This window comes from Dendrobates tinctorius, unplaced genomic scaffold (assembly GCF_039654945.1).
Source record: "Dendrobates tinctorius isolate UK_male_01 unplaced genomic scaffold, ASM3965494v1 ptg000028l, whole genome shotgun sequence".
NCBI lineage: Eukaryota > Metazoa > Chordata > Amphibia > Anura > Dendrobatidae > Dendrobates > Dendrobates tinctorius.
In genome coordinates this window covers 35,643,572-35,712,500 of record NW_027361696.1, presented here as the reverse complement: position 1 = coordinate 35,712,500, position 68,929 = coordinate 35,643,572, and the positions used below count along the sequence as shown (strand labels likewise).

General features: G+C 46.9%; 1 protein-coding gene across 1 annotated transcript; it reads left to right on the top strand.

The window, feature by feature from the left end:
- Positions 1–8,976: 8,976 nt before the first annotated feature.
- On the top strand, positions 8,977–39,139 carry LOC141084890 (phospholipase A2 inhibitor and Ly6/PLAUR domain-containing protein-like). The gene is made up of 5 exons (XM_073569844.1): positions 8,977–9,098; positions 9,282–9,395; positions 25,154–25,300; positions 31,071–31,211; positions 38,869–39,139. The coding sequence occupies exons 1-5, from the start codon at positions 9,017–9,019 to the stop codon at positions 39,060–39,062; spliced, it is 678 nt and encodes a 225-aa protein (XP_073425945.1). The 5' UTR covers positions 8,977–9,016; the 3' UTR covers positions 39,063–39,139.
- The last annotated feature ends 29,790 nt before the right edge of the window (positions 39,140–68,929 follow it).

Here is a 68,929-nt window from a genome sequence, read left to right as displayed (position 1 = left end):
GCTGCGGATCTTTCTGCAATAGTGGCACAGGCAGCCAGTGAAGTCGCTACTAGGGTTTCAGCTGCGACTCCTGTTCCATTCTTCTCACACTTCCCGACACCTGATAAGTTCTTGGCGGACATCAAGGCTTGCAGGAGATTCGTGAACCAGTGCTTGATTCAGTTAGAGCTATTGGCCTCATGTTTCTCATCTGAACGGGCCAAGGTGGGATTTGTGGTGTCTCGATTGACGGATAGGGCGTAGGAGTGGGCTACGCCGCTATGGGAGTGTAAAGACCAGGTGGTCTGGAGTGCCTCTAATTTTCTGGGTGCTCTGAAACAGGTCTTTCTAGGACTTCAGGTTAACCATGATGCCGCACTAATTCTCCTATTAGTGTGCACCCATTCGTATCCATTTACTTTGGTTGCAAACACTATAGGAGTAGACAGCGGAGCCTTTCTGCAGCCTTTCAGCGCTAGTGCCCAGTTCTATGCACTGTTCACGGCTGTCTGAGAGGTCTCTGTGTGTGACTGCAGCTCACATTGTAGCGTGTCCTGCAGCCACCTCTGGTTGTAGGCCGCTCAGCGTGCGTCACTGCCTCATACATAGTCCTTTTTTTGTTTTATTGCAGCTCATTTTTCCTGATTTTTTGCTCCTATTAGTGTGCTTCCATCCATATCCATCTACTTTGGTTGGTTGCACACGCTATATAGGAGTAGATAGAGGCGCCTTTTTCGGTAACTGCGGTGGCTCGCAGCCTTGCAACTTTGTTTTTCATGGGTACCTTCTGCTACCCATCAGGGTTCCAGTACCGTCAGCTGGTCCTCGGCAGTGCCTTTGGCTTAGGTGCCTCCTTCTCGGTATCTAAGTTCCAGCAACGTCTGCTGGTCCTTGGTAGTGCTTTCTAGCACAGGTACCTCCTGCTTAGTAACTAGGTTCCAGCACCGTCAGCTGGTCCACTGGCTCTTGTTCCTTCTGCTGCCCCTCCGGGTTCCAGCACCGTCAGCTGGTTCTTGGTAGTTCCATTGACTCTTGTAGTTTCTGCTACTCATCCGGGTTCCAGCACCGTCAGCTGGTTCTCGACAGTGTCTTTGGCATGGGTTCTCCCTCCTGCCCAGCCTGGTTCCAGCACGCCAGATGTTTCCGTGAAGTGTCAACGTCACTTTGTCACCAATACGTTGTCCTGTCGTGTTGCGGTCGGGTTAGCCGACTCTATGGTGCCTGCAGTTTAGGTGCTTCCTATGTGAGCTGCAGGTTCTGGCAATAAAGGCTGGTTCCGTAGTGCTAATAGGACAAGCACCCCCTGTAGGACTGTGGGTTTCGGTAACTGCGGCTGGCTCGCGGGCTTGCAACTTTATTTTTCATGGGTACCTTCTGCTACCCATCCGGGGTCCAGCACCGTCAGCTGGTTCTCGGCAGTGCCTTTGGCTTAGGTACCTCCTTCTCTGTATCTGAGTTCCAGCAACGTCTGCTGGTCCTTGATAGTGCTTTCTAGCACAGGTACCTCCTGCTTAGTAACCAGGTTCCAGCACCGTCAGCTGGTCCTCGGTAGTGCCATTGGCTCTTGTTATTTCTGCTGCCCCTCTGGGTTCTAGCACCGTCAGCTGATCCTCGCTAGTTCCATTGGCTCTTGCAGCTTCTGCTCTCCATCCGGGTTCCAGCACCGTCAGCTGGTTCTTGGCAGTGCCTTTGGCTGTGGTGCCTCCTTCTCGGTATCCGAGCTCCAGCAACATCTGCTGATCCTTGGGAGTGCTTTCGAGCACAGGTACTTCCTGCTTAGTAACCAGGTTCCAGCACCATCAACTGGTCCTCGGTAGTGCCATTGGATCTTGTTCCTTCTGCTACCCATCTAGGTTCCAGTACCATCAGCTGGTTCTCGGCAGTTTCTCAGCCTTCTTGTACCTTCTGCTACATTTCCAAGTTCAAGCTTTTGGAAATGGTTTTTGGTTATCACTCTGGTTCTCCCTGACTATGACCCTGAAGACGACGACCCTGAAGACCACCCCCGAAGAAGACAACGACCACAAAAACAATGACCCTGAAGACAATGACCCGGAAGACCACCCCGAAGAAGACCAAAATGATGACCCTGAAGAAGATGACCAAGAGGACAAAGAACATGAAGACAACCACCAAGATACAGAACAACAAGAGACAGAACACCAAGAAGCAGAAGACCAAGATGCAGAAGAACAAAAGGCAGAAGAGCAAAAAGTAGAAGAACATTAAGCATAAGACTAAAAATCAGAGCAAAAGATATTATCTAATTTATAAGCAGAAGAAGACTAAGCAGTGTATGGGGTGAGTCCGTTCCTCCTCATGGTGCCCCTGGAAAATGCCTGCTGCTGCAGGCCAAACTGAACGCGGACAAATCCTGTTGTAAATCTTTTGTGACAGGCAGAACGGAAGGTGTAATCTTCAAACTTTTATAGATAACAACTACAGGAATGACTGTCACAAATAAGAATATGATGAAGAAGAAGAATAGGAAGAAGATGAAGAAGTAGAATATGAAGAAGAATAATAGTTGAAGAATATGAAGAATGTAAAAAAAAGAATAATAGGAAGAAGGTGAAGAAGGTGAAGAAGAAGTTGATGAAAAAGATGCTGCTGCTGAGGATCATGAAGGAGAAATTGTGGGAGAAGTTAAAAAGAAGGTGAAGAGCATGGAAGTAGTGAAACATACATATCTGACAAAATATAAAAAAGGTTAACATAGTCAATATCTTTGTAACTCCAAGTGTCTTTAAAAAAAAAAAAATTATTCCTGCTATTTCATTTGATTGGGCTAAACCTCTATGCCTTTAATGTCTCCTCCACCTCCCCCAATACATTCTACATTATTCTTAGTTGTTTTTCTTCATGTAGATTTAACCTACAGGGAAAGAAAGGGTTTATTTTAATTCCGATATTTTTGTCCCATTGACTTGCATTGGTTTCCGGTATCGGAATTGGCGATATCTGATACTTTTTGGGTATCGGTCCGATCCAATCCGATCCGATATTTCACGATATCGGATGGTATCGCTCAACACTAGTTATCACGCTTCAAAAGTTTGGCAATTTCAAGACTGCTGCATCCATCTGAAAGACATCTCACAATTTTTGACTTTTCAGAGTCCGTCAAATTTCTCTTCTGACCCATTTTGCCAAAGGAAAGGAAGTTACCTAATAATTAAGCACACCTTATATAGGGTGTTGATGTCATTAGACCATACCCCTCCTCATTACAGAGATGCAAATCACCTGATTTAGATAATTGGCAGTTGGCTTTCAAGCCTATACAGGTTGGAGTAGGACAACATGTATGAAAAGGATGGTGTGATCAAAATACTCATTTGCCTTACAATTCTGCACATAGTGTATAGGCACATCATACACTGGAGCATCATCCATGGGGCCCATCATATTCTGGAGCATCATATGGGTCCCATTATATATGGAGCATTATATTATTATTATTTATATAGCGCCATTATTTCCATGGTGCTATACATGAGAAGGGGAGTTACATACAAAGTTATATATATCGCTACATACAAAGTTATAGAAATCGTTAACAGTAAACAAATTTACAATGACAGACTGGTACAGAGGGGAGAGGACCCTGTCCTTGCGGACTTACATTCTTTGGGAGAGTGGGGAAGAGACAGAAGGTCGGGGGTGCAGCAGCTCTGGTGGTGATGAGGCGGCAGGTCAGGTGGTGGTGAGGCGGCAGGATGGTTATTGCAGGCTGTAAGCTTTCCTGAAAAGATGGGATTTCAGGTTCCGTTTGAAGTATCCGAGGGTGGAGGATAATCAGATGTGTTGAGGCATGATATTCCAGAGGATAGGGGATATTCGGGAGAAATCTTGGAGGCAATTGTGTGAGGAACGAATAAGTGTGGAGGAGAGTAGGAGGTCTTGAGAGGATTGAAGATTACGTGAGGGAAGATATTGGGAGATTAGTTCAGAGATATAGGGAGGGGAAAGGTTGTGGATGGCTTTGTAGGTCAGTGTTAGTAGATTGAACTGAATTCGTTTGGGAACTGGGAGCCAATGGAGGGATTTGCAGAGGGGAGAGACAGGGGAGTAGCGAGGAGAGAGGTGGATTAGTCAGGCAGCAGAATTGAGGACAGACTGTAGTGGTGCAAGAGAGTTAGCAGAGAGGCCACAGAGGAGAGTGTTGCAGTAGTCAAGGCGGGAGATGATGAGGGCATGTACAAGAGTTTTAGTAGATTGAGGACTGAGGAAGGGATGGATTCTGGAAATATTTTTGAGTTGGAGGCAACAGGAGGTGGCAAGAGTTTGGACGTGTGGATTGAAGGACAGGGCAGAGTCAAGAGTTGCTCTGAGGCAGCGGATTTCAGGTGCGGGAGAGAGCATGATGCCGTTTACCATAATAGATAGATCGGGTAGGGAAGATACGTGAGACGAAGGAAAGATAATGAGTTCAGTTTTGTCTACGTTGAGTTTTAGGAAGCGAGAGGTGAAAAAGGAGGATATGGCTGATAGACACTCTGGGATTCGGGACAGCAGAGAGGTGACATCTGGGCCAGAGAGGTAGATCTGAGTGTCATCTGCATACAGGTGGTACTGGAAGCCATGGGACTTTATGAGATGTCCTAGGCCAAGAGTATAGATGGAAAAAAATAGGGGCCCCAGGACAGAGCCTTGGGGGACTCCAACAGAGAGGGGGTGGGATGAGGAGGTAGTGTGGGAGTGGGAAACGCTGAATGTGCAGTCAGAAAGGTATGAGGAAATCCAGGACAGAGCAAGGTCTTTGATGCCAAGGGAAGAAAGAATCTGTAGCAGTAGGCAGTGGTCAACTGTGTCAAAGGCAGAGGACAGGTCAAGAAGGATGAGGATGGAGAACTGTCTGTTAGCTTTGGCTGTGAGTAAGTCATTAGTAATTTTGGTCAGGGCAGTTTCAGTGGAGAGGTGGGGGCTGAAGCCAGATTGCAGGATGTCAAGGAGGGAGTTAGATGGAAGGTGGGAGGAAAGTTGAGCATGGACATGCTGTTCGAGGAGTTTGGAAGCAAACGGGAGCAGTGATATGGGGCGATAGCTGGGCATAGCAGTTGGGTCAAGGTTTGATTTTTTGAGGATGGGTGTTATGGTGGCATGTTTAAAGGCAGAGGGGAAGGTACCAGAAGTTAGGGATAGGTTGAAGAGAAGGGTTAGGGCTGGAATGATCATGTTAGTGAGGTTGGGGAGCAGGTGGGAAGGGATTGGGTCAAGTGCACAGGTGCTGAGGCGTGATTTGGAAAGGAGATGAGTAAGCTCTCCTTCAGTGATGTTGGAGAGGGAGGTTATTAGGGAAGGGCAGAGGTCTGGTATGTGGAGCGGTTGGGGTGGTGGAACTGTAAAGGTTTGCCTTGTTTGGTCGATCTTGTTTTTGAAGTAGGTGGCAAAGTCCTCAGCAGAGATGAGTGGAGTTGGAGGTGGTAGTGGTGGGCGGAGGAGAGAGTTGAATGTGTTGAACAGTTGTTTTGGGTTGTGGGATAATGAAGATACAAGGTTTGTGAAATAGGTCTGTTTAGCAGAGGTGAGGGCTGATTTAAAGCCAAGTGTAGCTTGTTTGAAAGCAGTGAAGTCATCTGGCAGGCGTATTTTCTTCCAATGCCGCTCCGCGACCCTGGATGCTTATCAAAGTTTTTTGGTGAGGTTGTTGTGCCAGGGTTGCCTATTGGTTTGTCGCAATTTGCCATGCATGAGAGGAGCGACTGAGTCTATGGCTGATGTGAGGGTGGCGTTGTAGAAAGCGGTGGCACTGTCCGTGTTGTGGAGTGAAGATATGGAGGACAGAGGTAGAAGAGAGTCTGTGGATGTCTAGGTGTATGAGGTTTCTGCGAGGATGTTCTAGTGGCAGGACATGGGGGCAGGTGAGGAAGACAAGGATGAGAAGGTGAGTAGATGGTGGTCAGATAGGGGGAAGGGAGAGGTTGTGAGATTAGATAGGGAACAGAGGAGGGTGAAGATGAGGTCTAATGTATGTCCATCTTTGTGGGTGACTGTGGAGGACCACTGAGTAAGTCAAAAGGATGAGGCAAGTGACAGGAGTTTGGAGGCTGCTGGCTGGTGGGTGTCAATGGGAATGTTGAAGTCCCCCAAGATGATGGTGGGGATGTCAGAAGAGAGAAAGTGGAGGATCCAGGTGGAGAATTCGTCGATGAAGGCAGTGGCTGAGCCCGGTGGTCGGTATATGACAGCCATTTGGAGATTTGAGGGAGAGTAAATACGGACAGAGTGAACCTCGAAAGAAGGGAGGATAATAGAGGGTAGGGGTCAGATAGGGTTGAAGGAGCAGTGTTTAGAAAGGAGGAAACCCACTCCTCCACCTTGTCTGTTGCCAGGGCGAGGAGTCTGGGTAAAGTGGAGGCCTCCATGTCAGGGGGTGTCAGCCAGGTCTCAGTGAGGGCCAAGAAGGAAAGTTTGCAGGAGGTAAAGAGGTCGTGGATCACGTGGAGCTTGTTGCAGACAGAGCGAGGATTCCAAAGTGCTCCAGAAAGAGGGTGCGGAAGGTTGGGGGTCAGTGGCACAGGTTTTAAGCTTGAGGGATTGCAGTAGTTTCTCTTAGTGTGGTAAAGATAGGGGTGAGGATTAGTGGGATGTATGAGGCGGGGGGGGGCAGGATTGGGGGATATGTCACCAGCAGTGAGAAGAAGCAGAGAAAGGGAAAACAGGTGGGTGAAGGAGAGTGATCGTCTTGTATTGTATTTTAGTAGGAGAGGTCTGAGGTTAAGGAGTATGTCTGCAGATGAAGCGAGGTGGGGGCAAAGAGAGGGGGAGATTCTTATTTGTTTCAAGGTTGCAGGAGTTTGGGGATAGCGAAGGAGAGTGAAGATTAGAGGAGCAAAAACGGTGATGGCAAATGTGAGCATGGTTGAAGAGCAGGGTTTTTTTTTTTTAAAAGGCAAGTAAAGTGAGAAAGCAGTGGTTAGTCTTACTGTCTGACCGATTTCTGGACTATTTCTGGTATATTTCTCATGTATCACTTCAAATGATGTCACATCTGCCCAAGGTCATATCTGACCTGCTCTCTTCAACTAAAGCCCCCGTTACACACTGCGATATCGCTAGCAATATCGCTGTAAAGTCACCGATTTTGTGACGTTACAGCGATATTGCTAGCGATATCGCTGCATGTGATACTTACCTCCGACCGGCTCCCCCGCTGGTAATCGCTGATCGCGCGAGAAGCTGCTGGACCATTTCTCGTCGCTCACTTCCTGCGGCGCTTCCTGCTGTGACGACGAGCGACGCGTGGAGCCGGGCGGGAGGACGCAGGATCGCTGCGTCTGACAGGTAAGTAGCGATCCCCGTCCCCAGCGATGTCGCTGGTGAGATCTGCCTGTGTAGCAGCTCACTAGCGACCACCCAGCGATTCACCAGCGATCCTGACTGCGTCATATCGCTGGTCGGGATTGCTGGTGAGTCGCTAGGTGTAACGGTACCCTTATACCATTTAAATGTCCATGAAATGAAGCCAGGTGAGTGAGGGAGGGAGGAGAAGGGGGGCTGGAGGACGGTTCACAGCAGGGAGTAATTAACAGATTGCAGTTAATGGAACATTTGACTAGCATCAGAGTTGAAGAAAGAGGTAGGACAGGATGGACAGATAAGACTAGGTGTGAGGAGCATGGGTATATCACTATGCATACAGTCAATTTGAAGTATGATACATGGAATTAAAGTCAGGGGAAAAATCAGAGTACAGACGTACCAATTAAAAACAGAGGCTGAACAATGCATGAGTGTTCCCTCATAGGTCCATTATACAATGGAGCATCATCCATAGGTCCCATCATGCACTGGAGCATCATATGGGGTTCATTATTTATGGGGCATCATATAGGGTATGGAGCATTATATGGAGCACATATGAAGCCCATTCTGTATGGAGCAATATATGGGGCCCATCATATACTGTATGGAGCTTTGTATGCGACTCATTATACTGTATGGAGCAATATGTGGGGCTCATTCCACTCTATGGGGACCATCCTATACTGTATGGCACATTATATGGGGACCATCATATACTGTAGCATTATGTGGAGCTCATCATATACTGTTTGGAACATTATATCAGGCCAATTATTCTGTATGGAGCAATATATGGGACTCATTATTCTGTATGGGGCACTATGTGGTGGCCATAATACTGTATGGAGGAATATACTGTCCGGTTTTTGAGCTATTTTAGAATTTGAAATAGATATCAGTCATGTAATGTAAGAAGTGAAGTATTTGTCATTGCACTATACCAATATTTCTGTGCAGTATCGGAGCATCATGAATTGTGGTATGTGTTAAAGGGGCCCACTGACACTCTTTCGCCCATGGCACACGAAAACCTGGAGCCAGCCCTAACCCCCCCCACAACTTTAGCCAAATAACCCCCAGTTTTCAATGCGTAACTATTATTATTAAGTAAATTAAGGTTGACAAGTTTACGTAATGTCGTTGGCATTGAAATGGGCACTGTAGGTGTGTTTACTGTCCTCCACTCCATGACGACTTTGCTTCACCATTGACTTGCATTAGGTTTCGGGTTTCAGTCGGACCTCTGACTTTTCCCGATAGTCGGCCGATTTCGTTCGACTCAACTTTTGAGAAAGTCGGGTTTCATGAAACCCGTCTCGACCCAAAAAAAGGCAAAGTCGCTCATCCCTAATCAGCACGTTTAACCATAACATTGGTGGTCTTGTATTATTTATATATTGCTGACATAGCAGCATGTTGGGCTCCAAGAATGATTGTCTCTGGTGGGCCCATGGTATTTCCTTTTTATTTCAGTAAGGGGTTTATATAAGCCTTTATTTTGAAGACGCATTTGCTTTATCACCAAGGGTTAAAGACAGAAAGGAGGATTACATAGTTCATACGGTTGAAAAAAGACAGCAGAGTACAAAGAAGGGTGGGGAGTGCAACATCCAACTTTCGTTTATTTGTAAGCTTGTTTTCCATTTCATTTGGATAAATATGATCCTCCTCTTCCCCCGCCCAATAAAATATTGATAAATTAATTTGCTTGATAAAGGATCCTCATTTCATGATAGCACCGGTCTTCAAGAGCAGAACGATGAGCTCCCTGATTGGAATCCTCAGCTTATTCTTGACCCTCGCAGCAACAAGTAAGTTTTCTGAAACATTTTAACGTGAAGAACATATCTTTATTCTTTATTATTTATTGAGTATGTGATTGAAGATTTTTCTTGAATGCCCCTGATCTCAGTGACGCTGCAGCCGAATATTGTTTCGACAGACAAGAATGTAATGAATGATTAATCCACTGACTGATGCGCTGTTTTCTATAGGTGATGCGCTCGCCTGTACGCAGTGCCTGTCCGAATCCTCCACATGCTCGGGCAGTAGCGAGACTTGTCGATCAGGCTATGAATGTGGTTCTGAATATGGTGTAGGCCTTTCTGGTGAGTGATAGGATTAACTCCATTTATTAGCGTTTCTTACAACATTATGCATAAAGTTATTTTCCCTTACTCAATTTCTCATCATTTTTAATAAGTGAATGCACACATTCTTGTACACAGGGAAGCCATATTTTTTTTCATTTTTCCAAGTGCGGAGTTCATTAGTTTTTTTGTGTGTGTAAAAGCCTGTAGTTATTACTTGTACAATTTTGTGGTTCATACGTCTTTACAATAATTTTTTATTTCATTTTCAGTGAAGCGGAATGCACAAAAATTGAAATTGCTTACATTTTTTATTTTTTGTGTCTTTCTCTATGCAAGATAAAATCTGATTTTTTTTTTTTATTGTACTGACCGTTACTGAGACAAGATTTATATTTTTTAGGCGCTTTTTAATTAAAATAAATAACTTCTTATTCCAAAAAATTTTATTTTTCAATTATTATTTCTTAACTCTTTTTCAACAACTATAAGTGTCCTACGTGGGGACTTGAACGCAAGATCTCCTAATTGCATTGGTTGCTTTGGTAATATTCTGTCCTAAATAAAATGTATAACATATCCCTCTTGTTCAGAAGCTGGAGAACGCTGCGTCAAGGCGTGGAAGCAATCAAAGAGAAAGAACAGGGATCCAACTCAATGAACTGTGAGCAATCTTTATTCACATGGATTCAAATTGTAGGACAAAGCAAGGCTTCTTCATATGACAGGCGGCATCAACGCGTTTTGAGTGATCTCGCATCCATAATCATGATGAAAGGTGCACGGTCGCTCGAAATGCATTGTTAATAAAGATTGTTCACAGTTCGCTGAGCTGGATACCTGTTCGTCCTCTTTAATATTCTGTACTAAATATGCAATATAGAGCATTTCCCTACCTATCAGCATAAGGGCTGGTGCCCACAAACATAAAAATTGGATGCGTGCTATCCATCGTTTTGACGGATTGCACTCATATTATTCTATGAGGCAGCGCACGCGTCAGACTTTTTTTTCTTCGAATTGAGTCAGTCCGAAGAAAAAAATTGTGCCGTGCGTGAATTGCCTCCGATAATTGGATGGCGCTCACCCATTCATATCTATGGGTTCGTGGAATAAATTGAACTGCTAACATCCAAGTGCTGTTCGATTTTCACTGACACACTGAATGGAGAAAAGAGGTAATCAGATCACACTCTGATCAAATTCTGATCAGAGTGTGATTAGCATAATTGGACCAATTTTCTCAGATGGAGAACATACGGTCATGTGGCAGATAAGGTCCATAGGCTTTGAGCTTTTGGCAGACTCTGGGATCACTTAGTCCAGTAGCTCTAGCTATCATCAGATCCCTGCAGGGAACTGATGGTGTCCAATCGGGGAGCTGATGGTTTTCTAAGAGGGAAAGATCTCCTTCTGTCTAACTCTATACTTGCTGTGATCACTTTGTTCATGACAAGTAAAGAGTTAAATAAGCTTTGCAAGCACTCAATTCCCTATGCTACAGTTCTTTTAGCAGGGATGTTGCTTAACAGGTTTCACCTGAGGATCATCATCTCCAGTCGAACAGCTATAAAGACGTGAACGGGCAGTGCAAAGACCAGAAGCGGTTAATGCACACTGTATTGGCAAGCATGCCACAAATCAGAATAGACCCCTATTAACCTCTATATTTTGAAAAATATTTGCTTATTTTTGTTTAGATACAAAACTATAAAAGCAACAAGATTACAATGGTTTCTTTGTCATCCGTTTATTTCTTAACCCCTTTCTTAACTAAAAAAATAAAGGGAGCAAAAAAAGCCATAATTTCTCTACCATGATTTGAGCATCAAAACTGGGCTGAGTTATACATGCGCCTCTAACAGAAGAGGTCAGAGCCAACTTTATTCTCTAAGTGAGACGGAGACAGTGAGTGCAGACGGAGTTTTGAGCCCTGCGGATTTTTCCGTGCAGAATGGAAGAAAACCGCAGGTCAAATGACCTGCATTTTTCCTGCGGATTTCTTCCATTTTTCACGCGGTTTTCATGCGGTTTTTGTGCGGTTTTCCATTGCGGTCTTCCCCCTGCGGATTTGGTAACAGGGGAGATAGAAAACCGCACAAAAGAAGTAACATGCTGCGGATTTTGTACCGCAGGAAAACCGCGCGGAAAAATCCGCAGCGTCTGCACAGCGTTTTTTTTTTTTCATTCATTTTAAAGGTACTGTACATCACAATGCGGATATGCAACGTTTCTGCGTGGTAAAATCCGCTGCGGAAACGCTGCAAATCTGCATCGTGTGCACATGGCCTAAGGCCCCTTTCACACATCAGGTTTTTTTGCCATCAGTTGAAATTCGCTGGATCCGTTGGAAATTGTTTAACATTTTTTGTCTGCGTCGAAAAGACGGACAGCAACGGATCCAGCGCCGTCATTGGCTATAATGGAAGTCTATGGGCACAGGATCCGTCACTGTCCGTCAAATCACGGAATCCAGCGACAGATTCCATTTTTTTAAACTGAGCATGCTCCAAGTATTACCAGGTAGGGCAGTCAGATCTAGCGAAAAATGGATCTGTAGCATCAGTTTTTCGCCATCTGCGACGAATCCGTCAATCCGTCGAGCCGATGGATTGTGACTGATGAAAAAAACTGGTGTGAAAGTAGCCTAAGGGGATTGTAATATAAAGAATAAAGCTAAAAAAAAGTTAACCCCTTTACCCCCAAGGGTGGTTTGCACGTTGACGGGGCCAATTTTTACAATTCTGACCACTGTCCCTTTATGAGGTAATAACTCTGGAATGCTCCCATGGATCCCGGTGTTTCTGACATTGTTTTTCTTGTGACATATTGTACTTCTTGTTAGTGGTAAAATTTAATTCATATAACTTGTGTTTATTTGTTAAAAAAGCAGAAATTTGGCAAAAATTTAGAAAATTTTACAATTTTCCAACATTGAATTTTTATGCCCTTAAATCACAGAGATATGGCACCCCAAAAACTTAATAAGTAACATTTCCCACATGTCTACTTTACATCAGCACAATTTTGGAACCAAATTTTTTTTTTAGTAAGTTATAAGGGTTAAAAGTTGACCAGCGATTTCTCATTTTTACAACACCATTTTATTATTAGGGACCACATCACATTTGAAGTCACTTTGAGGGGTCTATATGATAGAAAATACCCAAAAGTGACACCATTCTAAAAACTGCACCCCTCAAGATGCTCAAAACCACATGCAAGAAGTTTATTAACCCTTCAGATGCTTCGCAGGAATTTTTTGAATGTTTAAAAAAAATGAACATTTAACTTTTTTTCACAAAAAATTACTTCAGGTCCATTTTTTTTATTTTACCATGGGTTACAGGAGAGACTGGACTGCAAAAGTTATTGTCCAATTTGTCCTGAGTACGCTGATACCTGATATGTGGGGGGAACCACTGTTTCGGTGCATGGCAGAGCTCAGAATGGAAGGAGCACCATTTGACTTTTTCAACTCAAAATTAGCTGGAATTGAGATCAGACGCCATGTTACATTTGGAGAGCCCCTGATGTGCCTAAATAGTGGAAACCCCCCACGAATGACACCATTTTGAAAACTAAACTCCCCTAGGAACTTATATAGATGTGTGGTGAGCACGTTGAACCCCAATGGGCTTCACAGAAGTTTATAACGCCCAGGCGTGAAAATAAAAAAATCATTTTTTCCATAAACATGATCTTGTAGTCCCCAATTTTTTTATTTTCCCAAGGATAACAGGAGAAATTGGACCCCAAAAGATTGTTGTCAAATTTGTCCTGAGTACGCTGATACCCCATATGTGGGAGAAAACTACTGTATGGGCACACATCGGGGCTCAGAAGGGAAGTAGTGATGTTTTGGAATGCAGACTTTGATGGAATGATCTGCGGGTGTCATGTCGCGTTTGGAGAGCCCCTGATGTACCTAAACTGTGGAAACCCCCCACAAGTGACCCCATTTTGGAAACTAGACCCCCAAGGAACTTATATAGATGGGTGGTGAGCACTTTGAACCCCCAAGTGCTTCATAGAAGATTATAACGTAGAGCCATAAAAAAAACATATTTCTTTCCACAAAAATTATCTTTTAGTCCCCAATTTTTATTTTCCCAAGGGTAACAGGAGAAATTGGACCCCAAATGTTGTTGTGCAATTTGTCATGAGTAGGCTGATACCCCATATGTGGGGGTAAACCACTGTTTGGGCGCATGGCAGAGCTTGGAAGGGAAGGAGCACTGTTTGACTTTTTCAACGCAGAATTGGCTGGAATTGAGATCAGACGCCATGTTGCATTTGTAAAGCCCCTGATGTGCCTAAACAGTGAAAACCACCCAATTCTAACTCCAACCCTAACCCCAACATACCCCTAACCCTAATCTCAGCCCTAACCCTAACCCTAACCCTAACGGGAAAATGGAAATAAATACATTTTTTTAATATTATTTTTCCCTAACTAAGGGGGTGATAAAGTCAGGTTTGATTTACTATTTATGGCGGGTTATTACGTTTGCCAGTTGTCATACGCTAAAAGATGCTTTTTATTGTAAAAATAGCTTTTGCATCACCACATTTTGAGAACTTTAATTTTTTCATATTTTGATTCACAGAGTCATGTGAGGTCGTATTTTTTGCGGGATGAGTTGACGGTTTTATTGGTACCATTTTCGGGCACGTGACATTTTTTGATCGCTTTTTATTCTGATTTTTGGGACGCAGAATGAACAAAGACCAGCATTTCATGAATTTCTTTTGGGGGGTGCGTTTACACTGTTCCGCTTGTTGTAAAATTGATAAAGCGGTTTTATTCTTAGGGTCAGTACGATTACAGTGATACCTCATTTATATAACTTTTTTATGTTTTGGCGCTTTTATACAATAAAAAGAATTTTATATAAAAAATAATTATTTTTGCATCGATTTATTCTGCGAGCTATAACTTTTTTATTTTTTCGCTGATGATTCTGTTATGGCAGCTCGTTTTTTGCAGGACAAGATGACATTTTCAGCGGTACCATGTTAATTTATATTCGTCTTTTTGATCGCGCGTTATTGCACTTTATGTTTGGCGGTATGATGATAAAGCATTGTTGCTTGCTTTGTTTTTGTTTTTTTGAAGGGGTTAACTAAAGGGGTTAATTAGTGGGACAGTTTTAAAGGGCGGGTAATTAAGGATGCGGCAATACTAAATATGTGTACTTTTATTGTTTTTTATTTACAAACAAAAAATTTATTAGGGAATATTTTTTTTTAATTTATTTAGGAATTTAAAAAAAAATATTTTTACACTTTTTTTTTAACTTTATTAAATTGTCCCAATGTGGGACATTACTATAAAGTGTCAGATTGCTGATCTGACACTTTGCAGTGCACTGTGTCAGATCAGCGATCTGACAGGCACTGCAGAGGCTTTCTCAGCGCCTGCTCTCAGTGTCGTGCGTCAGCTGTGATAATCAGCTGACACCCGGCTGCGATCAGCTGCGCTCTCCTCATGAGGGCAGCTGATCGCGATGATGTACTATCCTGTCTTCGGTCATACGTGCCTGGGTATCATGGACGGGATAGTATAGTACGTCACATGTCAGAAAGGGGTTAAAAAGAATGAAGAATAAACATTCAAACCAACTGTGTAAAAGTCAGGCTAAGTTCACACTGGGTGTTTTTGCTACATTTTTTATGATAATTTTCCGCTGCATTTTACAGTACCAGCAAAGCCTATGATATCTCACAAATCTCATGCACACATATTGGCTTTATGTCATCAGGATTTTGTGTGTTGCATGTTTTTTTGGGACAATAGAGCATGTCACTTCTTTCAATGTTTTTTCAGCATTTTCATTCATTGAAAAAATGGGTGGTGCAGCTATTTCTGTTCCAAAACTTCATTCTTTGGAATAGGTCCTTTTTTTTCAATAATAAACTTTATCAGCATGCACAAGAGACAAATCTAGCATGCCAAAACTGCAGCAAAAAACGCTTAGAAAAATGCAAGAAAAAAAAGAAAGACGAAAAACACGCAGCAAAAATGCCCAGTGTAAACTTAGCCTAAAAGTCCAAACTATCAAAATGCAAAAATTATTTAAATCATATAGTCAAAGCCGTAAAAAAAAAAAAAAAAAATTGAAACACCTTAATTGCTATTTTGGTCAGCACAACTCATCCACAAAATGTAATAAAAGACGATCAACATGTCATATGAACATAACAGGATTAGGAATGTTTGGCGTTTGAGAAGCGTAGGTTTCACAAAGATTTCCACCTTAATTTTTTTAATGTGTATATCTTTTTAATGGATTAACATTGAATTCACAATTTTATCTCTAACAAGAAATAGGCCCGATGCTTTCGCATCGGGAGTGCGGTGCGGTGAAATTAACATCTGTGTATGCTTAGTGGTGCTGACAGGAGCAGCGGACATGTCTGCCGTTTGCGCTTTACAGCATATCTGTTCTATATCATCCCTCTGGATTTTTGTATTGCTGCTACTGTGCCTGCATGGGAATAGCGGAGACGTGTATGTCACTTGTGCCTTACGGCCACAAACTGCGCCTGCGCAAGTTACACTGCCGCGGTGCCTTATGGGATTCGGGGACAACGGCCGGAAGTCCCAACTGGCGATATTTATAGATACAAATAGGGGGCAGTACTGGGCACATCACACATGTAGGTGGCATACAGTATACCATTTACACATAGAGGATAGTACCGGGCACTTCACACATGAGCACAACCCCCATCTGTGGACATCGGGCCCTCAGACCATCCTCATGGAGTCGGTTTCTAACCTTTTGTGCAGATACATGCACATTTGTGGCCTGCTGGAGATCATTTTGCAGGGCTCTGGCAGTGCTCCTCCTGTTCCTCCTTGCACAAAGGTGGAGGTAGCGGTCCTGCTACTGGGTTGTTGCCCTCCTACTGCCCCCTCCACGTCTCCTAGTGTACTGGCCGGTCTCCTGGTAGCGCCTCCAGCCTCTGGACACTACGGTGACAGACACAGCAAACCTTTTTGCCACAGCTCACATTGATGTGCCATCCTGGATTAGCTGCACTACCTGAGCCACTTGTGTAGAGTTCGTCTCGTGCTACCACGAGTGTGAAAACATAACTAACATTCAAAAGTGACCAAAACATCAGCCAGAAAACATTGGTACTGAGATGTGGTCTGTTGTCCCCACCTGCAGAATCACTCCTTTATTGAGGGTGTCTTGATAATTGCCAATAATTTCCATCTGTTGTCTATTACATTGGCACAACAGCATGTGAAATTGATTGTCAATCAGTGTTGCTTCTTAAGGGGACAGTTTGATTTCACAGAAGTTTGATTTACTTGGAGTTATATTCTGTTGTTTAAGTGTTCCCTTTATTTGTTTTGATTAGTGTATATATAGATAGTCAAATTGGAGTACCCCTTTAATGTCTGATGCTGCAGCACCATCTATTGGGATGGAAAGCAGGAATCCTCTGCAGAGAACCTTGACTGCTCTCCTCATGGTGGTAAAGCAAGTTTCCATACTGATATCTGCACGTTGGCATCCATGCCAGTGTAAGACTCCAGGGCTGTAGGTGCTGTGGGTGAGCTCATCAGCAGCCCAGCCTCTAGCTCATGTCAGTTCTCCTGCTGTATCATCCCAGCAGTAGTAGGAGCAGCATTCTCCCCCCAGCATCTCTCATACACTGCAGATTGCCAGGTGCTGCTCTGCAGATCACTACTGGATGAAGACAGGAAGGTCATTGCTGCCCACACTGCAGCAGGCACTGCTGCCACCCTGCCCGGCTCCTACCCACACCGCATGCCTAGGAGGAAGGTGTCTGAGGGGATCTTAAACTTCCTGTCTGTATTCCAAGCCTCGCTACCGCTGATGGCAGCTGGGCTGAACGACCTGTGATGACATCAGGACCATGTGACATGTGTGGGTGGAGTCTGACTTCAGGCTGTGCTGCTGTACTGTATTCAGGAGGCACTGCCATGGTGCAATATGGGATTCGGGGACAGTGGCCAACTGGTGATTATATAGATCAGAGGTCTCAAACTGCATTCCTCGAGGGCCGCAAACAGGTCATGTTTTCAGTATTTCCTTCTATTGCACAGGTGATAATTTAATCACCCGCACATATTGTGATTCCAACGTCTTGTGCAAATGCTAAGGAAATCTTAAAAACCTGCCTGGTTTGCCACCCTCGAGGATTGCAGTTTGAGACCTCTGATATAGATAGATTGGATCTGGAACCTGGACCTTTTTTCAGTACCCCTGCAGGAAGTGTTGTGCAGGGAAAAAAGTAAACACTCCTAAAGATGGTCAAATATAACTTTCCTGTGTGATATGGTAAGACTCGTGTCTAACCAGGTCAAAGAGATTTAACTGCCAGAGAGTACTGTGAAGAAAAGCAGAGCAAAGCATGTGCCATTACAATGACCTCTTGCTGCTCTCCTCTCACAACTAGAGTTGAGCGAAACGGGTCGGTCATATTCAAAAGTCGCCGACTTTCGCTGAAGTCGGGTTTCATGAAACGAAACCCAACCATAGCGGGAGGTCGGCCACAAGGTCGGTGACCAGAGTGCCAAAGTCGCGTTTCAAAAGATGCTTCCGGCGCCCTTTTTCGGCCAATGATGGAGGACGCACACTGTGGGCAACGCGATGACATAGGCATTGGTCACGACCATCTTTGAGAAGGGCATGCAAGTGATTGGCTGGTTTTGTGTGGCGTCACAGGGGCCATAAAAGGGTGTGAACGCTGACCGCCATCTTACTTATGGCGATCATAGCATAGGGAGAGCTGCTGCTGATTCTGTAGGGAGAGCGTTAGGCAGGGAAGAAGAACCAAAAAACTGGTTCTGCTGTTAGCGATTTCCACTTACAACACAACACTTTGTGTGCAGTGACAGGGGAGGCTCTATTTTTGTGCATCAGCTCTGTTGGTTATTAGACTGCCTTATAAGGCTCCCTGATAGCTGCATTACTGTTTGCAAACTGCTGTGCAAACTGCTTTTTTAAAAGCAAAAATACTTTTCTTCCTCTTTTCTGTACAGTTACCAAGGGTTCATTTTTCCACACTTTTGTGTGTGCACTGTGCAGCAGTCCTGCTTATTAGGCTGCCTGCGTCCATACTTGGACTGAGAGCATCATTGTCAGCGTCCTCAAATCTCTAGTGAGATCCAAAATCTCACCAATCCTATAGACACCCTCCACCTCGTCATACACCATCCAATTTCAGCCTGCTACATTGAGGTGTAATCTCTACTGGGCCAGAGACAAAAGTTCTGCGTCCTCAAATCTATAGTGAGATTCAAATTCTCACCAATCCTATAGACACCCTACACCTTGTCATACACCATCCAATTTCAGTCTGTTACATTGAGGTGTAATCTCTACTGGGCCAGAGACAATAGTTCTGTGTCCTCAAATCTCTAGTGAGATTCAAATTCTCACCAATAGTAGATACACCTTCTACCTTGTTTTACAGTACCATATAGCTGGTGGTATTTTGGGTACATTTTCACAAAAATGAGCAAGTATGGTGGAAGACGCCATGGAAGTGGGCGGGGGTTGCCAGCTAGTCCCGATGGTGGTGGTGGTGGTGTTGCATTTGTTGGTTGTGCAAAAGCACAATAGCACCTAAGGCGGGAGGTGTTGAGCCTGCGTCATCGTCTGACTCCACAAGGCCTCGAAGGCTCTCTTTTCTTGGAGTAGGTAAACCACTTTTAAAGCCAGAGCTTCAGGAACAAGTTTTGGCTTACATTGCTGACAGCCTCCAGCTCTCTCACCTCCTCTTCTGAAGTTTCAAAAAATAAAAACACTGAGTCGTCATTGGAGGCTCCTGGTCAGGAACAACACCTTTCCTTGTGTCCTTCACCCCTACCAAAAGTGAAGGATGTGGCATGCCACACTACCGATTACTCCATGGAGCTCTTTCCACATACCATGCCTTGGTTAGCAAGTCAAATCGTGAATTCCCCTGTCCAAGATGAATCTGACATGGAGTGCACTGATGAACAGCCACTGCAAGAATTTTCTGCTGGTACATTCACTCAGAGCACTACATTGTCCTCGCAGTGTACTGAGCCAGAATGTGACCCTGATGAAACTCAGGTGCCCCTTCCCGCATACTATACCACCATACACGGTGACACAGAGGAAGGTGCACATGAAATTGAAGAGGAGGTGATGGATGACCCAGTTGTTGACCCAGATTGGCATGCATTGGGGGAAGAGGGTGCTGCTGCCAATAGCTCAGAAGAGGAAGAGGAGGATCAGCAGCAGGCAACAACATCGCAACAGCTGTTATCTGGCATGACCGTAGCAGTCCAAAAACGTGTTTCAAAAACCAAAAGAGTTGCAGGACAGCTTGACCAGACGGTCAAATTAGCACAGCGTGCAAGGTCTCAAAATGTCTTCCATAGTAGGAAGAGTGTAGTGTGGCACTTTTTTGAACAAAATCCTAATGATCAGGCAAAAGTTATCTGTAAGAAATGCGCAAAGACCTTTAGCCGAGGGAGAAATCAGAGAAATTTGAATACCAGTTGCATGCGTAGACATTTAACCACCATGCACTTGCAAGCGTGGACGGACTACCAAACCTCACATACCACATGTGCACCTGCTCTGAATGAAGGTAGTCAGCAATGCTACATTGCTTCCCACACTGTAAGCCCACCGGTTAGCACACCACCAGCAGCAAATGTTGAGGTGTCGTCGCAAGGGCAAAGCAGTCATGGAATCACAATGTTATTGCTGCGAAAGACTGAATCTAGGCCATCAGCAACACGACCAACATCATCACCATCACCAACCCTCTCTCAGTCCGCCATGTCCACCGCTAGTTCCACCATATGCAGCTCTCAAGTCCAGCTCTCTCTACCAGAGACTCTGAGTAGGACAAGAAAGTACTTATCCTCTCATCCACGTACACTGGCTTTGAACGCCCACATTGCCAAACTAATCTCGTTAGAGATGATGCCCTACCGGTTGGTTGAAAGCAAAGCTTTCCGCGAGCGCAAGGCCTACGCAGTACCACACTATGACCGACCTAGTCGGCACTTCTTTTCGAGAAAAGCCATCCCAGCCCTCCACGTGCATGTGAAAGACCGCATTGTCCATGTACTCAAGCAATCAGTGAATGGAAAGGTGCACCTCACAACAGATGCATGGTCCAGTAGGCATGGCCTGGGCCATTACGTGTCCATCACTGCGCACTGGGTTAATGTGGTGGATGCAGGGTCCACAGGGGACAGCGGCGGTGGGACAGTGCTGCCTAGCCCACGGTATAGGAAACAGTTGGCTGTAGGCGTTCGACCCTCCTCCTCCTCCAGAAGTGAAAGCTTGTCCACAGAGCGCTGTCGCATGAGCACTCCATCCGCAGCTGCCAGTTTTGCACACTCGGTGTCCCACTTTCAAACAGCTAGTGGTAAGCGTCAGCAGGCTGTGTTGAAGATGATGTGTTTGGGTGACAACAGACACACCGCGGAGGTACTGGCCGACTACTTGCTGCGACAGACTGAGTCATGACTTGGCAGTCTACATCTTGAGGCAGGCAAGGTAGTTAGTGATAACGGCCGGAATTTTGTGGCAGCCATAGCCCTTTCAAAACTCAGACATATACCTTGCCTGGCTCACACCTTGAACCTGGTGGTGCAGTGCTTCCTCAATAATTATCCATAGTTAACACCCCTCCTCCAAAAGGTGCGAAGACTGTGCTCGCCACCGGTCGCCCGTACAATTCAGTCGTATGCAGAAGCTGCAGCGATTGCTCCACCTTCCCAAGCACCGCCTAATTATCGACATTGCAACAAGGTGGAACTCCACCCGGCACATGGTTGAGAGGATGTGCGAACAGAGGCAGGCTGTAAATCATTTGTGGGAGGATACACAGGCAGGCAGTTTGCAGGCACACATGGAGTTGTCTGGTGTGCAGTGGTCGAAGCTGAAAGACCTCTGTAAAGTCATTAAGTGTTTTGAGGAATGCACACGGCTGGTAAGCCCAGAAGACGCCATCATAAGCATGAGCATTCCACTTATACATCAGCTCATGCAAACTTTGACGCACATTAAGGAGCAGGCATCTGCAGCCAAGGAGGAAGAGGAGGAGGGAAGCCTTGATGACAGTCAGCCATTGTCTGCTCAGGGAAGTCCCGTGGAAGAGGTGGAGGAAGAAGAGGAAGAGGAGGAGGAGGAGGATGATGGGGATGATTATTTTGAGGAGGAGGAAACTTCTCAGGGGGCAGGAAAAAATGTTGGCGTGGCAAGGTCAGGTACAGGGTTTGTGCGTGACTGGAGGGATGTGGATTTGCAAGAAAGTGCTCCTCCACCCAGCACTCGCAGTGCATCATTGACACCTGGAACATTGGCCCACATGTCTGATTATGCCTTGCAGATCCTAAAAAAGGACCCCCGCATTGCCAAAATGATGAACGATGATGACTACTGGTTGGCCAGCATCCTGCAAAGGCAAATTCCAAAACATCATGCCACAGGAGAACCTAGAGCTAATATTGGCTAACAAACTAGCAGCTCTGGTAAACCGTTTTTTTGAGGCATTCCCGGCACACAGCGGCGGTGATGTTTTTCAAACAAGCCGTAGGTGGCAACATGAAAGAGGTGTTCGTGGTGCACTCAGCCGAAGTGACGTTGGACACAGGGGTTTCATGACCATGTTGTGGACTGATTTTTCAAGTACAGCTCACACGACTGGTAATACTGCATCGATCGAAAGTGACAGGAGACAGCAGTTGTCAACTATGGTAGCAAACTACTTCTCCCATATCGATATTCTCCCTCACCGGTCATTCCCCTTTGACTATTGGGCCAGTAAACTTGACACCTGGCCTGAACTGGCACAATATGCCTTACAGGAGCTCGCTTGCCCTGCTGCTAGTGTGTTATCTGAACGAGTCTTCAGTGCTGCTGGATCAATCCTGACAGAAAAAAAGGACCAGTCTGTCGACCCAAAATGTTGGTGATCTAACCTTCATTAAAATGAACCATGCATGAGTTTCAAAGGATTTTGTCCCACCCTCCCCTGCTGACACGTAGGTTGCCAGAAAAATGGCTTGCTTTTGTCCTCCTCTTCCGCGGACTTCTCCAATTACTCCATTTGCAGCTGCTGAATGTCCAACATCAACATATGCCAATTTTTCCACCTCCCTAACTGGGCTGCCTCCCCCTACAGGGCCGGGGTTGCCACCTGTCGCACATACCCGTGCGAGTGCCGTTGCCCTGGACAGGTGGGTGGGCACACTGTTTGACAACGGCACTGGCACAAGGTCCCTCATAGTAGAATCAAGTGTCTCTGACGGTGGGGGTGCACACCCGCCGTCAGACATACCGGCGTACTATGAGGGGCCCTGTGCCAGTGCCGTCACCAACAAGTGGGCCCCCCCACTTGCTCAGGATCACAGCACTTGCAAAGTTGAAATACTTACCTCTCCCTGCTCCACCACCGTGACGTCTTCCGCGTTTCCTGACAGTGACATTCTGGTCAGAGAGCGCGATGACATCACGTCTGTATGCCCTCTGCCTAAACAATCCAAGTGCAGAGAGATGGAAGATGGGGACGACGAGGAGTCCAGACTAGTACAGGGATTCCCTAGCGAGGAGACTTATTTAATTGTTTTCAATGTTGGGACAGCTATTTTTGGGGAGCACTATACTCTGGAGAATGATATACGAGGCCCACCATACACTGGAGCATTCCAAAGGTGGACATCAGACACTGGAGCAGCATTTACAGGGCCAATTATGCACTGGAGCATTAGAAATGGGGCCCATTATATATGGAGCATTATTTGGGCCCATAACACAGTGGAGCTTCATCCATGGGGACCAACATATACTGTAGCATTATATGGAGCTCATCATATACTGTTTCAAACAATATATGGGACCAATGATTCTGTATGGAGAAATATATGGGCCTCATTACTCTGTATAGCGCACTATGCGGTGGCCATAATATGGATATCAGTCATGATGAAAGAAGTCAAGTATTTTTCATTGTACTATACCGCTATTTCTCTGCCGTATCAGAGGATCATGAATTGTGGCATGTGTTAAAGGAGCCCATTGACACTCTTTGGCCCTGGGCCCACGAAAATCTGGAGCCAGCCCTACCCCCCCTACAACTTTAGCCAAATAACCCCCAGTTTTCAATGCCTATTATTATAAAGTAAATTAAGGTTAACAATCTTAAGTAATAAGAATTGATGTTTTTGGCAATAAAATGGGCACTGTAGGTGTGTTTCCTGTCCTCCACTCACTGCCGACTTTTCTTTCCCATTGACTTGCATTGGGTTTCGTTTTTCAGTCGGCCTTCGACTTTTCACGATAATCGGCCGATTTCGTTCAACCCGACTTTTGAGAAAGTCGGGTTTCATGTAACCCGACTCGACCCGAAAAAAGGCAAAGTCGCTCATCTCTACTCACAACACTGTCAGCTCTGCTTTGCTCCCCTTATGTTAAAAAATAGAGTTGAAATCTATTTTAAGCAAATTAATAATAATAAAAAGCATATCAGTTTGGAATTAGCATTTTCGAGCTGACCTAGAAAGTCACGTGTGAAAAGCATCATATTTTTGGGGGGGCTGTGGGAGCATAACACTGTGTGGGAGTTGTTTTGGGCATCATACTGTGTGTAGGGGAACACTGTGCGCATAATATTGTGTGGGGGCAATGTATTGTTGGGGAAGCTGTAGTGGGATAATTCTTTGTGTGATATTGGGTGTCATACTGTTGCGGCATGATATTGTGTGGGGGCATCATACTACGGGGATATTTTACAGTGTGAGGGATCTGTGGTAGCTACATAGTGTGGGGAAGATTTGTGGGTGATGTGGGCACATCATACTGTTGTGAATGACTGGGGACATCATAGTGTTAGGGGCAACTGTAGAGGCATCCTACTGTGGGGGTGATTTGGGACACCATACTGTGTGGGAGTGTGACTGTGTTGGGGTGTCACTGTGAAGTTGGGGGATATTATGGAAAAAACTGTAAGGGAATTCACTGTCAAAATTTCATACCATTTATATGGGTCATTTTGGGGCATCATTCTCTATGTTGAAAATTAAAGGGGTATAGTAGTGGGTGACTATAGTAGGAGGAAAATTGCTGTGAACGTGCTGCAAAACATGTCCTTCTCCCTGACTTTAAAAGTTGGCAGGTATGCCATTTTGGCTTTCTGTCACTACACCTATGTGCTGTAAGCCCTCTTATTCCACCTTTTTTTGTTTGCTTTTCTTGGGGGGTGGGAATGGAGGTGGGGGAGAGGCAAGTAAGAACGTTTGCAATAGTTCTTTATCATTTCTTTGTACACCTCTGTGTACCATACTCTATGGTGGTGAGAAGGAGTAGCAGAAAGATTGTTCTGAGCTTTCTAATAAGTCTTTTAATTCACTCTAGAGCTGAAAGCACAGCTACACTGCTCATTACTGCTGAATAAAGTCATCCATGCTGATGCTTCTGCCTGTGTACTAACTATATAATGAAGAGCGGGTTTGTGTACTGTGTACCACTGTGCTGTGTATGGGAGACACCATAGTAGCCAGTCTCAGAGACCATTGCAAATTATTTGATGGAGCATGGATGTGGAAACCGGTGAAAACACCGGAAACAAGTCCTGTAATGGATGAAAATTGTATGTACATGCACAGGACAGCTTATTCTTAAAATATACAATTACTCTTCAAAGAAACCATTCTAAACAATAGATCCAATCACCTTTAAAGTCTATATCTATTTTTTTAAATTTTAGAAAACAATAATCTTTGTTATGTTTTCCTCTAGGTGGAAAGACTACTGAAACTTTAGTCAGAAAATGCACACCGTCATCTCAATGTAACACTAAAGGCATCATAAGTACATCAGGACTACAAATAAGGATGGGCATTTCATGTTGCAGCACTGATGACTGTACTCCTAAAATTCCAGAATGTAAGTCATCAGTTTCTGATTTTTTTCTATTTGAACCTCTAATTTGCAAAAGGAAATCATCCACTGACTCTAATACTCCACTTAAAACTCATCACCAGCAGAGAAGACCAGCAAGGGGAAGATTGAAATAGTAGCACCTGTAATGAGATAGGACAGTCTAGATAACAAATGAAAAACATCTGCTATCCAAAAGGAATGGACAAAGGCAAAAGGTTATCAGCACCTGAACAACAACAGAACCTGCTGCGACTCTGTGGACAGAGATGTCAACAAGAGAGCGCAGAATCAGCGGATCGAATCTGGAGGCATACACTGCACGGTCAAGTGATCGCAAATTTGTGATTTGCATATATACGATCGTGTACCGACTAGACAAGAGTGACGTCACACAATACACTTTCTGGTATTGAGCGAGGTCGGTAAAGTCTTGTTGGAATGTGGCTGGAAGTGTGGAAATCGCATAATTGAGGTCAACAAGGAACCTGGAGAATCCTGAAAGCATGCATTGTGCAGTACCAATCTCAGGATTGGTAGAGAATGAGATCCCAATGGTTTGATCTCCAGTGATCAGAAAGTTATCCCCTATCCTATGAATAAGAAATAACTTGATTTTATGGGAATATCCCTTTAATGGAGTATTCCTATCTCATACATTTATGGCGTATTCAGAGGGTATGAGCGGTCTGCCCATCTTTCCACTGACATTGTCTCGTCAGAGCTTTTGAATTCGATGCAAGACTCAATAGTTGAAAGTAATATATACGATATCCCTTGATAAGTTATATGTACTAGATCATTGAGATTGATCGTCATTTATCCAGAAATGTACTGTATTTATAGTAGAGAAAGAAAACATTTTAATTATTTTTAATATTTTTGGCTATAATGAAAAAAACAGAGAGTTGAGTGATTCTCTCGAATTGCAATTTGGGCCGATTTGTAAAATTCAGAGAGGAAATTCGATTTGCATTGAATACATATGGTCCAAATAGAATCTGTCTCTTCTTGGGCCACACCTGTCCTTCTAGTGCCGTTTCCTGCCAGGATCTCCAAACAGCTCTTCTTCTTCTTCCTTTACCTCTGGGTCTTCTGACAGGCAAAACCACCGACTAAGCAATACAAGTCAAATGGAGTGTGATGCACATCAATGTGGGGCTTGGTTGGTGCTGGCATTCTCTAGAGGACCGAAGTTACATAATTAATACGGTTGAAAAATAGGCAAATGTCCATCATGTTCAACCAAGGGATGAGAGAAGATAAAGGGAAGGTGCACATGCACACGCACAATACATGATTCAGACTGCCCCCAAAAAGCTGATCATTTCCCCATAATAATATTGATCTCAATAAAGTTTGATACAACTGGGAATGTATCTTGGACAACACAATTTTATGTTCTCTGATAGGGTATGAATAGGTAATACCAAGGCATCTCTCTGTTGTAATGAGTAGATGTCTTTATAACATCTGACCAAAATATCAGAGACAGCCGACAGCACTCTAGACATACATCAGGATGCACGCTACAAATCCATAGACCCAGTTTGACACAAAGTATTCCAAACAAAAAGGAACAGCATCCAATCCAAGTGAAAAAAGTAGAAAAATCTTTATTCCGCCATGATACGATGTTTCGACCTATATGTCGATAAAGACCATGTAGGTCGAAACGTCTTATCACGACAGCATGAATTTTTTCTACTTTTTTCACCTGGATTGGATGCTCTTCCTTTTTTATGACATCTGACCCATCTGTGTGTTTCATGGAAGCTTGATGTTCATTGAGTAGACCCGACATGTAATGTTCCCACAGATGTCTTCATTCTTACCTTTTCTTCAGTTAGGTTAAGGATTCCATTTCTTTAAAAAAACAAAGCAAAATCAATGTAATATTGCAACATATTAGCAAAGCTCTTGACATACTGCAATCCACATCACGTCCATTGAGTGGCCTTACATAGACACACATTGCATAGACATCTCATGGCATAGTATCACAAAATCAAACCTTTTTTTAAAGCTAGTCATCTTGTGCCACACATGTTGAGTTTGAGAGCTAAGACATGAAAGGATATATCTAGATAAAGTAAAGGGACAACAACTTTTGGAAGGAGGTCAAAAATAAATATATACATGAAAACCATTATGTTAGCATAATACCCAAGCCCATTTTCCTTGAACAAAGAGTGGGCAACACTCAGTATACTAGTATGTCATATTGATCAAAATCACAATTAAGTGACATAGAGATCAAGAGTGTTACTCATACATGAATAAAATGAATTTATTTCAACAAAATATAAAATTTGACAAACACGACATATAAAAAGGGTTGCCTCAAACCAATTACCACCTAAGCAAGGAAAACAGCTACAGCAACATGAAAAAGATGTACAATAAAATAACATACGGTCTGAATTTATTTCTAGTCATACACAAGGTAATCTTTTCCCTCCTGCAACACTATGATCCAATAGCTGTGCAAACCAAATATTATGCAAATATGAGCAAGTCAGACTACTGCATTTTGCTGTCAACATTAGTAAAGTGCCTAGTGCAAACATATTAATATTGCATTATATCCTGTGGTTGTATATAAATTCATATGTCCAATTCAACTCTGGTAGTTGCTGTTACAACAGTATTGGTTCACATATTGCATCACAAATTACATATATTGCAGCAGTGATCAATAACACTTAAAATTCAAGGTACCCAACTTTCCCTCAAATCATAAGTCCAAATGGATATTTATCCAGTTATCAAATGCATGCAAATTCCTGTGCCCTTTCCTGTTTTAATAGTTGCTATTATGGCCGTAATGAATCACATATTGCAGCACATATTGGAGCTGCTTTAAATCATCAGTGAGTACCAGGGTATCCAGTCCCAATGAACATTTACCAGATACCAATACCTAAGAAAGGAAAGGTGAGACACATATTACCTCAATCCGTGCTGTAGATAAAGATGTACGCCAAATGGCACGCCGTCTCCCCGCAACCTGACGCGCGTTTCGCCCCTGCTTCTTCCTGGGTGCGTCCACAGGATCATAGTGTTGCAGAAGGGAAAAGATTACCTTGTATATGACTAGAAATAAATTCAGTCCCTATGTTATTTTATTGTATATCTTTTTCATGTTGTTGTAGCAGTTCTCGTTGCTTAGGTGGAGGTAATTCGTTTGAGGCAACCCTTTTTATATGTTGTGATGGACAAATTTTATATTTTGTTGAAATAAATTATTTTTTGATTTTATTCAAGTATGTGTTAGGCTGAGTTCACACGTGGCGTTTTTTTCGCGTTTCCGAGGCAGTTTTAACCGCGCAATTTTGCCGCGAAAACGTGAAAAATAAGCATCCTATGCATTCCTATGGGATTCCGCAATGCTGTGCTAATGCTGCGGTTTTTACCACGGCGGAATCGCTTGGCGGTAAAAAACGCAGCATGCTCATTAATTTCGTGGAATCGCGGCGATCCCGCACCCATAGGAATGCTTTGTTCTGCTTATTTTCCGAATGTGGCTGTGCACACCATGCAAAAAGTAAGCAGAACATTTGCGGATGGTACCCACGGTCCGGAGGAGAGGAGACTGTCCTCCAGGCTTTGGGTACCATTTCCCTGTAAAAAATAGAATTTAAAATAAAAAATATTGTTATTCTCACCTTCTGAGGTCCTGCGCAGCCTTCCCGCCTCTCTCCACGCTCCCGGTTCCAGTAAGCCTTTGCGAGCGATGACGTCCGTTCTCGAAGGATTGTGAAGTCTCGCGGTCATTCGCGCGACGTCATCGTGAATGACCGCGAGATGTCGCGATCCCGCGAGAACAGACGTCATCGCGGTAATTGTCGCAAAGGATTACTGGGACCGGGAGCGTGGAGAGAGGCGGGAAGGCTGCACGGGACGTCGGAAGGTGAGAATAACAATATTTTTTTTTTATTATTATTTTTTACATTCTATCTTTTACTATTGATGCCACATAGGTGGCCTCAATAGTAAAAAGTTGGTCACACTCGTCAAACACTATGTTTGACGAGTGTGACCAACCTGTCAATCAGTTCTCCAAGCGATGCTCCAGATCGCTTGGAAACCGCTAGCAATTCTGCAAGCTAATTACGCTTGCAAAATGCTAGTTTTTCCACGGGAAAATCACGGGAATTTAAAATGCAATTTTCCCGCAGAATGGAATTCTGGAATTCTCGCGATAATTTCCGCTACGTGTGAACCCAGCCTTAGGCGCCGGGTTCCGGTCGCTGCACAGCAGGAATCCCGAGCCTTGCATTCGGCGGTCTCCTATTCCTCTCTGGCCGCACAGGATCCTGCTCAGCAGACTCGTCAATCCAGGTGCTCTGGTCAGACCAGCTCTGTAGACTTGGTTGCTTCTGCCACCTCTGGTCCAGCTATAGCAACGCATGCTGGTCAGCAGCAAGCTACTCCAGGGACTAAGTCCTCCTTTCGGTCCACTGAGCATGCCCGTGGGACGATCTCTCATTGGAGATCGGAGGTAACATGCTCAGGTCCTTCTCCAGCTCAGATTGGACAATCAGGAGGGTCAGGAGGTCCCAGAAGGACGCCGCTATTAAAGAGCCACATGGTCGCACGGCCATGCACTAGTGTAGACTCTGTTATTATGTGTGTGAGTGACAAAGAATGTATGAGACTGGTGACTGACTTACTATGACTCTCCTCCCTCAGATATTATGAATAGTGTTGAGCGATACTTGCCGATATAGAGAAATATCGGATCGGATTGGATCGGCCCGATACCCATATCGGGTATCGCCGATTCCGATACCGGAAGTCCCATTCAAGTCAATGGGAAATAAATATCGGAATTAAAAAAAACACTTTCTTTCCTTGCACATCCAGTTTGGGAGGGGGGGGGGAGAGTGTGGACGGTGCGTGGGCGGACACTGTGCATGTCTGTGTTTGTGGGCGGGGTCTGTGCGAGCCTGCCGGGGGTCTGTACAGGCCTGCCGGGGGCCTGTGTCGGTTGTCGGGGGTCTGTACGGGCCTGTGCCGGCTGTTGGGGGTCTGTATGGGCCTGCCGGGGGCCTGTGCCGGCTGTCGGGGGTCTGTACGGGCCTGCCGGGGGCCTATGCCGGCTGCCGGGGGTCTGTACGGGCCTGCCGGGGGCCTGTGCCGGCTGCCGGCGGTCTGTACGGGCCTGCCGGGGGCCTGTGCCGGCTGCCGGGGGTCTGTACGGGCCTGCCGGGGGCAGTTCCAGCGCTTTCCTCCCCTCTCTGGGTAGTTAGTGGCATCCGCCGAAGCGGTCCTGTGTGCACTGGGCGCCATAGCACTATATGTCCTTTTGTTAGCACAGCAGCCATGGTGCCAAATGCTGATGGTCTAGAGGGACTCGAGTCCTGTGTCTCGGGCTCAGAGTTCTGTGACCTGAATCAGTGCTCACTCAGCCAAGCCCTGTGAGCTTAACAAGCTCCGGTGTCGGTCCTTGCGGCTCTGAGAAGCAACAAAGTTCGCTTGCATTCACACTGGGTGAAGTTAACCCACGTGTGAGCTAGCGTTAATTTTCCATCTCGTTCTGCCATTGCTCAGCAGCAGGTTCCAACCATGCGCGGTGGACCCCGGGCTGCGAGCGCACCTCTTATCTCTTTGATATTTTGGTGCGCTCCGCAGGCCCTAACAGTATGAGTAACACTCTTGATCTGTATGTCACTTAATTGTGATTTTGATCAATATGATATACATGAAAACCATTATGGTATAAATTTTATGGAAAAAAAAACATTTTAACTTTTCCCTTTTATCTCTTTAGTGCCATCAAAAGGCACCAACCTCAATGGACTGGTCTGCCGATCCTGTCTATCTTCTGACTCAGCCTGGTGTTACACGTCAGATACTGTACAATGCACCGGAGATGAGAATATGTGTATTCTCCAGACAACAAAGCAATCAGGTACCAAAACTTAGTTTTTTTAAATTCAGTTTAATGGGAACCAAAGATAAGGACTGATGGGTCCTCTTCATATTTTATCACTGAACTAGTGAAGGCAAAATAATTCTTCAATGTACCCATTATAAACCAGGAAAATGATGTACTGTCCCCGTTTAGAAAAAATCAGTAATTACATTTGTAGCATTTATTTTTCATTTGTTTTTATTGTGTCTATGCAATCTGCGTAATGCACCCCTTCAAATACACAGGTAAAGAGGTTGTCCACTACTTTTACATTGATGACCTATACTTATCCTTTCTGTCTGTGTAGGTAACAGCAGGTACGCAGGATGCAGTGATGAAACACGAGACTGAGTTGAACTTTGGGAAGAAAACTTTTATAAATTTAAGCCACTAGGGCTATGCTAAGCAACCAAAACACAATAACAGCTATTGTCCTCGCAGGGACTCTGCACAAACAAACACTTTCAAAGAGAACACGACTAACCTGGCAAAGGCCGGTTGCTATAGGGCCGCGATATGGCTGACTACGGGTCCTTATTTCCTATAGTGTCACTTATCCGTCCTGACGTCCCTCGGCGTCTCTGATGAGGCTGCTTTGGTGTTGCAGCCGCTGGGCCCAGGTGCTGAAGATATGTCGTAGTCTTCGGGCGCCCCAGCACCCAGGAGGAGTTGGGGCACAACAGGCCCTGAGGGAGTCCTTTGATGATGTAACCCCCTGTAGAAACAGCGGGGTTCCGCTCGTTAGCGAGTTCAATGAGACTCCAGTCCCCAAGCAGGGTTGTGTCGCAGTTACCATGAGTGGCGGTTGGCAGGCCAAGTGCACGGCCTGGGCAAAGAGTTTCTCTGTAGGCGAGGAGTAGGCCCCAACTGCCGACTGCAGCGGGGTGACATCAACTGCGGGGCGATGATGAACAGGCCGCAGCCGCGGGCTGAAGCGGGGCGGTAGCGGGCAGGCCGCAGCAGCAGGCTGGAGTGAAGCGGCAGCAGCTACGAGTGGCGGCGGACAGGCCGCAACAGGCTGGAGCACAGGAGTAACAGCTGCGGACGACCGTGGGCAGGTAATGACCACGGATTGGAGTGAAGCAGCAGTCTCTTGTTGATAAGTTCGGCGCTTCCTCTCCGCAGGCCACCGTAAGTCTCCCCTCTGCCGCTGGTCTCCTCTCTGGTCACCGTCTGTCACTCTGGCTCTCTCAAACTCCCACAGTCTCTTGCTTCGTGTCTGCCAACTGACTCCCCTGCGCGCTCCCTGTCCCTTTTATACTCGCCCCTCCCCTTGCTGTCCTGTCACTCCCAGCAGTCCATTCTCCTCCTCCATTCCCCGGGTACAGTTCCCTTAGGAACCTAGATGGCGGTCCCCTTGGGTCCGGCCCGGACACTGTGGGGGCCCTTCTCCCTGCACTCCCCCATCCTGTATGCTCCCCAGTCCTTGGGCGAGGGCCTCAGTATGCTTGGGTTGGTCTGCAGAGATGTCAGTTTTTGTTGCCATATGAACTGGTCCTGTTCGTATCGTTCAGGGGGTTTGCCGGCTGTTGACCGCTCGGAGCGTCTTAGTTTGACTAGGGTGGAGTCTTCTGGGGTGGTGGACGGAGATGGGCTAGCTGGTTCGGGCAGGCTAATTGTGTCAGTTGGTTTGTCATTGAGTGGAGAGCCCCTAGATAGTGTGGGGAAGTCTTCTTCATTGTCCGGGTCACAGAACACTGGCAATGGTTCAGAGACCTGAGGAGTAGGTTCAGGCTGTTTTGGGTCAGTGGAAGTGCATGGGCGTAACATATTATGGTGCACAATGCGAGTAGGCAGTGTTCCGTCTTTCTTGGGTCGTATTTCGTACACAGGTCCTTCAGGGTTTATACGGCATAGGACCTGATAGGGACTCTCTTCCCAGCATGGCTCTAATTTGTTCTGGGGGCATTGGTCTAGTACGAGTACTCGGTCTCTGCTTTGGAGGCTGGGAGGTGGGGATAAATTCTTTCCTGGGTGTTCTAAGTCTTGGAGTTTGGTATTTACAATTCAATAGAGAGTTTGCAGCTGGTGCCGGTGATTTTGCACCCATGATGATATCCCGGTCCAGGGCTGAGGTTCCTCTGTGTCCAACTCTACCTCCATGATCCCTTTGCCTTCTCGTCCGAATAGCAGGGAGTAGGGGGTATAGCCGGTAACTCGGTGTACCCGGTTGTTATAAACCCGTACTAATTCAGGGACATATTCGAGCCAACAGGCCTTCTTGTCACTCTCCAGAGTATGCAACATTTGGATTAATGTCCGATTAAATCGTTCACAGGCCCCGTTTCCCTGCGGGTGGTATGGAGTTTCAACAAATTGCGGAGGCGGCCGACTCCGCGGTCTGGTCTCGAGTGGGAGTGACCACAGCGAACTTAGCGAAATGGTCTACCATGACGAGGCAGTGTTCGTACCCCTGGAATGCGGGACCAATGGTCAGGTAATCCACCGTCAGAAGCTCGATGGGCGCTGAGGTCACGATTGTTTGTACTGAGGCTCGTTGTGCAGGAGGTTTGACTAATTCGCATAGGCGGCAGGCCCGGCAAGTCTCGTCCACAACAGCATGTAAGCGTGGATAGTAAATTATCTGTTGTAACCATTGCAAGGTCTTTTGAGCTCTGAAATGAGCCCCTTTTTCGTGGGCTTCTCGAGCCAGTTGGTTAAGTTGGGCTCCGGCGCAACTACCTGCCAAATCTTCATAGATGTTGTCCTTGATGTCATTTTACCATACAATAGTCCCTTTCTGATAACCAGCCTCTCCCATTGTCTTAACATCAGCGACATGTTCTGAGTCAAAGTCTGTCTTTGGGAGTCAGTGGGCAGTTTGCCAGCGGCTATCCATTTCCGGAGAAGCCAAATTTCTTCGTCTTCTTGCTGTTGTTGGATCTATTTATCACGGGATTGCTCCAGCATGCCCCTTAGGGTCTCCGAGGGGAGTACTTTCTGGGTGGCAGCTGTGCACATGGCAGCGGTGAGGGCGAACGGTATCTCTTCCCCTTCCAGTTCGTCGTCTCAACTCTTCCCTGGGGTTGTATGTCCAATCCTGGAGAGGGCGTCAGCGTGTACATTCTTGGCCCCTCTTTTATAGATGATTTTATAGTTGAATTCCGCCATCAGGGCCACCCATCTTTGTTCCAGAGCCCCCAGTTTGGCGTTCTCCAAATGGGCCAGCGCGTTAATGTTGGTCCGCACCACTACTTCGGAGCCCACCAGGTACTCTGTGAACCGTTCCGTCTTGGCCCACACTACTGCGAGGAGCTCGAGCTTAAAGGAGCTGTAATTGTCAGGGTTGCGCTCGGAATCATGGAGTGAGCGGCTTCCATATGCGATCACTCTCTCCTGGCCATCTTGAAATTGTGACAACACAGCCCCTAGCCAGTGAAGACTCCCGTCAGTGTGCAGGATGAACGGTTGAGAGAAATCCGCATTAGCTAACATCGAGGCATACGAGATCGCAGCCTTAAGGTCTTGTAAGGCCTCTTCTTGGGGTTGTAGCCCCTGGATTTTTCACTCATTTGCCCAAGCGGGAGCCCCCTTCAGCAGGTTGTGCAGGGCTCAAGCTCGACATGCAAAATTCTTTACAAAACGACGGTAGCATCCGGCCAACCCCAGGAAGGCCAGCACGTCTTTTATCGTCTGGGGGTAGGCCATCCCTGAATGGAAGCAATCTTTTCCCGGGACGGCCTTACACCCTCCGCCGAGACGGTATGCCCAGATATTCGATCTGGGTGTGAAATAGGTGGCATTTTTGGGGTTTTACCTTCAACCCGTACTTTTGCAGCCGGCCGAGTACCTGCCCCAACCGCTTCAGGTGGTCCTCAAACATGGCAGCATAGATGATGATATCGTCTAGGTATATCAACGTGGCCTCGAAATTGAGATCTCCCAGACACCGCTCCATCAACCACTGAAAGGTCCCCGGGGCGTTGGCCAGTCCGAACGGCATTCGATTGAACTCAAATAGTCCCGTAGGAAGTATGAACACCTTCTTAGCCCTGTCTTCTTCTGACATTAGCACCTGCCAGTACCCACTGGCCAGGTCCAAAGTTGAAAAATAAGTCGCCTTCCCCAAGGCGGACAAGGATTCTTCTATACGGGGTAGTGGGTACGAGTCTTTGATGGTGCAACCATTCAGCTTTCGATAGTCCATGCAGAACCGTAGGGTGCCATCCTTTTTGTGGACCAACACAATGGGAGCCGCCCAGGGCCTTTGGCTTTCTCGGATAACTCCCTTCTGTAGCTTTTGGGCCAGCAAAGTTTTCACCTCTTGGTAGTGCTGTGGAGGAATCTGTCGATATCGTTCGCGGATGGGGACCACTCCTGCCATAGGAATTCCATGGGTGATGGAGGTGGTACATCCAAAATCTTCATCATGACTAGCAAATACCTCGTGGTACTGTCCGAGCAGTGTTTTTAACTGGGAAAGCTGAGCTGAAGTTAGTCCGGAGAGCTCAGCCCGCATTTGTTCCAGGATGTTTCAACCCTTCTCCTGAGTCGAGATTTCGGTAGCCTGTTGAGTCCGGATAGTTACTTCCCAAGGGTCCTCGGATTGCATTCTCAATTGAACCGCAGGGGCCGGCAGCACTTCTTCCAAAGGCCTTACTAGCTTGACCAATTCAGTCCAGGACTCCAGGACGATGTCTTGGTCTTCAAGGTTGACGCAGTGCACCAGGACGGTCCCCTTTTGCACTGTGGTCAGGGAGCGGGCCACCAGTATGCTAGGAGGCAAGCGCTCCGAGTAGCATGGCTCCACCTGCATCTCTACGCCCTCCAAGGGTACCGAGGCTCGAATTGGCAGGGCCATCACCGTCTGCCCAGGGGGCAGAGCGAGCAGGAAAGCCGCTTGTGCGATGACTTTGCCAGAGCCTCGCCCTCCCGGAAGTCCTGATGCACTTGTGCTTCCCACACCAACTGCTGGAATACCTGTCCTTGGGCCATGCTGGAACCCCACTGCCTCTACTTCTGCGCATACCACCGGACATTTTGATACCAAATCTTCGGGACTTCCACCACTAATCGTGGTTTCTGGCTCAGAGTGGCGTCCCCCCAGCCTGAAGCCCTCTAGTTTAATGGCCACCGAGGTGGGTATCTCCCACGCCGCGGACACTCTCGGGCGGAGTGGCCCAGATCCCCGCGCTCATAGCATTGGGTCTGCGAAGACCGCCCGCCCCGGATGGAGTGGGGCCCCCAGGGGCCGGGATTGAAACTAGGCCGTCCAGTCCCAGACTCAGACCTTCTCTTCACTTCGGCCAACTCGCCCTTGATGTTCTTCAATTCTTGTTTCATCTCCTCCACCCATTGAGGCTCCTCAACTGCATTCACAGAAGCCTCCACACTCTAGAACTTCCCCATGGGGACCGCCATCCCCTGCTCCTGCTCTCGAGCGCGTGCTTGACTTCCCACCTCTGAAAAATCCATACGGGGATTCATTCTGACTTGCTCCCATAATACCTGCTTTATTAACGGGTCCTGCACTCCAGTCACCAACAGGTCGCGTTGTGTAATGTCAATAGGTCCTACCCCTACGCCGTCCTTCTTTTCAATGGCCGTATGCAACTCTTGGAGGACATTCATATACTGGGTGATGGTCTCCCCCTCTCCCTGCATCTGATTGGACAACCAGGTCCTTAACTCTCCCACATTGGTTGGATCCCCATGGGTCTGTTCTAAAATCTGTAAAACTTTATCAAAGGTGTTGCGTTGTCCCGGGGGCCTCAACATTACTGAATTCCGAGCCTCCCCATCTAACGCCATGAGAGCTACTTCGGCTTCCAGGTCAGGAGTCATCGGGTGCACCCGAAAGAGTCCCCGCATCCTTTCTGTCCAGCTCCATAGCATGGTATTAGAGCCGGAAAACTTAGGCAGATTGCTCAGCATAGACCGCAACGAAATGCTGGAGCGGGGGCCCTCGCTATCTGTCGAGTTCACGGCCCTGCCCTTGTCTGGGGCATCGTTGTCCACGCTTGGAGACTGCGTCCTGCTGACTATGCCAAATGTAGATAACAGCAGGTACGCAGGATGCAATGACAAGACGCGAGACTGAGTTGAACTTTGGGAAGAAAACTTTTATAAATTTAAGCCACTAGGGCTATGCTAAGCAACCAAAACACAATAACAGCTATTGTCCTCGCAGGGACTCTGCAGAAACAAACACTTTCAAAGAGAACACGACTAACCCGGCAAAGGCCGGTTGCTATAGGGCCGTGATATGGCCGACTATGGGTCCTTATTTCCTATAGTGTCACTTATCCGTCCTGATGTCCCTCAGTGTCTCTGATAAGGCTGCTTGGTGTCGCAGCCGCTGGGCCCAGCGGCTGAAGATCTGTTGTAGTCTTCGGGGCACAACAGGCCATGAGGGAGTCCTTTGATGAGGTAACCCCCTGTAGAAACAGCGGGGTTCTGCTCGTTAGCGAGATCAATGAGACTCCAGTCCCCAAGCAGGGTTGTGTCACAGTTACCTTGAGTGGCGGTTGGCAGGCCACGTGCACGGCCTGGGCCTAGGCAAAGAGTTTCTCTGTAGGCGAGGAGTAGGCCCCAACTGCCAACTGCAGCGGGGTGATGTCAACTGCGGGTGATGATGAACAGGCCGCAGCCGCAGGCTGAAGCGGGGCAGTAGCGGGCAGGCCACAGCCATGGGCTGGAGTGAAGCAGCAGCAGCTGAGAGAGGCGGTGGACAGGCCGCAACAGGCTGGAGCACAGCGGTAACAGCTGCCGATGACCGTGGGCAGGTAGTGACCCTGGATTGGAGTGAAGCGGCAGTCTCTTGTTGATAAGCTCGGCGCTTCCTCTCCGCAGGCCACCGTAAGTCTCCCCTCTGCCGCTGGTCTCCTCTCTGGTCACCGTCTGTCACTCTGGCTCTCTCAAACTCCCACAGTCTCTTGCTTCGTGTCTGCCATTCGGCCAACTGACTCCCATGCGCGCTCCCTGTCCCTTTTATACTCGCCCCTCCCCTTGCTGTCCTGTCACTCCCAGCAGTCCACTCTCCTCCTCCGTTCCCCGGGTACTGTTCCCTTAGGAACCTAGTTGGCGATGCCCTTGGTTCCAGCCCGGACACTCTGTGGGGGCCCTTCTCCCTACATCTGATTGGTGGGATCACCCGTCGATCAGCTGTTCTAGGTGCCCCCGGTGGCTTGAAGGGCTCAGTTATGGATCTGCTCCATCGACTGACAGTGGCAACTATTCAAATCAAAAGGGTTGGATGTGTAGTACTTGGCCGTGACCACTATCAGTAGATGGCGCAATCGCGTAACTGAGAACTTCCAACCACCACTGGCACTGAGAACAGCTGATCGGCAGGAGTGCCGGGTGTCACACTCCCTCTGATCAGACTTTGATGACCTATCCTAAGGCTAGGTCATCAATGTTAAAGCAGTAGACAACCTCTTTAATAGGGTATGCTCTTCTTTCTCCCTTAACTATTGCTATACCTGTAAGAGGCATTGACAAATATGCCCCTTTCATTCTGCTTATTGACATTGAGGTCTTTCAGTAATGAGACCAGTGGTAAAAATACAGCATATTCTAATTTAACACTGTTACATTTAATAGGTCGGAGTGTCAGGTAACATATAAATAATATAAGTTGCAATATATAAATTATATAACTAAATTTGCAATGCTATGTGTGTAAAACCATTTATTGTATTCATTTATGTAGGAAGCAGCTCATCCTTACTAACCATTCGAGGATGTGCAACAAAATCCATCTGTGATCTCGGCAGCCAGACTGAAACCTTTGCCGGTATATCAATGGACATTAAAACCTTCTGTACCAGTGGCAGCAAAAGTGTCCACAAAGTCGTCCTGAATCCGGCCGTTGTGTGTCTTCTACTTCTGAAATTGTTTTTCTAATATTTTTTTTAGAGATTCTTGGAAGAATGAGGCCAAAACAATTTAGAGAGTAGTATATTATATAATATTCTTTAACATACCTTGGCTAGAAAATATACAGGAATAAATTTATGTAGCTTTTTTTTGCCTCTGTTGTTTTACTCTGTCTCTTTTCTATTTTTCTTTACTTTTTGAAATGGGTATTTCCAAACTTTTCTAAGTTAAACCTCCTCCTCCTCCTTTTTCAAATTTAGCTTGAATTGATCTAATAAGTTATAATCCAAGATTTCCTTAACAAACGTTAATAAAATGTAAAGAACAATAAATCAATACAACACCGAAGAGTTTGGGTCTTGTATGTTATTTTTTTTACTATTGAGCACATAACTAACAAGTTCAAGACTAGGTTGTTTTTTTTTTATTCTATGAGGCATGTTTTGGGGTTTACAGTATTTCATGTACATTTTTAGAGTTCAACATTTTTTTCTTGTTAAGATATTCACAAAATGTTTGCTTCCTTTTTCACATGGGCGGACTACGCTTTAGGTAGTGTAATTTACTAATTTTCTTTGCTCTTTTATGTCCCGATATAAGGGGAAAAAGTAAATAAAAGGGAATATGTGCTTGTTTTTCAGAATCTTTTTTTTAGAAATGAGGACTAGTTAAACACATAAACACATTTTAAGTAATTTTCCTTTTTTAAAACAATTATTTTTGTACATCAGGTACGTTGTTTTTAAGAACGTGGGCTAGAAACAGTGATTCGGACAAGCGATGATTTTTGATTTATTTTATTTTCTTTATTTTTTTTCTTATTTTTTTGGACAATATGTTCCTGATAAATCATAAAATGAGCCTTACAAATCTTTTAACTTTTATCTGCACTTTTTCTATCTTATTTTCCCTGTAACTGGGTCTGCTATATTAGTCCCAATTCCTGGCTAAAGTCAGCCTGCTGGCAACTCTGCAGAGGTGATCTTACTATAAACTAAGCAGGTCTTGATACTGGTATCCAGTGATCACATGGCATCTATAGTGGGGAAAAAAAGTATTTAGTCAGTCAGCTATAGTGCAAGTTCCACCACTTAAAAAGATGAGAGGCGTCTGTAATTTACATCATAGGTAGACCTCAACTATGGGAGACAAACTGAGAAAAAAAAATCCAGAAAATCACATTGTCTGTTTTTTTTTCATTTTATTTGCATATTATGGTGGAAAATAAGTATTTGGTCAGAAACAAGCAATCAAGATTTCTGGCTCTCACAGACCTGTAACTTCTTCTTTAAGAGTCTCCTCTTTCCTCCACTCATTACCTGTAGTAATGGCACCTGTTTAAACTTGTTATCAGTATAAAAAAGACACCTGTGCACACCCTCAAACAGTCTGACTCCAAACTCCACTATGGTGAAGACCAAAGAGCTGTCAAAGGACACCAGAAACAAAATTGTAGCCCTGCACCATGCTGGGAAGACTGAATCTGCAATAGCCAACCAGCTTGGAGTGAAGAAATCAACTGTGGGAGCAATAATTAGAAAATGGAAGACATACAAGACCACTGATAATCTCCCTCGATCTGGTGCTCCACGCAAAATCCCACCCCGTGGGGTCAGAATGATCACAAGAACGGTGAGCAAAAATCCCAGAACCACGCGGGGGGACCTAGTGAATGAACTGCAGAGAGCTGGGACCAATGTAACAAGGCCTACCATAAGTAACACACTACGCCACCATGGACTCAGATCCTGCAGTGCCAGACGTGTCCCACTGCTTAAGCCTGTACATGTCCGGGCCCGTCTGAAGTTTGCTAGAGAGCATTTGGATGATCCAGAGGAGTTTTGGGAGAATGTCCTATGGTCTGATGAAACCAAACTGGAACTGTTTGGTAGAAACACAACTTGTCGTGTTTGGAGGAAAAAGAATACTGAGTTGCATCCATCAAACACCATACCTACTGTAAAGCATGGTGGTGGAAACATCATGCTTTGGGGCTGCTTCTCTGCAAAGGGGCCAGGACGACTGATCCGGGTACATGAAAGAATGAATGAGCCATGTATCGTGAGATTTTGAGTGCAAACCTCCTTCCATCAGCAAGGGCATTGAAGATGAAACGTGGCTGGGTCTTTCAACATGACAATGATCCAAAGCACACCGCCAGGGCAACGAAGGAGTGGCTTCGTAAGAAGCATTTCAAGGTCCTGGAGTGGCCTAGCCAGTCTCCAGATCTCAACCCTATAGAAAACCTTTGGAGGGAGTTGAAAGTCCGTGTTGCCAAGCGAAAAGCCAAAAACATCACTGCTCTAGAGGAGATCTGCATGGAGGAATGGGCCAACATACCAACAACAGTGTGTGGCAACCTTGTGAAGACTTACAGAAAACGTTTGACCTTTGTCATTGCCAACAAAGGATATATCACAAAGTATTGAGATGAAATTTTGTTTCTGACCAAATACTTATTTTCCACCATAATATGCAAATAAAATGAAACAAAAACAGACAATGTGATTTTCTGGATTTTTTTTTCTCCGTTTGTCTCCCATAGTTGAGGTCTACCTATGATGTAAATTACAGACGCCTCTCATCTTTTTAAGTGGTGGAACTTGCACTATTGCTGACTGACTAAATACTTTTTTTCCCCACTGTAGGTTCAGAGGAGGAAGTTCCGTCAGTATTTACTATATTCTCTTATATTCCTACTGTTAGGGTCACCTGGTGAGGTGGATACTTGAAGCTTGTGTCTGGGTAGTGCCGCAGGCATCCAAGATACATAGTAAATGGGAAGTAACGGTGCTGGTGCTGGAAGCTTCAGACAAAAAGGAGACCATCAGCAAAGGTTCTGGAAGCCGCAGGCAGACAAGAGGCTGGTAGTAGAAGAAGTAGAAACCGCAGGCAGGTAGCAGAGGTCCTGTAGAACACAGATAGACAACAGGGGTTCTGGAGACTGCAGACAAATAAGAGAGGTACTGGAAGCCAGAGGCAGACAAGACTAAGGAACACTACAGATTTAATACCAAGACCCAGATGTGTGTCTTGGTAAACCTTATATAGGCCCTGGCAGATGATGACATGAGTTCATACCAGGCCATCTGCAAAGCCCAACATACAGCACAATAGAGTTTAGTGGACCATGATGAGTTAAGCAAAGTCCCAATCCAGGATTGGTGCTGGACTTGTGAAATTAATAGAATTTTCTTTTGCCCCACTCTGCATAAAAAAAATATTAAAATAAGAACCTTGGTTAAGGACTTCCATTTCAGACCCATCATAATTATTACCATCATCATCGCTTAGAGCTGTAGGATAGGCTGTCTGACTGCAATCCTGAGCCTCCTCTAGACTCTTGCTGCAACAGGTAAGTTTTATGGAAAAGTGTATCCTGTTTACATCCTGTTTTGTATTTCCGATTTACATCAAGGATCTGAAAATCTATTGGCACAAAAAAGTGTCACAGCCAGGGTCAGACTGGAGTACCTAGGGCCCACCAGGGGAATTGACTCTAGGGGCCCACCCTATGGCTACCATAAACGGTATCATTACTTGTTCATTTGTCGGCATCTCTCATGTGTGCCTTTTAGCAAACTATACAGTGTGCAAAAGAACTTTAATGTGCACTGCACAATATCAAAGTTTTTTTTTTTTAAATAGAAGAAAGGCAAATGACTGTCAATCTTCCTTGTATGTGGCTCCATGCAAGGTTTTGCCTTGTGAGCTAAGGACGATTCTGAGAAATTTCAGCAATCAGCTCAGAACTACATGGGAGGACCTGATCAATGACCTGAAGAGAGCTGGGACCACAGGCTCAAAAATCACCATTAGTAATACACTACACCGTCATGGATTAAAATCCTGCAGGGCACACAAGTTCCCCCTGCTCACTCCAGGAAATGCCTAGGCCCGTTTGAAGTTCACCAGTGACCTTCAATATGATCAAGAGGAGGCATGGGAGAAGGTAAGGTGGACAGATGAGACCAAAATAGAACGTTTTGGTATAAACTCCCCTCGCTGCATTTGTAGGAAGAAAAAGGATGAGTACAACCCCAAGAACACCATACCAACTGTGAAGCATGGTGGGGGAATCATCATACTTTGGGAGTGCTTTTCTGCAAAGGGGACAGGACGACTGCATCGTATTGAAGGGAGGATGGATGGGGTCATATAATGCAAGATTTTGGCCAACAGCCTCATTCCCTTAGTAAGTGCAATGAAGATGGGTAGTGCCTAGATCTTCCAGCATAGTGATACAGACAAGGCGTGCACTCTGTGGATATGAGGTAGGTGCGAGCTGAACCTGGAACTTAGTCCAGACGGTCATCCAGTGAAGAGAAAACAGCTGCACTCTTGGAAATTTTGATTTTCAATGCAAAAAATTTTTTATTGAAGACACCACAGGGGAATAGTGCATTGAGGTAACGTTTTGACCCTATGTCGGGTCTTTTTCAAACCTCACTTAAAGCACAAGAGAAAAAGAAGCTATCACAGCAGCATGAGGGGCTAAAGTGCCATATGTCAGCTAAGGCAGGAGGCATTGCGCCTGCATCATCGTCTGGCCCAAGAAGGCCTGTTGTCATGATCCAGGTTGGATTATGACAGATAAATACACAAGTAACCTTTTTTTCCTTAAGCTGTGTGCTTAAAAGATAGTTTTTCCCCCGGTGGCCATTAGGGTCATTGCACTGTGGTGGTTTCAGTTCTAGTTTTGCCCCCGTTGGTGATATTGGTCATTTCAACCATCCTTGGTGAAGGAGAGAGAGTGTTCCTGATAGCTCAGTCAGAGTCCTGGTGTGGAAGGGTCTCTTCCTTGCAGCTCTGACAAAGCTTGATGAAGGAGCAGCTATTCAAGAGGAAAGCTGCATTCTGGTGGTGGACTCTGTTGCTGGGAGCAATAGCAACAGAGCAAAGCTAAGTGGTGTTGCCCATTTTGTAACTTTCCTTTTGTGTGTTTCAGTGCAGTGGTGGAATTAGTTTCTGCACCATTCATTTCATTAGAAAGGGCTAGGTGCAGGGCGAGCTAGGGTTCTTAGGTTCCAGCTCGGCGACAGGTGTGGAGCCTGTATAGGGACTGTTAGGAGTGTAGAGACTGGCTCAGGGGAGTGCAGGAGGTCTCCACGTCCCCGATCCCTATCGCAGGGCCCTCCATTGTTGTTTCCCCTTATTATTTAAATTCGCCCTGCTGGAGGCAGTGTATCCAGATACACGTGTAATTCTGAAATTCACCTGCTGGAGGCAGTGTATCCGGCTGCACGTCATATTATTTAAATTTGCCCTACTGGAGGCGGTGTATCCAGGGTCACGTGTGTCAGAGAAATTCGTCCTGCTGGAGGCGGTGTGTCCAGTCGCACGTTGACCATCACACCTGTAAGGTTCCCTTTTCTTGAAGTAGGAAAACCGCTTTTAAAGCCAGAGCATCAGGAACAGGTTTTGGCGTACATTGCCGAAACAGCCACCAGCTCTATTGCCTCCTCTTCTGAACGTTCGAAACCTGCTAGCACGGAGTCATCAGTGCAGGGCTCTGGTCAGGAAAAACATCTTTCCTTGTGTCCTTCACCCCCACCAAAATTTAAGGATGCGGCAGCCCACACTTCAGATTACTCTATGGAGCTCTTTTCACATACCATGCCTGGGTTATCCAGTCAAATCCTGAATTCCCCAGTCCAAGATGAATTTGACATGGAGTGCACTGATGCACAGCCACTGCTAGATGATTCTGCTGGTACATTGACCCAGAGCACTACATTGCCCTCGCAGTCTACTGAGCCAGAATCTGATCCTGATCAAACTCCGGTGCCCCTTCCCACATACTATACCACCTTATACGGTGACACAGAGGAAGGTAAAGAGGAAGGTGCAGATGACTTTGAAGAGGAGGTGATGGATGACCCAGTTCTGGACCCGGATTGGCATCCATTGGGGGAGGAGGGTGGCACTGTCAATAGTTCAGATAAGGAGAAGGATCCACAGCAGGCATTGACATCTCAGCAGCGGTTATATGGCAGGCCCGTAGCTGTCCAAAAACGTGGACCAAAAACTGATAGAGTTTCAGGACAGCTTGGCCAGGCGGTCAACTTAGCACAGCTTGCAAGGCCAGAAAATTTATACCATAGTAGGAAGAGTGCAGTGTGGCACTTCTTTGTCCAAAATCCTACTGATGAGGCAAAGTTTACCTGTAAGAAGTGTGGAAGGACCTTTAGCCGAGGTAAACAACTCAGAAATTTGAATACCAGTTGCATGCTTAGACATTTAACCAACATGCACTTGCAAGCATGGACGGACTACAAAACCTCAGGTAGCACATGTGCACCTGCTCCGACTGAAGGTAGCCAGCAACGCTCCATCGCTTCCCCCAACTGTAAGACCACCGCTACCATTAAGCACACCACCAGCACAAAATGTTGAGGTGTTGTCGCAAGGCCAAAGCACTCAGGGAATCACAATGGTTTTGCAACACAACGAAGAAAAGATATTCAACTCACCTCTCGTAGTTCATCCTGAACTTCAATACATCCGAGCACGGACACGTCTCTGCTAGAAATGTCTTTGAATACTTCAAGTGAAAAAAGGTCCAGCTCCAGGAATAAAATTCAATGCTTTTATTAATAAACTTTTTTTAAAAACAAATATACATGGCTGCTGTGATCATATAATCGGTATATACCTTAAACGGGATTACCGCATGGGGATAATTCAGAGGATCTCTGTACGCGTTTCGAGCATGAACTGCTCTTAGACTCACTTGAAGTTTGCAACACAACACAGACACTAGGCCATCACCACCAATACCATCACCAACCCCCTCTCACTCCGTCTGGTCCACCGATAGTTCCCCCCATATGAAGCTCTCCAGTCCAGCTCACCCTACCAGACACTCTGAGTAGGACAAGAAAGTACTCATCCTCTCATCCGCATACACTGTGTTTGAACACCTACATTGCCAAACTAATCTCATTAGAGATGATGGCCTACCGTTTGGTTGAAAGCGAAGCTTTCCGCGAGCTCATGGCCTATGCAATCCCACGCTATGACCTACCCAGTCGGCAATTCTTTTCTCAAAAAGCCATCCCAGCCCTCCACCTGCATGTGAAAGACTGCATTGTCCATGCACTCAAGCAATCAGCGAGTGGAAAGGTGCACCTCACAACAGATGCATGGTCCAGTAGGCATGGCCAGGGCCGTTACGTGTCCATCACTGCGCACTGGGTTAATGTGGTTGATGCAGGCTCCACAGGGGACATCGGCGGTTGAACAGTGCTGCCTAGCCCACGGTATAGGAAACAGTTGGCTGTCGGCTTTCGATCCTCCTCCTCCATAAGCGAAAGCTCGTCCACAGAGCGCAGTCGCACGAGCACTCCATCCGCAACTGGCAGTTTTGCACACGAGGTGTCCCACTATCGAACAGCTAGTGGTAAGCGTCAGCAGGCTGTATTAAAGGTGATGTCTTTGGGCAACAACAGACACACCGCAGAGGTACTGGCCGACTACTTGCAGCGACAAACTGTCATGGCTGGGCACTCTACATCTTGAGCCAGGCTAGGTAATCAGTGATAACAGCCTGAATTTTGTGGCAGCCATAGCCCTTGCAAAACTAACACACATACCTTGCCTAGCTCACACTTTGAACCTGGTGGTGCAGTGCTTCCTTAATAATTATCCAGAGTTAACATCCTTGCTCCATAAGGTGCGAAGACTGTGCTCGCACATCCGTCACTCGGCCGTACACTCCAGTCGTATGCAGAAGCTGCAGCGATTGCTCCACCTCCCCAAGCACCGCCTAATCATAGACGTTGCAACAAGGTGGAACTCCACCCTGCACATGGTTGAGAGGGTGTGCGGACAGAGGCAGACTGTAATGCATTTGTGGGAGGATACACGGGCAGGCAGTTTGAGGGAAGACATGGAATTGTCGGGTGTGCAGTGGTCAAAGCTGAAAGACCTCTGTAAAGTCCTTCAGTGTTTTGAGGAATGCACAAGGCTGGTAAGCACAGACGATGCCATCATAAGCATGAGCATCCCACTTATGCGTCTGCTCATGCAAAGTTTGAAGCACATTAAGGATCAGGCATCTGCAGCGGAGGAGGAACAGGTGGAGGAGGGAAGCCTTGCTGACAGTCAGCCATTGCCAAAATGATGAAGGATGATGACTACTGGCTGGCCAGCATCCTCGATTCACACTACAAAGGCAAATTACTCAACACTATGCCACAGGAGAACCTAGAGATAATATTGGCTAACATACAAGCAACTCTGTTAAACCGTTTGTTTGAGGCTTTCCTAGCACACAGCAGCTGTGCTGGTTCTCCCACGAGCCGTAGTGGGCACAATGAAAGAGGTGTTCTTCTTCTCCTTCCATATCGATGTTCTCCCTCACAGATCATTCCCATTTGACTATTGGGCCTCTAAACTGGACTCCTGGCCTGAATTGGCACAATATGCCTTACAGGAAATTGCTTGCACTGCTGCTAGTGTGTTATCTGAAAGAATCTTCAGTGCTGCTGGATCAATCCTGACAGAAAAAAGGACCCGTCTGTCGACCCAAAATGTTGATGATCTAACCTTCATTAAAATGAACCATGCATGGGTTTCAAAGGATTTTGTCCCACCTTCCCCTTATGACACATAGGTTGCCAGAAAACTGCCTCGCTTTTATCCTCCTCTTCCTCAGACTTGCCTAATTCCACCATTTGCAGCTGCTGAATGTCCAGCCTACACATCAACATATGACATTTTTTAAATCTCCCTAACTGGGCTGCCCACCCCCCCCAAGGGCTGGGGTCAGCACCTGGCGCACCCGGGCAAGTGCCATTGCTCTGAACAGGTGGATGGGCCCACTGATGGCCGATGGCACTGGCACAGGGCCCCTCATAGTACAATACAGTGTCTCTGATGGTGGGGGGGCCACTCGCCGTCAGACACACCAGCGTACTATGAGGGGTCCTGTGCCGGTACCGTGGCCCACGAGTGTGCCCCGCCCTGCTTGGTCATGGCCACAGCACTTGCAAGTTGCAATACTTACCTCTCCCTGCTCCACCGCTGTGTAGTCTGGGCAGTTAAATCCTTCACAGGGATGGCCACTAGAAATTTGGTGTATTGATAGATGATGGTAAAGATGAAGCTATGGCCTGTCCTGCTGGCCTCTACCTTCAGATGATCAATGGCTACCATTTGTAATGGACGTCAACTTACAAGTGGATGCAGTGGTGCTTTATGATCACCTTTCACAGTTGTGATAGTCACAGACGTGTGACATTCCTGCCACCATTTTTCAATGTCTCCTCTCATGCCAATCCAATAGAATCGCCTACGGCCTGTGGCTTCTGTATTTTGCACTCAAAAATGACCAGACACATCATGATAGGCAGTGAGGACCATGTCTACATCTCTCCCTGTGATCACAATTTGATGGAGACGAGTAACGGTGATGTGATCCACGCTACTGCGATAAAGCAATCCTTTCTTTCCAAAGAATCATTTTCGCTGTCTCCACAGACACAGTAATTGAGCGTCTGCATCACCTCTGCAACATCTACCCGGAGGTTTTCCCGCAATGAGTAATTCCCAAATTTCTGCAAACACTCGACTTTCCGTCTGTACTTGTATCCATGTAGTTTCCAGTAGTGGAGAGTCTGGACTGGCTTAATGAGATTGAAATATATACGAAGATTTAAAAGTACCACAACACTGTATACTGGTGTACGCTTCAAATACCTTTCCCTTTTTCTACTTTTTAAATTTTGGTGTAATACATACTGAGCCTGTGAGTGTCTGTGTCTGACTCCGGAAGTATAGAAGGAAATTTACAATTACCCCTAGACTGGATGCACCTGGTATGTGCTGATACAGTACCTTTGTTCAAAATTTTTTATTACGGTATCATCCATAGTGAGTGAGAGTGTGTGGTTTACGCCTTCTAAATATACGGTGAATCAGAGATACCAATTTTTACCCTATACAGCTTGTATCTTGTTATACAGTACCTTTGTTCGACATTTAGTATTATGGTCAAATCCATACTGAGTAAGCATCTGAGAGTGACTATGGGACTATGTATACATAGATTTCAATTGTACCCTATAATATATATACTTGCTATCTTGTTATCTAGTACCTTTTTTACAACATTTTTTATTATGGTCAAACCCAGACTGAGTGAGCATCTGAGGGTGACTCCAGAAATATATACAGAGATTTCAAATTTGGCCACCACTGTATACAGCTGTACGCTTCTGATACAGAAACCTTTTTTGCTATTTAGATTCTGGTATAATTCATAATGAGCCTGTGAACGTTTGTCTGTTACTCCGGAAATATATTTGGAGATTTAAGATTACCCCAACACTGTATACAGCTGTACGCTTTTGTTACATTACCCATTTGCAGCTTTTCATATTCTTGTGTAATCCATACTGGGCCTGAGAGCATTTGCGTCTGCCTCCTGAAATGTAAACGGAGATTCAGAATGTTTACACTATACTATATACTGTATACCTTGTATCTGGTGATACTGTACCCTTTTTCAACTTTTTATTTTATTGGGTAATCCATACTGAGCCTGTGAGCATCTGTGTATGACTCATGAAATATATACAGAGATTTACTGTAATCCCTAGACTGTATAGAGCTGTACGCTTCTGATACAGTACCATATATCTGCTGGTATTTTGGGTCAATTTTCTAAAACATGAGGAAGTATGGTGGAAGAGGACGTGAACGTTGGCATGGGGGGCCACCTGGTACTGATGGTGGTGGTGGTGCATCTGCTGGTAGTGCCAAAAACACAATAGCAGCTAAGGCAGGAGGTGTTGAGCCTGCGTTATGGTGTAGCTCTGAAAGGCCTGTAAGGCTCCCTTTTCTGGGAGTAGGTAGACTGCTATTAAAGCCAGAGCATCAGGAACTGTTTTTGGCTTACATTTCTGAAACAGCCTCCAGCTCTATCGCCTCCTCTTCTGAAGTTTCAAAAAATGCAAGCACTGAGTCGTCAGTGCAGGCTTCTGGTCAGGAGCAACCACTTTCCTTATGTCCTTCACCCACACCAAAAGTGAAGGTTGCAGCAGCACACACTTCAGATTACTCCATGGAGCTCTTTTCACATACCATGCCTAGGTTCATTAGAAATGGGGCCCATCATATACTGGAGCATTCCAAATGGGGTACATCAGACACTGGAGCAGCATTTATGGGGCCCATTATACACTGGAGCATTAGAAATGGAGCCCATTATATATGGAGTATTATTTGGGCCAATAAGACACTGGAGCATCATCCATGGGGCCCATCATATACTGGAGCATTCTAAATAGGGCAGATCAGACACTGGAGCATCATCTATGGGGCACATTATACACTGGAGCAGGACAGAATGGATATATCAATGTCTGTCCACTATTTCATCCTTCTTCTCCACTAGATATCTGAAACTCAACATGGACAAAACAGAATTCATCATCTTTCCCCCATCTCACGTGACGCCCCCTACGAACCTATCAATTACAGTAAATGACTGCCCACTCTCCCCAGTCCCACAAGCTCGCTGCCTCGGAGTAATCCTTGATGCTGATCTCTCCTTCAAACCACATATCCAAACCCTTTCCACTTCCTGCCGACTTCAACTCAAAAATATTTCACGCATCCGTTCATTCCTCACCCAAGAATCTGCAAAAACCCTAGTCCATGCCCTCATCATCTCTCGCCTTGACTACTGCAACCTCATGCTCTGCGGCCTCCCCTCAAACACTCTCGCACCCCTCCAATCTATTCTAAACTCTGCTGCCCGACTAATCCACCTGTCCCCCCGCTATTCCCCAGCTTCTCCCCTCTGTCAATCCCTTCACTGGCTCCCAATTGCCCAGAGACTCCATTACAAAACCCTAACCATGACATACAAAGCCATCCACAACTTGTCTCCTCCATACATCTGTGACCTCGTCTCCCGGTACTTTCCTGCACGCAACCTCCGATCCTCACAAGATCTCCTTCTCTACTCCCCTCTTATCTCCTCTTCCCACAATCGCATACAAGATTTCTCTCGCGCATCACCCCTACTCTGGAACTCTCTACCACAACATATCAGACTCTCACCTACCATCGAAACCTTCAAAAAGAGCCTGAAGACCCACCTCTTCCGACAAGCCTATAACCTGCAGTAACCACCGATCGACCAAACCGCTGCACGACCAGCTCTACCCTCGCCTACTGTATTATCACCCATCCCTTGAAGATTGTGAGCCCTCGCGGGCAGGGTCCTCTCTCCTCCTGTACCAGTTATGACTTGTATTGTTTAAGATTATTGTACTTGTTTTTATGTATACCCCCCTCACATGTAAAGCGCCATGGAATAAATGGCGCTATAACAATAAATAATAATAATAATAATAATATATGGGGAGCCAGGATGCATATTTATGGTACAGCCAGGATGCATATATATGGGGGCCAAGATGGATTTATGGGGAGATGGACAGGACAACGACAAGGATGCATATATATGGGGGGCAGGATGGATATATGGGGGGGCAGGTTGCATAGATGTGGGGCCAGGATGGATATATGAGGGGGTAGTACAAGAGACCAGGAAGCATATATATGGGGGGCAGGATGCAGATATATTGGAAGCCAGGACAAGGGACCAGGAAGGATATATGGGGGTCCAGGAGACAAATATGGTTGGGCAGGACAAGGGACATATGAGGGCCAGTATGTATAGCTGGGAAGGCGGGATGGATATCTGGGGGGCCAGGCTGGACAAGAGACATAGGGTGCCAGGCTGGGGCATATTCTAAAATAAAGGGGGCCAGGCTGGGGCATATTACAAAATATAGGGGGCCAGGCTGGGTGAGATTCTAAAATAAAGGGGGCCAGGATGATGGACTTAATTACTGTTCAAGGGCCAGAATGAGGAACATGCTATATTAGTTTATTGTGACAAGTGGGGAACATAATTTCTTTAGGGTCCAATTAGGGACATTATTACTACTGTAATATAATTTACTTTTTAGGAAACAGTTTTCCATGGAGGGAACACAAGGGAGGTCCTGTTACTGTCCATGGCGGTACTATGTCGCTTTTCTTCTTCATCTGACGTAGTGTAAAAGTCAGGGAAAAAGTGGGGAATGTGCTCTGGAAATGATCAGCTATTGATGACTGTGTTATTTTTTGCAGAGAAGAGTCCTGGCTGGAAGAAGTAACAGTGGTCTGTGTTGGTTGAAGAAGAAAAGCAAAGATGAAGGACTTCAACTACAGATGTCACTGGGGAGTCAATGTATTACATGTACATAAACCCTATATACTGTGTACAGAGCTCCTGTATATAACGTCACTGGTGATCACTGTATTACCTGCACACTGACACTATATACAGATATCCTGTGTATGATGTCACTGATGATCCCTGTATTACCTGTACACTGACATTATATACAGAGCTCCTGTGTATAATATCACTGGTGATCACTGTATTACCTGTACACTGACACTATATACAGAGCTCTTGTGTATCATGTCACTAGTGATCACTGTATTATCTGTACACTGACACTATATACAGAGCTCCTGTGTACAATGTCACTGGTGACCACTATTATCTGTACACTGACATTATATACAGAGCTCCTGTGTATAATATCACTGTTGATCACTGTATAACCTGTGCACTGACACTATATACAGAGCTACTGTGTATAATGTCACTGGTGGTAATAACAGTGTTCTTAGTATTCTGGTTTGTATTCTTAATCAGTATTGTAATATTCGGTCACTATGTGGTGGAAATTTGTGGTCTGGTCACAGTGTGGCTGTAGTTCTCCTTGTATGTGGTATTAGTTGGTCCCTACATGCTGGTAATATGTCATATTATTCGGTCACTATGTGGTGGTAATATGTTGTCTGGTGATGGTGTGACTGCATTTGTCCCTTGTAACTAGTATTATTCGTTCACTATGTGGTCTGGTCATGGTGTGGCGGTATTTGTCCCTTGTGTGTACTAAGACTTGCATAAGCAAGAAAATAATAGATTAAAAACACATGAGACATGCACAAAAGTGAACAGGTCAGTAGGACAGTGTTCACACCATCCAAAGACTGAAACACAAAGAAAAAACAGTATGACAAGCTTGCAAAAATACTCTGTTGTAAAAAATATATATGTAACAGTAGACAGCAAGTGCTAGTAAAAAGATAATAACAAAAACAGGGTATTTAGTTGATACGTTTTTTTGCAAAAAATGTATGCTAAGCCACTCCACCAATGTCACAGTATACCCATCTCGGAGGAGTCCTATCTAATGCATTTAAAACCTGATCATGTGAACAGTACCCATATGAGCAGGACTCAGAAAGGCACTGCCTGATGTGGACACTCTGTGCAAGACGTCTCTTTATGTGCATGTCTCACAAGAGAGGGACGGGAATCTCCCAAAACTTGCATAAGCAAGAAACTAATAGATTAAAAACACATGAGTAGAGTTGAGCGATACCAGCCGATACTTGAAAATATCGGATCGGAATGGATCGGCCGATCTTAAAAAAAAGTATCGGTATCGCCGATTCCGATACCGGGAACCAATGCAAGTCAATGGGGCCAAAATATCGGAATTAAAAAAAAAACCTTTCTTTCCTTGTAGGTTAATTCTACATGAAGAAAAACAACTAAGAATAATGTAGAATGTATTGTGGGAGGTGGAGGAGACATTAAAGCCATAGAGGTTTAGCCCAATCAAATGGAATAGCAGGAATTTAACTTTTTTTTTAAAGATGTTAGGAGTTACAAAGATATTGACTATGTTAGCCTCATTTATATTTTGCCAGACATGTATGTCTTCTTCTTCTTTCTTCTTTCTTCTTCTTTCTTATTCTTCTTCCTTTTTTTTACCTTCTTCTTCTTCTTCTTCTTCTTCAGCTTCTTCATCTTCTTCCTATTCTTCTTCATCATATTCTTGTTTGTGTCAGGCATTCCTGTAGTTGTTATCTAGAAAAGTTAGAAGTTTACACCTTCCGTTCTGCCTGTCACAAAAGATTTACAACAGGATTTGTCCGCGTTCAGTTTGGCCTGCAGCAGCAGGCCTTTTCCAGGGGCACCACGAGGAGGAACGGACTCACCCCCATACACTGCTTAGTCTTCTTCTGCTTATAAATAAGATAATATCATTTGCTCAGAGTATTAGTCTTATGCTTAATGTTCTTCTGCTTTGTTTTTTTTATGCTTCTTTGTCTTCTCTCTCTTGTTGTTCTGCATCTTGGTGGTTGTCTTCCTGTTCTTTGTCCTCTTGAACCAGCTGACGGTACTGGCACCCGGAGGGGCAGCAGAAGGAACAAGAGCCAATGGCACTACCGAGGACCAGCTGACGGTGCTGGAACCCGGTTACTAAGCAGGAGGTACCTGTGCTACAAAGCACTACCAAGGACCAGCAGACGTTGCCGGAACTCGGATACCGAGATGGAGGCACCTAGGCCAAAGGCTCTGACGAGAACCAGCTGACGGTGCTGGAACCCGGAGGGGTAGCATAAGCTGCAAGAGCAAATGGAAATAGCGAGGACCAGCTGACAGTGCTGGCACCCGGAGGGGCAGCAGAAGGAATAAGAGCCAATGGCACAACCGAGGACCAGCTGACGGTGCTGGAACCCGGTTACTAAGCAGGAGGTACCTGTGCTACAAAGCACTACCAAGGACCAGCAGACGTTGCCGGAACTCGGATACCGAGATGGAGGCACCTAGGCCAAAGGCTCTGACGAGAACAAGCTGACGGTGCTGGAACACGGAGGGGTAGCATAAGCTGCAAGAGCAAATGGAAATAGCGAGGACCAGCTGACAGTGCTGGCACCCGGAGGGGCAGCAGAAGGAATAAGAGCCAATGGCACAACCGAGGACCAGCTGACGGTGCTGGAACCCGGTTACTAAGCAGGAGGTACCTGTGCTACAAAGCACTACCAAGGACCAGCAGACGTTGCCGGAACTCGGATACCGAGATGGAGGCACCTAGGCCAAAGGCTCTGATGAGAACCAGCTGACGGTGCTGGAACCCGGAGGGGTATCAGAAGTTACCCCTGAAAAGCAAAGTTGGCATGCCGCAAGCTGGCCGCAGTTACCGAATCACACAGTCCTACAGGGGGTGCTTGTCCTACTGGCACTATGGAACAAACCTTTCTTACCAGAACCCGCAGTCCACATAGGAAGCACCTAAACTGCTGGCACCCTAGCCTCGGCTAACCCAACCGCAACACGACATGGCAACTTGGGGTGGCAAACTGACATTGACACTTCCCGGAAACAGCAGGCAGGGCTGGAACCAAGCTGGGCAGGAGGGAGTACCCGTGCCAAAGTCAGTTATGAGCAGCAACTGGCGATGTTGGAGCCCAGGACAAGCACTTAGCAGGCTGAGGCCTGATGTGCTGTCAATTGGGAGGCAGCAGGACAGATTGCCATCAAAACAGCAGGGGAACAGCTGACGTTACTGAACCCCACAAACACAGGAGCTAGTGTTTTACTCTGTGAAGACGGCACTTCCGAGCAACAACTGGCTGTGTTGAAGCCCAGGGACAAGCACGGAGCAGGCTGATGCTGCATTGAAGAAATTTTAAGATCGGTTGTAGACTACTAATTTGAACCAAGCTCCACTTAGGCCTGTGGCTTCACTGATTTTCGTATTTCCCCTGTCCTCCAACCCCGCCAGTTACAGCTCCGAAGTGGCGTCTGCACAATCCACACTTGTTCCTGTGTTACAGGTGTTCAGTCCGGTCAGTTAATCCCCTGATGTGTGTCCGGCAATGTCGCCTGCTCTGTCCACATTCCATGGGAATGTGGACAGAGCAGGCGACATTGCCGGACACACATCAGGGGATTAACTGACCGGACTGAACACCTGTAACACAGGAACAAGTGTGGATTGTGCAGACGCCACTTCGGAGCTGTAACTGGCAGGGTTGGAGGACAGGGGAAATACGAGAGACAGTGGAGCCACAGGCCTAATTGGAGCACGGTTAAAAATCAGTAGTGGTACGACTGTGTAGGCAGCAGGAGACTTTGCCATCCACACAGCAGGGGATCAGCTGACATTACTGAACCCCACTGAGACACGGGAGCAAGTATCTCTTTCCGTGTGGACGGCACTTCCGAACTACAACTGGCTGTGTTGAAGCCCAGGAAATAGGAGGGTGTAGGCAGAGGCCTACTGTATTTTGAATGAGGTGACAGCAGGAGAGACTGCCATCCACACAGCAGGGGATCAGCTGACATTACTGAACCCCACTGAGACACGGGAGCAAGTATCTCTTTCCGTGTGGACGGCACTTCCGAACTACAACTGGCTGTGTTGAAGCCCAGGAAATAGGAGGGTGTAGGCAGAGGCCTACTGTATTTTGAATGAGGTGACAGCAGGAGAGACTGCCATCCACACAGCAGGGGATCAGCTGACATTACTGAACCCCACTGAGACGCGGGAGCAAGTATCTCTTTCCGTGTGGACGGCACTTCCGAACTACAACTGGCTGTGTTGAAGCCCAGGAAATAGGAGGGTGTAGGCAGAGGCCTACTGTATTTTGAATGAGGTGACAGCAGGAGAGACTGCCATCCACACAGCAGGGGATCAGCTGACATTACTGAACCCCACTGAGACACGGGAGCAAGTATCTCTTTCCGTGTGGACGGCACTTCCGAACTACAACTGGCTGTGTTGAAGCCCAGGAAATAGGAGGGTGTAGGCAGAGGCCTACTGTATTTTGAATGAGTTTACAGCAGGAGAGACTGCCATCCACACAGCAGGGGATCAGCTGACGTTACTGAACCCCACTGAGACACGGGAGCAAGTATCTCTTTCCGTGTGGACGGCACTTCCGAACTACAACTGGCTGTGTTGAAGCCCAGGAAATAGGAGGGTGTAGGCAGAGGCCTACTGTATTTTGAATGAGGTGACAGCAGGAGAGACTGCCATCCACACAGCAGGGGATCAGCTGACATTACTGAACCCCACTGAGACACGGGAGCAAGTATCTCTTTCCGTGTGGACGGCACTTCCGAACTACAACTGGCTGTGTTGAAGCCCAGGAAATAGGAGGGTGTAGGCAGAGGCCTACTGTATTTTGAATGAGGTGACAGCAGGAGAGACTGCCATCCACACAGCAGGGGATCAGCTGACATTACTGAACCCCACTGAGACACGGGAGCAAGTATCTCTTTCCGTGTGGAAGGCACTTCCGAACTACAACTGGCTGTGTTGAAGCCCAGGAAATAGGAGGGTGTAGGCAGAGGCCTACTGTATTTTGAATGAGGTGACAGCAGGAGAGACTGCCATCCACACAGCAGGGGATCAGCTGACATTACTGAACCCCACTGAGACACGGGAGCAAGTATCTCTTTCCGTGTGGACGGCACTTCCGAACTACAACTGGCTGTGTTGAAGCCCAGGAAATAGGAGGGTGTAGGCAGAGGCCTACTGTATTTTGAATGAGGTGACAGCAGGAGAGACTGCCATCCACACAGCAGGGGATCAGCTGACATTACTGAACCCCACTGAGACACGGGAGCAAGTATCTCTTTCCGTGTGGACGGCACTTCCGAACTACAACTGGCTGTGTTGAAGCCCAGGAAATAGGAGGGTGTAGGCAGAGGCCTACTGTATTTTGAATGAGGTGACAGCAGGAGAGACTGCCATCCACACAGCAGGGGATCAGCTGACATTACTGAACCCCACTGAGACACGGGAGCAAATATCTCTTTCCGTGTGGACGGCACTTCCGAACTACAACTGGCTGTGTTGAAGCCCAGGAAATAGGAGGGTGTAGGCAGAGGCCTACTGCATTTTGAATGAGGTGACAGCAGGAGAGACTGCCATCCACACAGCAGGGGATCAGCTGACATTACTGAACCCCACTGAGACACGGGAGCAAGTATCTCTTTCCGTGTGGATGGCACTTCCGAACTACAACTGGCTGTGTTGAAGCCCAGGAAATAGGAGGGTGTAGGCAGAGGCCTACTGTATTTTGAATGAGGTGACAGCAGGAGAGACTGCCATCCACACAGCAGGGGATCAGCTGACGTTACTGAACCCCACTGAGACACGGGAGCAAGTATCTCTTTCCGTGTGGACGGCACTTCCGAACTACAACTGGCTGTGTTGAAGCCCAGGAAATAGGAGGGTGTAGGCAGAGGCCTACTGTATTTTGAATGAGGTGACAGCAGGAGAGACTGCCATCCACACAGCAGGGGATCAGCTGACGTTACTGAACCCCACTGAGACACGGGAGCAAGTATCTCTTTCCGTGTGGACGGCACTTCCGAACTACAACTGGCTGTGTTGAAGCCCAGGAAATAGGAGGGTGTAGGCAGAGGCCTACTGTATTTTGAATGAGTTTACAGCAGGAGAGACTGCCATCCACACAGCAGGGGATCAGCTGACGTTACTGAACCCCACTGAGACACGGGAGCAAGTATCTCTTTCCGTGTGGACGGCACTTCCGAACTACAACTGGCTGTGTTGAAGCCCAGGAAATAGGAGGGTGTAGGCAGAGGCCTACTGTATTTTGAATGAGGTGACAGCAGGAGAGACTGCCATCCACACAGCAGGGGATCAGCTGACGTTACTGAACCCCACTGAGACACGGGAGCAAGTATCTCTTTCCGTGTGGACGGCACTTCCGAACTACAACTGGCTGTGTTGAAGCCCAGGAAATAGGAGGGTGTAGGCAGAGGCCTACTGTATTTTGAATGAGGTGACAGCAGGAGAGACTGCCATCCACACAGCAGGGGATCAGCTGACGTTACTGAACCCCACTGAGACACGGGAGCAAGTATCTCTTTCCGTGTGGACGGCACTTCCGAACTACAACTGGCTGTGTTGAAGCCCAGGAAATAGGAGGGTGTAGGCAGAGGCCTACTGTATTTTGAATGAGTTTACAGCAGGAGAGACTGCCATCCACACAGCAGGGGATCAGCTGACGTTACTGAACCCCACTGAGACACGGGAGCAAGTATCTCTTTCCGTGTGGACGGCACTTCCGAACTACAACTGGCTGTGTTGAAGCCCAGGAAATAGGAGGGTGTAGGCAGAGGCCTACTGTATTTTGAATGAGTTTACAGCAGGAGAGACTGCCATCCACACAGCAGGGGATCAGCTGACGTTACTGAACCCCACTGAGACACGGGAGCAAGTATCTCTTTCCGTGTGGACGGCACTTCCGAACTACAACTGGCTGTGTTGAAGCCCAGGAAATAGGAGGGTGTAGGCAGAGGCCTACTGTCTTTGTAATGCGGAGACAGCAGGAGAGACTGCCATCTCCACAGCAGGGGATCAGCTGGCAATGATGAACCCCACTAACACTTGAACGAATGTGTTTGGCTCTGTGGAGACGACACTTCTGAACACCAACTGACGCTGTCGGAGCCCAGGATTAGGCGAGGAGCAGGCTGGGGCCTACTGGATTTTGGCAGGTGAAGGCAGCAGGAGACTTGCCATCTCCACAGCAGGGGAACAGCTGGCAGTGCTGAACCCCACTAACACTCTAACGAAGGTGTTTGGCTCTGTGGAGACGACACTTCTGAACACCAACTGACGCTGTTGGAGCCCAGGAATAGGCGAGGAGCAGGCTGTGGCCTACTGGATTTTGGCAGGTGAAGGCAGCAGGAGACTTGCCATCTCCACAGCAGGGGAACAGCTGGCAGTGCTGAACCCCACTAACACTCTAACGAAGGTGTTTGGCTCTGTGGAGACGACACTTCTGAACACCAACTGACGCTGTTGGAGCCCAGGAATAGGCGAGGAGCAGGCTGTGGCCTACTGGATTTTGGCAGGTGAAGGCAGCAGGAGACTTGCCATCTCCACAGCAGGGGAACAGCTGGCAGTGCTGAACCCCACTAACACTCTAACGAAGGTGTTTGGCTCTGTGGAGATGACACTTCTGAACACCAACTGACGCTGTTGGAGCCCAGGATTAGGCGAGGAGCAGGCTGGGGCCTACTGGATTTTGGCAGGTGAAGGCAGCAGGAGACTTGCCATCTCCACAGCAGGGGAACAGCTGGCAGTGCTGAACCCCACTAACACTCTAACGAATGTGTTTGGCTCTGTGGAGACGACACTTCTGAACACCAACTGACGCTGTTGGAGCCCAGGATTAGGCGAGGAGCAGGCTGTGGCCTACTGGATTTTGGCAGGTGAAGGCAGCAGGAGACTTGCCATCTCCACAGCAGGGGAACAGCTGGCAGTGCTGAACCCCACTAACACTCTAACGAAGGTGTTTGGCTCTGTGGAGACGACACTTCTGAACACCAACTGACGCTGTTGGAGCCCAGGAATAGGCGAGGAGCAGGCTGTGGCCTACTGGATTTTGGCAGGTGAAGGCAGCAGGAGACTTGCCATCTCCACAGCAGGGGAACAGCTGGCAGTGCTGAACCCCACTAACACTCTAACGAAGGTGTTTGGCTCTGTGGAGACGACACTTCTGAACACCAACTGACGCTGTTGGAGCCCAGGAATAGGCGAGGAGCAGGCTGTGGCCTACTGGATTTTGGCAGGTGAAGGCAGCAGGAGACTTGCCATCTCCACAGCAGGGAACAGCTGGCAGTGCTGAACCCCACTAACACTCTAACGAATGTGTTTGGCTCTGTGGAGACGACACTTCTGAACACCAACTGACGCTGTTGGAGCCCAGGATTAGGCGAGGAGCAGGCTGGGGCCTACTGGATTTTGGCAGGTGAAGGCAGCAGGAGACTTGCCATCTCCACAGCAGGGGAACAGCTGGCAGTGCTGAACCCCACTAACACTCTAACGAATGTGTTTGGCTCTGTGGAGACGACACTTCTGAACACCAACTGAAGCTGTTGGAGCCCAGGATTACGCATGCCGCATGCAGAGGCCAATGGGCAGCGGTTTTTATGGAGGTTGTGGACTACTACTGATTCTAACCATGCTCCACTTAGGCCTCTGGCTCCACTGTCTCTACTATTTACCCTGGCCTCCAACCCCGCCAGCTACATCTCTGAAGTGGCGTCAGCACAATCTACACTTGTTCCTGTGTTACTGGTGCTCAGTCCCGTCAGTTGATCCCCTGATGTTTGTCCGGCAAGTTCGCCAGCTCTGTCCTCATTCCCACTACTGGTTATGGGAATGTGGACAGAGCAGGAGACCTTGCCGGACACACATCAGGGGATAAACTGATGGGACTGAGCCACAGGAACACAGGAACAAGTGTAGATTGTGCTGACGCCACTTCAGAGATGTAGATGGCGGGGTTGGAGGTCAGGGGAAATAGTAGAGACAGTGGAGCCAGAGACCTAAGTTGGGCACGGTTAAAAATCAGTAGTGGTTTGAATGTTGATGGAGCTGGTGACTTTGCCGTCCACACAGCAGGGGATCAGCTGGCATTACTGAACCCCACTAACACAGGAGCTAGTGTGTTTCTCTGTGCAGACGACACATCTGAGCGACAACTGGCTGTGTTGAAGCAAAGGGATTATAGTTCAGGTGGTAGAAAAATGAACACACCAGCAGACCTGGATACAGTTGCCAACCACTAATTTAGTCTGTAAGAGGAATGGCAAAGTCTTTGGAGATCCAGGCCTTGTTCATTTTCAGAAAAGTCAGCCGGTCAACATTATCGGAAGATAGTCGCGTGCGACGGTCTGTTAGTACACCACCTGCGGCACTAAAGACACGTTCCGATAATACACTGGCAGCAGGGCAAGCCAGCACCTCCAATGCATACTGGCTAAGCTCTGGCCATGTATCCAGCTTAGAGACCCAAAACTTGAAGGGGGAAGAGCCATCTGGGAGTACAGCGACAGGGCAAGACATGTAGTCTGACACCATCTGACGGAAGCGTTGCCTCCTGCTGACTCGAGGCGTCGCTGATGGTGTAGACAATTGTGGTGGACACACAAAACTTTGCCACATTTGGGCCATAGTGGTCTTGCCTTGTGCTGCGGCGCTGCCTCTGCTCCCTCTTTGTGCAGAGTTTCCTCCACTGCCTCGACGCACAGAGCTGCTTTGTAAAGCACTAGCAACAATGCTGTCGGGTGGAATGGAAAACATTATGGACTGCACCAGTGACTCTTCGTACTCCCGCATTTTACGCTCCCGGTTCAACGTTGGTATGAGCCTTTGTACGCTGTCCCGGTAGCGAGGATCTAGGAGGGTGTACACCCAATAATCAGCCGAGACGAGAATGTGGGCGATGCGGCGGTCGTTTCTCAGGCACTGCAGCATGAAATCAACCATGTGCTGCAGACTCCCAACTGCCAAAGAACCGCTGTCCCCTGTTTGAGGCGTGACCTCGGCCTGCTCTGCATCACCCCACCCTCGCTGTACATACTGAGTAGAGGTTTGTGTACCTCCCTCCTCTGGAGAGATGTCTTCCTCCTCCATCGACTCCTCCTCATCCTCCTCACAAAGTGTCCCCTGCCTAGGCCTTTGTGAGGAAACACGTAGCGCAGACTGTCCAGAAGCAGATGGCATTTGGGACTCCTCATCCTCCACCTCTTCTGAAACCTCATCCCTTAGTGCTTGCAGTGTTTGTTGAAGCAGGCAGATAAGGGGGACAGTCATGCTGACTAGTGCATCATCTGCACTCGCCATCCGCGTGGATTCATCGAAGGCACGCAAAACGAGGCAGATGTCCTTCATAGAGGCCCACTCAATGGTGCTGAAGTGTGAACGGCGCACAGTGCGACTTGTTTGCGCCTGATGCAGCTGGTACTCCATGACTGCTGCCTGCTGCTCACACAACCGCTCCAACATATGTAACGTTGAATTCCACCGGGTGGGTAGGTCACATATGATGCGATGTTCCGGAAGGCCAAATCGTCGCTGCAGAGCAGCGAGGCGCGATCTTGCCGTGCTGGAACGTCGCAAGTGAGCGCACTCTATGCGGACCTTGTGCAACAGTGCAGCAAGATCCGGATAGTCCCTCAGAAAGCTCTGCACGACCAAGTTAAGAACATGTGCCAGACATGGGATGTGTGTGAGGTTGCCTAGGCCAAGAGCTGCCACCAGATTTCGGCCATTGTCACACACTACCAAGCCCGGCTGGAGATTCGCTGGCCCAAACCACACATCGCTCTCCAGCTTGATAGCATTCCAGAGCTCCTGCGCTGTGTGGCTTCGATTCCTGAAAGAAATTAATTTGAGTACAGCCTGTTGACGTTTGGCCACGGCTGTGCTCATATCGGTCGTAACAGGCTCCTGCTCTGCTGTTTCTGAGGAACTTGAGTAGGAGGAGGAGTCTATGTGTACAGACTGGAGTCCTGCAATCCGTGGCGTTGGAAGAACACGTACAGCGCCACTCTCCAGATCCGTACCCAGCTCCACAACATTGACCCAGTGGGCAGTGAGGGAAAGGTATCGTCCCTGTCCATGGTTACTGGTCCACGCATCGGTGGTCAGGTGGACCTTGCTACTAACGGCGTTTAGTAGCGCATGTTTTATTTTGCCCTCAACATGTTTCTGCAGGGCAGGGACGGCTCGCCTGCTGAAATAAAAGCGGCTGGGCACGTTGTATTGGGGGACTGCCAATGCCATTAAGTCCCGGAAGGTGTCAGTGTCCACCAGCCTGAATGACAGCATTTCAACTGCCAGAAGTTTGGCAATGCCAGCATTCAGAGACTGTGCTCGGGGATGGTTTGCCGAGTAAGGGCGCCTTTTATCCCATGCCTGTGCTACCGATGGCTGTGATGGATGGGAACGTGCTGCTATGGGTGTAATCTGACAGGGTCTCCAGACAACAGTGGCAGAGGTTCTTCCTTGGCGATCCTGTGAGGAAGCCGAACCAGCAGTGTGTGAGCTGGAGGAAGAGGGCCCAACACGAACTGAAGAGGTGGTAGGTGGTGCTGTACGTTGGCCTACGTCTTCAGGGTGTCTCTGCAACTCCAACTCGTGCTTGGTGCGCACATGTTTCCACATATTTGTGGTATTGAGGTTGCTGACATTTCTCCCTCTTTTGACTCTCTGATGACACAGCTTGCATTTGACAAAGCAAATGTCATCTGCAACTGTGTCAAAAAAGGACCACGCACTGCAACTCTTGTGAGCGCCCGGTTTGCCTTTGGAAGGAGGAATGCTCCTAACGGGTGCCGAAGTGGAGGGTACAGGCAACCAAGTCTTCCCCCTCCCTCTGCCTCCTGTTTTGGCCGGTAGGGGAATCTCTTCCTCCGAGCTGCTCCCACCACCTTCCTGTTGCTCACGCCATGATGGGTCAAGGACCTCATCATCTTCCCTCCCCTCTTCAAACAGCTGCTTCTCCGGGGTTGTCTCGCCAGCACCGTATGCACCAGAAAGTGGCAACTGAGTCTCGTCATCATCTGATGCGTACTGAGGTGTGCTGACCATAGGCACTGGCCCACTCGCCTCTTCAGATTCAGAGGGACAAAGAAGTTGCGCATCACTGCATACTCCCTCTTCTTCACATTCAGGAATGCTGCTTGGCTGGCCCCCTCTTTCCAAGCCAACAGATTCCGAGAACAGAAGTAGAGACTGTGATGGCTCCTGTCCATGTCTCTCTGACTGCCTGGGCACTTTGGCAGGTGGTGAAGAGACAGATGGTTGCTCTTCGGTGCTCTGACCCTGAGAGGATGCGGAAGTAATTGAAGTCGATGCGTTAGCTGCCATCCATCCGACAACGGCTTCAATTTGTTCCTCCCGCAGCAGTGGGGTACGTTGAGGTCCTACAAAGCTGCGCATAAAGGACTGTTGCCTGCTAAAACTGGGGGATGCTGATCCACTGGTGCCCGCAGCAGGCCCAGAATCCCCACGTCCTCTACCTGTAGAATCCCCACGTCCTCTCCCTGCAGAATCCCCACGTCCTCTCCCTGCTGAAACTCCACGCCCACGCCCACGCCCACGCGCCTTACTCCCTGCCTTCTTCATCTTGCAAGACTGCTTAAGATAGGCAAAAAAGTACAAAGGGGGGCCTTAGTGTGCTTATTCCTGAACAGCTGGTTACAGGTACAAGAAACACTAATTTTATGAAGTGTGTGTGTGTGTGTGGACTAGACTTTAATAGGAGCTGATGTGGCCTACACAAGTTCAAAATGTAGTGTTTGGTGAACTTTTTTTGTGGTTTCTTTGTTGGAAACAAACTCAAAGTATGTGAACAAAGAATTGAAACTGATAGTATCACCAACTTTTTGGAGCTATTACAATGCAGGCAGGTAACCTACAATGCAAAAGATGAGGCTCCAAAAAAATTGGGTAATACTAATCTGGCTGCGCCGGCAGGGCACAAGCCAGAAAAAAAGGCTCCTCTATCTACTCCTATATAGTGTTTGCAACCAACCAATGTTGATGGATACGGATGGATGCACACTAATAGGAGAAGAAAAAATGAGCTGCACTCAAAGACAAATATGTGTGAGGCAGTGACGCACGTTGAGCGTCCTACAACCAGACGTAGCTGCAGGACACTCTACTCAGCGTGAGCTGCACTCACACACAGTCAGAGGCCTCTCAGACAGCCGTCAACAGTGCAGCTAAGTGGGCACTGGCACTGACAGGCTGCAGAAAGGCTCCGCTGTGTACTCCTTTATAGTGTTTGCAACCACCGTAGATGGAGACGGATGGATGCACACTAATAGAAGAAAAAATGAGCTGCACTCAAATAAAAATATGTGTGAGGCACTGACGCACGCTGAGCGTCCTACAGCCAGACGTAGCTGCAGGACACACTACTCAGCGTGAGCTGCACTCACACACAGTCAGAGACCTCTCAGACAGCCGTGAACAGTGCAGCAAAGTGGACACTAGCACTGAAAGGCTGCAGAAAGGCTCCGCTGTCTACTACTAGTGTTTGCAACCAACGTATATGGATACGGATGGAAGCACACTAGATTGAAATTATGTAAAAAATGCAGCTCAAAAAATAAAAGATGTATGAGGCAGCAGTGATCACACTGGGTGGCCTACAGCCTGACGTGGCTGCAGGACCCACTCCACAGCGTGAGCTGCACTCACACAGCCCTTGCAGACAGCTGTGAACACTGCTGCTAGGGCAAAGAAGGCTACAGTGGTGGTTTATGTAGCCTGGGTAAAGCACTAGATGTTTGGTGGAATCGCTATTTCTAACTGTCCCTCACAGTCTTCTACAGCAGCCTGTCCCTAACTGAATTCACAGCAGAGTGACCAGAAATGGCGGCTGCGGTGGCTTTTATAGTGCATCATGACATCATTTCGGCAGCCAATCACAGCCATGCCAATAGTTAACATGCCTACATGCCTAACAGGATGTGCCCACACTTCGGAGGATTCCCATTGGCTTAATCAAAGCAAGCAGGCTCATAGCATGATGGGAACTTCCTATTCCGATTCCGATTCCGGAATCCGATATGACAAAAGTATCGGAACTAAGTATCGGAATTCCGATACCGCTAATATCGGCCGATACCCGATACTTGCGGTATCGGAATGCTCAACACTACACATGAGACAAGCACAAAAGTGAACAGGTTGGTAGAACAGTGTTCACACCACCCAAAGACTGAAACACAAAGAAAAAACACAGTATGACAAATGTTCAAAAATACTCTGTTGTAAAAAATAGGTGACATTAAGCCTGGCTTAGTAATGGAGATCTGTCAATAAGACACCTATCCATTACTAATCCTAAAGTTAAAATCACAAGAAAAAAAGCCGACTAAAAGTCCAAATTAAGGAAACTGTAAATTTTATTATTATTATATATATGCCAGGTTAAAAATAATTATATATGGTCAGAATTCATAAGTACATTTAGTAAAATCACAGTGCATATCTGTATGCTACAAGAAAAATGGGACACACTTATAGAGAGTATCTAAAATACATTTGGAAATATCAGTGAAAACAAGAATTATATAAAGTGACAAAAAGTATATATACATAAAATATGAATAGTGCACAACAATATATAGTGCATATGGCAAAAAAATAGTCCATAAGAATAGTAAAGTGCATTTATTGCAAAAAAAAGCACAACCAAGTGTCAGTGTGTTCAAAAAATCATTAAATACACAAGAAAATGGTAAAGTGAAATTGCAGAAAGACACCACCAGGTGTCAGTATGTCCACATCATGCAGTCAGTGACCAGGGATAAGCATATAGAGCAAGCAGAAATTGTAGGATCACAGTAGTAGCGGGTAACTTACAAGTGCAATATGTTCCTGGTCTCCTGGAAAGGCGCCCCCCAACACGCATTTCAGCTGATGAAGGCGAGTGCCAAAATGCAGAAAATTCATTTTTTGTGGTACTGTAGTATTTTTTGGAGTGTCTTATCCAATTTATGGACACTATTTTGCTGACAAAAAATTATTGATGCCAAAAAAATATTTAGCTGGCCAAAAAATATTTATCTGCAAAAAAAAAATTTAGCTACAGTTCATATATTTAACACTGTGTTTTGTCTGCCACATGCAGCGCATATCATTGTGCTAAATATTTTACAATTTTACTCCTCCAAAGAAATTTTTTTTTGTAGAGTCATAGCCAGGGTCGGACTGAGGCACTGGGACACTGGAGAATCCTCCGGTGGGCTCCGCCGCCAGCCCCAGCGCCTTCCTCCTTCTTTAGTCCGTGCCCTGCGAAGTGTGCACTGAACGGTGCACACTCTATTCTACAGCCGGCAGCAGCGAGTAAGCTTTGCAAATGATGTAAACAGTGCAGCCGCGCGGCAGCTCTTTCACATCACCTGCCGCTACTACCGACTTCTAAGCGGTGAGCTGTGCACAGCGTGCCTGTGTGTGCACTGCAGTCTGCAGATGAGAGTGTCGTCCTCCACTTCACCTGCTTCCTGCCCGGCGCTTTCTGTCTGAGACAGCCCAGCTGGATGACGTCATCATCCAGTTGGCTGCCTCAGACAGAAAGCAGCCAGCGAGGAAGAAGCTGCCAGGATGTGCTGCTGCAGCGGGGAGGTGAGCTGTGCATCTGTGTGTCTGCGTGTGTGTATGTGGTGCGGTGCTTTGTGTGTGTGTGAGAGAATGATGCGGTGCTTTGTGTGTGTGTGTGTGTGTGTGTGTGTGAGAGGGGTGGTGGTGAAGGACAATGATATTGGTGGGGTGAGGCAATGACAGAGGTGATAAGCAATGATGGCGGTGGGGGGAGACAATGATGGTGGTGGAGGAGGCGATGGGGGAGGCAATGATGGTGGGGAGGCAATGATGGAGGTGATGGACAATGATGGTGGTGGGGAAGGCAATGATGGAGGTGATGGGCAATGATGGTGGTGGGGAAGGAAATTATGGAGGTGATGGGCAATGATGGTGGGGGGAGGCAATAATGGAGGTGATGGACAATGATGGTGGTGGGGAATGCAATGATGGAGGTGATGGGCAATGATGGTGGGGGAGGCAATGACGGAGGTCATGGACAATGATGGTGGCGGGGAAGGCAATGATGGAGGTGATGGGCAATGATGGTGGGGGAGGCAATGATGGAGGTGATGGGCAATGATAGTGGTGGGAGAGGCAATGATGAAGGTAATGAAATGGGCAATGGTGGTGGTGGGGGAGGAGTCACTGATTGAGATGATGGAATGTGCAGTGATGGGGTGGTGGGGGAGAATGATAGGGGTGATGGGGAGAAGGCAATGATGGAGGTGGTGATGAGGACAATGATGGGGTGGAGAGGGGCAGCATTATACTTTATGAGGGGGCTACATTATATTCTGGGGGGACTGCATTATTCTCAAGGGACTACTTTATATTCTGGAGGTTACATCAAACTATATGAGGGGGCTACAGTATACTCTATGGGGGGCTGCATAATATTCTGTGGTTTGGCTGCATTATTCTCTCAGGGGACTACATTATATTCTGGGGGGCTACATCATACTATATGAGGGGGGCAGCATTAGTCCCTATGAGGGGGATACAGTATACTCTATGGGGGGCTGCATTATATTCTGTGATGGGGCTGCATTATTCTCTCAGGGGACTACATTATATTCTGGGGGGCTA

Bases quoted from the DNA above. Each gene is read 5' to 3' on its own strand.
- LOC141084890 (XM_073569844.1), top strand. From the start codon at position 9,017: ATGATAGCACCGGTCTTCAAGAGCAGAACGATGAGCTCCCTGATTGGA. The intron at 9,396-25,153 runs GTGAGTGATAGG...GTTTTCCTCTAG, and splicing joins ATATGGTGTAGGCCTTTCTG to GTGGAAAGACTACTGAAACT. The intron at 25,301-31,070 runs GTAAGTCATCAG...TTATCTCTTTAG, and splicing joins TACTCCTAAAATTCCAGAAT to TGCCATCAAAAGGCACCAAC.